The following is a 71,943-nucleotide window of genomic DNA, read 5'->3' as shown; positions in this document are numbered from 1 at the left end:
CTCCTTTTCTATCTCGGACAACCAGCTCCAAGCATCTTCATTCACTGTTCTGATCCTACCCATGATAAAGTTGAACTTGCGAACTTGATGAGCGCCTCCTACTTGCCATACTGCTCTTTTCAGCTGCATATTTTTGAAATGAGTATTGAAATTACTGCAGATATGTCTTAAACAGTATCGGTGATAGGCACGTGGTGGACTCCATCCAATAGACTCATCTGCGATGGTATTTAATATACCTGGATGCATGTCAGAAATTAAACATATTCCATTTCTATCTTTAACGATATGTATTCTGAGCTGGAAAAGAAACCAACTCCAACTTGCAGCCATCTCTTCATCCACAATTGCATATGCTAATGAAATTATCCCATTCTCTGCATCAATTCCTGTTGCAATTAATATCTTACCTTTAAATTTTTTATACAAGTGGGTTCCATCAATGCTGATTACAGGACAGCAGTGCGTAAAATCCTGGATAGATGGTTTGAAAGTCCAAAAAATATAATTTAAAACTCGAATATTGGAATTTACAGCTTGAAAAAAATTTCATGAAATAACTGTACCGGGATTTGCATGTTGAAGTGCAGGCATATAATAGGATAATTTAGCATAAGACGGCTCCCATTCTCTATAAATATCAACCAATGCCTTCTGCTTTCCACGCCATGCTTTTCTGTATGACACTGTATATTGAAATTGATCATTAACGGCTACCACAATAGCTTCAACTTTAACACCGGGATCTTTCTCAATAATATGTCGGACTAATATGTTAATCATCCTTCCACTGACATGTTTGTGATCTCGACTCTAAGAGAGGAGGGGGCCGGGGCCCGCCGCCGACCGTCTGTCGCCGGCGGCCAAGGAAAGAGAGAGAGAGGGGAAGAGAGAGAGAGGAAGAGGGAGAGGAGGGGGCCGGGGCCCGCCGCCGGGGCGTGCGGCCCGCCGTCGGGGCGCGGGGCTCGTCATCGGGGCGTGCAGCCCACCGTCGGGGCGCGCAGCCCACCGCCGGCCATCTGTCACCGGCGGCCAAGGAAAAAGAGGGAGAGAGAGAGGAAGAGAGAGAGAGAGAGGAAGAGGGAGAGGAGGGGGCCGGGGCCCGTCGTCGGGGCGCGCATCCCACCGCCGGCCAATGAAAAAGAGGGAGAGAGAGAGAAAGAGGGAGAGAGAGGAGGCAGCTCGCCGCCATCAAGAGCTCGCCGCCGTGCCGCCGTGCCGCTGGAGAGACGTCGGAGAAGGGAGAAGAGGGAGAAGAGGGAGAAGGGAGAAGGGAGAAGGAGAGAAGAAGGGGGGAAAGGAGAAAACGCCATTTCCTTTGGCGTTTTCTCCTTTTTTTTCTCTTTTCTTTTTTTTAGTTTTTTAAATTTTTTTCTTAATTTCTTTAATTATTTTTTTATGATTTTTTAATAAATAAATTTAATTAAATAATGAGGATAGTAATTTGAATGATAATTTTTAATTTAAATTAAAGTTAATTTTTTTTTAATTTATAATTATAATTTCTATTTTATTACCATTTTTTCCTCTTTTATTTACTTCTTTTATGACATTTTTTTTGAAATTTAATTTAAAATTTTTATAATTTGAAATTATAATTTTAGTTTTCTTCCATTTTTATCTTTTTGGCATTCTATTACGTATTTTTTTATTTTATTTAAAATATTTTTTAAATAATTATATATAAATTAATTTAGTTATTTAAAATGATATTTTTTATTTCAATTATAATTACAATTTTTATTTCTTAAAATTGAAAATTATAAATTTTATTTTTCAATTAGAATTACAATTTCTATTTTTTTTCAATTCTATTTTTTTCCTTTTGTTCTTTTTTAGGGTATTTTTTATTTTTTTACAACATCTTTTTTCTTTTCTTGAGATAATTTTTTAAAAAATAATTTGAAATGGATAACGTAATTTGAAATGATATTTTTTATTTGAATTAAAGTTAAAATTATTTTTTTTTAAAGATTAATTTATAAATTTTTTTTCACATTTTTTCCTCATTTTTTCACTTTTTTATGGCATTTATTTTTTTATCAAAATTTAATTCAAATTAAAATTTTAAATTTTTTTATTCAAATTTATAATTATATAATTTTTTATTTTTTCTATTTCTTTCTATTTTTATGAAATTATTTTTGACTATTTTTTTATTTTTTTGCAATATTTTTTAAATAAATTAATTTGAATTTGGAAAAGTAATTTGAAATGATATTTTTATTTTAATTAATTTTAAAAATTTTATTTCTTTTAAATTTCAAATTATAATTCTTATTTTTTTCAATTTTTTTAAATTTTTTATTTTTTAATGATACTTTTTTTCTAATTTTTTATTTTTTTGAACATTTTTGGCCAGAATTTGAAATGATGTTTTTGAATTAAATTTAAAATTTTAATTTTTTTTAATTTAAATTTATAATTTTTATTTCTTTTGCATTTCTTTCTCTTCTTTTTCTTTTTCTATGATATTTTTAATTTTTTAAAATTTTAAGATTTTTGTTTATACATTTTTTTGAAAAAATTAATTTGAAAAAAAATCATCTAAAATTATCTTTTTTATTTGAATTATAAATTTAAATTTTTATATTTTAAATTTTATTTAAAATTAAAAATTTAATTTATTTATTAATTTAAATTTTTAAAATTTATTTTTTTCTATTCTTTTTTAAAAAATTTTTTTGAGAGAAAATAGAAAATATTATTTTGAATGGTATTTTTAAAAACGTCATTCAAAATGACGTTTTTAAAAATGTGATTCAAAATGGTGTTTTTTATTTTTTTTTTCAAATAACGTCTACGTGAAAAAATATGGGTGACGTGTCAGGAAGAAAACGCCATTCAAAATGATGTTTTTTTATATTATTTTTATAAATAAATTAGATTTTATATTATTTATAAAAATAAATTTTTTTTATATTATTTAGAAAAAAAGATCGGAAGATAGGGCTCTTTTTGGTTTAAAGGCTTTTATATATTTTTTTTTCGGTGAACTAAAAAGGCTTCCGTATTGCATGCAATAATTTTTCTCCCTAAAAAGGCTCTTTTCGTATTCTGGAGGGGCGCTGCTGCGGAGGAATCTGACTGACAACGAGGCGGACGGGGTCTCTCCGTAGGTTAAAGCAGGGAAGGAAAAACAACGTCTCGGCGATTTCCCCTTTTCAACCGTTAAAGATAAGACGTCGCCGTGAGGCATCCTTCTTTGATCCGATGGTCGCTTGACGCGATTTTTTAAACGACCATTTGAATTTTCTCTGTAGCGGGACAGGCCAGGTCACCGTAATGGATTTATTAGACTACTACGTATGCGATACATTGCAAGTCAATACAAACATATTATATTAATATTTTGAATTTAAAATTTTTATGGTTTAATCGTGTAATCATCTTAACACACATTGTTTAATCATTCAATCAATACACCGCTGTATGCTCCCCCCACTCATCATCATCATTTATTTTTTTATTTCAATACACCGCCCCTCTACTCCTCACCCCAAGCTCTTCAACTGCCTCCTCTCCACCCTCACTGGCCACCGCCACCACCACCCCCGCCCCCCACCACAAACCCCGGGCGCCTCAAGTCCGCCCCCTCTCTCGGTGTCACGCCCACCACCTGTTCGTTCAATGTCCTCATGTTCGCCTTCTATAGTGCCAGCAAGCTCAATGTTGGCTACTGTCTCTTCAATCGCCTCCTTGCTATTGGTTTCACCCCTGACTCACCACTTATGCAATCCTCATGCAGGGCCTCTACTGGAAGAGCCAGGTCGGCACCACCGTCAGCCTTGTCGATGATATGCCTAACAAGGACTTCGTTCCTAATGCGCTTACCTATGCTACGCTCCTCAACGATCTTTATCATAAGAAGAAGCTCCTCAACATAGAAAATAGCCAACTCGGGTCAGCCCTGCCTTTTGGAACATTCCTTTGTTGGTATCTGTTTATCATGCTAGATGGTTGAATGGCTAGATTTTGGATGGATGGACAGGCAGACTCTTGCTCTTAGAACACTCTATGCCCTAATCTCTTTTGGGTCTAGCATAGATAAACCCACTTTTATTGTTGATACATTAAATTCAATCAGGCTTTATAACAGTCTTCATGGTCCTTTTGGAAGAGAGATGCTAGAAGAATTACTTCAGGAAACCGGCAGACTCCCATCTCTTATTGATCGCATTGTTATTTCCTTTGATAAGGACTCTATTTGCTGGAGGTGGTACTGGTCCGCTTCAAGCATGTCTTCAATAAGTTCACTTTTAAAAAAAATCCCTAAACTTCCAATAAGGAGGAGTTGTTCGAAATCTTTTCGCTTGAGGGTTTGGTTCGAGTGGTGCGGGACGTCTCCTTCTCCTTCACCTGTCCACGGCTGCAATGGCTGTTTCATTAGGTTGGCTTGTAGTTTTGTTGAAACTGATGGCATGCTGCTGTACTTACCTAGTAGGAACCGACTGCATGCAGTGAGAAGAGGAAGCTGGGGAATCCAGTGTATTTTTTTTCAAATTTCAAGAGAGCGTCACCTTGTATCGTTACAATAGTGTCCGGATATGGCCACGGCCAATTCTATATATCTACAACTAAAATTTGCATCCTTTCAGCGTGTTTGGCATTCAAGTCGGTATCAGCATGCTGATCCTCAGCTGCAAATGTGCATGCTCATATTGGAATATTTCTATGAATTATTATAACAGATAAATCGAACAATCCAGAAACTATTTGACAAATGCAAATTTCATGACCCGGTGAAGAATCAATCCGGAATTAAGAGGCAATGGTGAATGAAACGATTTATATCTTTCTATTATGGTTTTGTTTTCATTCAGAGCTTGATACGAATAATTCTCTTGAATTTCACCTAAATATGCTGAACTTTTATTGAAGCCATGTTGGTTGCACCTTGACCCCTTGCCAGGCACTACGGCGGCCATTTCTCTTCCGTTCACCGGCGTCTGTTTTCTGCTGCCTCAGGGGTACCCTCATGCTTATTAGAGTTGAATTCTTTTTTTTTTAAGGGATTAATTTATTAATATTTCCTTTAGAAAGCAACACCCAGGGAATCAGCACAGACCGGATCACGAAGTTTGGACTGATACCCTCCCAATCTTTGTCCGCTGGAAATCGGCTAGCCCTGGTAGCTTGCCCGTTGGCAACCTTATTTCCTTATCAAAGGACTCGTCTGGTTGGTGGGAAGTGGAGGGGCGCGAAAATTTTTGAAAAATAAAGAAAAAACTTCTTGTTTGGTTGAAATTTTAAGAAAAAAAAAATAAAAAAAAAATTTATGAAAAATTATTTTTTACATTTCATGAGAAATAGAAACTATGGAGGAGATGGATTTTGGTACTTTCCATAGGATGAAAAGTGACGGTGCTTTTTTCTTTTTTAAAATATCCTTTTAAGATTTATAGTTAAAATTTTATAAAATATTAATAAATTGTTAGAATAAAATAGTGAATAATGATATAATATTATATTAATATTATTTTAATTTTATATAAATATAATATTAATATTAATATTAATTATATTTTAATATTTACACTAATATAATATTTTTATTAATATTAATATAATATTTATATTATTATATTAATATTTATATTAGTATAATATTATATTAATATTTATATTAATAAATTTATTATATTAAAATATTAATATTATATTAATATAATATTTATATATACTAGTATTATATAAATACAATAAATTATTATGATCTAATGTTATATTATAATATATTAATATTATATTATATTAATATAAATATAAATATAATATTTATATTTATATAAAATTTAGGAGTAAAAAGGTATGATCTTATATCTATTAAGGGTATAATAGATATTTTATACAGTTTTTTTTTAAAAATAGTTATTCAACCAAATATAAACTACTCTATAATAAGTCACTTTTTTATGGTCGATCAAACATGTTAAAATTCTATTCTCAGAAAATAACTTTTCAAAAAGTAATTTTTTAAAAAATTACTTTCTGAGAAGAAAATTCTTCTCACGAACCAAACGAGTCCATAAAGTCGCATAAGAATGCTTGGGCTCCGACGTAGTTTGCCCAATGTCATGCAGTTTAGCTAAAAATAGTTTACAAAATATTATGCCAAATAGAATGGTAGAACCCAAGACCGTCATGACTGATAAAGAAAAGGCGAAGGGTGAGAGAGTTTCCTTTGAACCCTCAATTGGGGGGAAGAAGGAGGCCATGCGAGGTGAGAAGAGGGTGGGAGACATTGGGGGTCTCTCTCTAGGGAACCCAGCAGCTCCAGATCGGGGAGGATCATCTACCTCTCACACTAAGGTGGGAGGTAATGCAGCCCAAGATGGGGTGGCAGATGATGGAGAGCGTTCTTGGTCACAGATTGGGCAAAGCACTCGGTGGTTTCATTGGGAAACTTTCCCCGTGCAACTACGGAGGATATTGTGGTGTTGGGAGAGCGCTTCACTAAGGTGATTGTCTTCTCTAAGGATGAAATCAGTCAAGCTTGTTCTGGGCTACAATCAACTCTGCTGGGTAAGTTTTTAGGGAAAGAATTTCCTTTAGATTTTGTTCAAAAGGAACTCAAAATCTGGTGGAATGTCAGTGAGCTCTTGGTTTCCCCTTTATCTGAAGGTATACCAATGTTTCGTTTGCCGTCCGAGGCTGATAAGAATCAGATCCTTGCCAAAGGACCCTGGTTTTTGGCTGGCCAGCTTTTGGCTCTGGAGACATGGAGGCCAAATTTCAAGCCTGGGCATGATGGTGTCTGGCAAGTTCGAATTTAGGTAAGATTGCCTGATTTACCACTTAAGCTATGGGATAAGGAAAAAATTTTAAAGATAGTCGCTGCAGATGGGGAACCTATGTATTTAGACGATTGGACTGAATCATCTTCTAGATTGGGGTTTGCTAGGGCTTGTGTATTGCTCGACACTTCTCGTGTTATCTGCCTGGGAACTAAGGTTTGTGTTGGGGAGGAGATCATTTGGCAAGAATTTATCTATGAGGACTTATTGAAGATGTGTTATTTTTGTGGTCGACTTGTGGTTGATGCTAATATTTGTGGCTATCCAAAAGGTGAAAATACTCAGGCAAAACCTGTATATGGTCCTTGGATCCGGGCTTCCAGGGTGCCGGTACAAGTATGGGCTCCAGGGGTTTCAGCAAAATCACCAACTCCTCCCTGGTCGGAGGGATAGGGTTTGGGACCTTGGGTGTAACAAAGGAGGAATTCAAAGAGATCATCTACTCCAAACCCTAAGTCTCCTAAGCACACTCCTCTGCAGAAAAATGGGTTTCGTTTTGCTCCTCTGATGCAAGAAGAAGATGAAACTATGGAGCAACCGATGGATATTAGCTCTTCCTCATCTGCCAAAGCTGAGTCGTCCATCTCTAGGGTTGCTAAGGAGAAGCGTAAGAGATCTCTGATGAAGATTCAGTCTGAAAGTAGATCTCCTGGGTCTGAGTCACCTCCACAATCTAAGATTTTGGTCACAGAAGGGTGGTTTTGTCATTAATGATGATGGGAAGTAGTTGGTGCTGTATGTTTCGATTAAAAATTCTGCTAGACAGTTGGGTAGAGTTAGGGAAGTCTGGCATCCAGTAGGAGTATCAATCTCCTCACCTTCAAGTGGTCAATCAGCCAAGGAGCAATAGCAGACGATGGGCTCTGAGGACAGTAAATCTCAACAAATTGGAGACTCTTCTCAACACTCAGGTACTCATAGTTTTTATCTCTCTAAACTCAAACTTATCATTGGGTGTTCGGGTCAAAAGGAGGGGTTGCATGCGCCAATCCTGAATAATGATCGGCAATTGGAGTTTGAGCTATAGGGCTATTCAGGTACACAACACTCTAGGACTTCATTGCCTCAATGAAGATCCTTCTTGGAATTGCAAGGGGGCGGCTAAGCCCCCTTTTGTTAATTATGCAAAGAGTATGATGAGATGATATGATCTGGATGTCTGTTGTTTTTTAGAAATAAGGTTGTTTGAGGGTGCTCTTGGCCAAGTCCAAAGAATCATCAATCTCAAATAGGGGATCTATTTCATTCTTCCATAGGTTTCTCTAGGGGGATTGTTGTGGCTTGAAATTGATAGTGGGGCAAGTTAGTTTTATTCCCTCAAATAGACGAGTTGCCTTTGGGATCATAACTCCGACTAATGGTCCACAATGGATGACAGGTATTATCTATGCCAGTACATATGGTGTGGAGCGTAGACAATTGTAGGATCAGATTTTGGGAGATATGTTCTTAAATATCCCGATTGTAATTATTGATGACTTTAATTGCATCCTTAACCCTGAAGATAAGAAAGGGGGAAAGCAATTTTATCGTAATTGAAAAATCCAAGAGTTTCGATAATTTCTCTGACAATCTGGCTTTATGGATCTGGGATATCAGGAACCTGCCTTCACTTGATATAATAATCGTTTGGGCTTGACTCGAATTTGGAAAAGGTTGGATTGTGCCTTTGATTCTGATGCATGGTTAGATCTATTTCTTAAGTCTAAAATTCAGCATCTAACCAGATTTGCTTCAGATCATCGGCCTTTATTTCTTACAGTGTCGGCAGTGTGTACAAGAGGACGGCCTCCCTTTAGATTTGAAAAAATTTGGATTTACGCTGAGGGCACTCATGGAAAGCTTCGCTAGGCCTAGACCTGTAGTCGGAATTATTCCCCTGTAATCAAATTAACTAAGCTTCTCTGGTAGACTAAACAGGTATTTCGAAGGGGGAAGGGATATATGAAAAAAAATTTTAAGAAAGGACAAGAGCTGAATGAGATGCTATTTAAACTTCAGGAGAAGGAAGAGCAAATGGGAGGACTTTCCATACAAGAATACCAACTTTTTCTATATTTGCTATGGTAATATCATAGGAATCTGCATCTTTAAGAGATTTTTTGGAGACAAAAATCTAGACTGGCCTGACTTCAGGAAGAGGATGCCAATACTAGGTTCTTCCATAGAACCACAATATTGCGAAGGAGTTTTAATCATATCACCCATGTTATCGATCATAATGGTGTTGATCTGACTGAGGAAGCAACTGTTAGAGATTATCTTCTTTCGCGGATTCAACTCCGATGGCAAGCACAGGTTGAGATGGAGGATATTCAGCTTCCCCCAGCCTTGACCCAAGTGGCTCAGAGGGATAATGAATCTCTCTCTAGGGAGATGTCTACTGAAAAAATTGAGGAGGTGGTCTGGCATTTGTGGGATGATAAGACTCCAGGGCCGGATGGTTTTCAAGCCTTCTTTTTTCAATATTTCCGGCACATGGTTCGTGAGGATGTTATTATGGCTTTTAAGCATGTATTCTACTCTGCCAATATTCCTAGATGCTGGAAAAAGACTTTTATAATCCTTATTTCCAAGAAACCTAGCCCGAATTGTGTTGGAGATTATAGGCCTATAAGCTTATGCAATACTGTCTATAAAATAGTAGCTGTAATTTTGGTCAATAGAATGAAAATTGTTCTTCCTAAGATTGTTGCTATTGAACAGGGTGCTTTCATGTCGGACAGAAATATTGTGGATAATATCCTTATTGGTCAAAAAATCATGCATTCTCTATATCGAGCACCTCCTTTTCGGAGTCTTATGGCTCTCAAAATAGACATGGAGAAGGCATATGACAGGATGCATTGACCGTTTATGCTCCAAGCCCTTAATCATTTTGGCTTTCATAGCTGCTTTATTGCTTGGGTTCGGGCTTGCCTCGTAGAGACTAACTTTGCCCTTCTCATCAATGGCTCCTCCACTAAATGGTTCTTGCCTCCTTGTGGGTTGCATCAGGGATGTCCTATTTCTCCTTATTTATATATCTTGTGCTCAGATATTCTCTTTAAAATGCTAAAGTATGATGCTGATCAACATTGGTTAAGGGCTTACAATCCTGGTCGAGGTGGATCCAAAATTTCTCATGTGTTGTATGCTAATAATGTGCTCTTGATTGCAAAAGCCACTGTGTGGGATGGAGTTGGCATCAAGACAATTTTAGATGCTTACTGTTTAATGTCGGGCCAGTAGGTAAATCAATCGAAGTCTTATATGTAGGTAAATCAATCGAAGTCTAATATGTAGGTAAATCAATCGAAGTCTTATATTTCATTTAGTCCCTCTATATCTTGCACTACTAGGCGGACTATTCGTGCCTTGTTACATATGACTGAAAAGAGGGGAACATAGAGGTACCTAGGAGTGCCGATGACTGGAAATAAATTGATGGCCACGGACCTTACTTATATTAGGGAGGCTGTTATTAACAAGATTGAAGGGTGGGCCTGGAGAACTCTTTCTTCTACCGAACGTTTGATTTAACTCTTATTCAATCAGTATTGACTTCCTTACCTTTGTATTCTATGGCTTCTATTACTATTCCTACTACATTGATCCATAAAATTGAAAAGAATATTAGGGCTTTTTTTTGGGGGCACTCTTTTGATAAGCGTGGCATGTATTTAATTTCTTGGGATATAATTTGTTCCCCAAAAAAGGAGGGTGGGCTGGGTGTTGCATCTTTGGTTGAGAAGAAAGATCTTTTTTTATGCAGGTTGGCAGCCCAAGCGGTCCTTAGACCTCAATCTTTGTGGGCCCAGCTGGTTGTTGCTAAGTATAAATTTCCTGGTGCTTGGCACAATTTAAAGAAACCTGCTCGGTGTTTTGCTATTTGGGCTAAAATATCTGCCCAGGGTGCTAAAGTAAGCTTTAATTTTCAGTAGACTATTGGAGATGGTAGCTTAGTCAATATAATAAACGACCCATGGATTACTCCTGCCCCTATATGTCACACCCCCGACCCGAGATTTGAAATCGAGGGTCATGGCAACCACCGCATCTCATAGAATACTTTTCCCATAAGCATGCAAGGCATCTCATCATGATATCTTACACATAAAGTTAAATAATTTTTTGATTTTTAACAATCAAATCTTAGTTCAAATAACAAAACAAAACTCAGTGTCCAAAAGAAAAACAATTGTCTGACAAAATCAACACTAAAAAAAATAAAAGTCTTGAATCAATTCTGAGAAAATCTTAAATCAAATGAGCTAACTCCATCTCTAATCGCTCTCCCAATCGAAATCCCGCATCATTCTAATTTTCTAGATCTGTAAGAAAAACATAAAACTCATCATGAGCTAAATAGCCCAGTAAGCAGTGTATACCTTTAACTGAATAAATCAGGCAAATAATACTATACATATCGATTTACTGATAATAACAAAATCAATATGTAATTTCATGAAATCATAATCATACTATCAATCATATATAAAATTCAATTCATCATAATTTCAAATTATGCTTATCATCTTAAATTCATCAATTTCTTAAGTTCTTCTTACCAACCATGACTATGACCATATTTTTCCTGTGGCAGAGTCATAATACCGCGTATCTGCTTGCGGTGGGCTGCGAATCATCTGGCAGCCAAGTCCTTTAGAACCGCTGGTCTCGCTGGCGGTTTGTCGCTGGTCTCTCTGGCGACATGTCGCTGGTCTCGCTGGCGACGTAAACCCTCAGGACAATCAATTGCCAACGTATATGCCCCCATTGGCGGGATCTTTTACACAGTCAGGTTGTCAATTTCATATTGTCTTCCAATTCATATATTATTTTTAAAAATAATATAAATAATTAATATTCGAGTCAAATCAATCGTATCATTCTTTATGATCATACATCATCATAATAATTGTTCAACAATTAATTTCAATCATATATAATTTCTACAATTAACTTCAATCATAAACAATTTCAACAATTATTTTTAATAAATATTTTCAATCACAAGCATGCCATGAATTTATTTAATTCAAAATTTATAATTTACCAGATAAATTCAATAAAAATAAACACTACTTACCTCAAAAGAAAATCCAAACTAGGAATTCTAGAAATCTTGAAAATCCTTCTCTGAACCTGATACGTCAAATATCATATTTTTGATCAAAATTTCATCGAATTAAAAATAATTAAAATTTATTAAAATCCAATGTCCCTACATGGATTAACTAGACGACAGCGTCCAGGATTTTCGGATTGATCCCTGAAAACTCTTCTTATATTTTATTTTTTTATTTATTTTTTTATTTATTTACATATATATATATATATTTTAATTCTATAAATCCTAAAATCTAAGAGAGAGAGAGAGAGCAGAGAGAGAAAGTTTCTCTCTCCCTTTTCTTTTTCTCTCTCTCTCTCTTTTCTTTTTTGTTCTTTTTCTTTTCTTTTCTTTTCTCTTTTTCTTCTTTTTCTTTTCTTTTCTTCTCGGGCTCCTTCATGGCCGAGACAAGGGACCGGCAGGTCCCCTCCTTTATCGGGCCGTTCAAGCCACGACCGTCACGGCGGAGGTCGGCGGCAGAGGGGGCCACTCTTCCGGGTTCGGAGAGGCAAGGCCGGCGGTCGGTTGCGATCGCCGGTGCCGGAAAATCCAAGGGAAGAAGAAACCAAAATAGGGGTCTCTTTTCCGACCAAGAATCGACGACACCCATCACCGACAGTCGCGCACAAAGGCATGGGAAGAAGGGGAAAGAAGAGAGAAAGGGAAGGAAGGCTTACTTCGGCCTCCGGTGACCTCGTCGGTGAGCAATCACGGTGAGAACAAAACGAGTGTCCGCGGCTCCAATCAGGAAATCAGGGAGAAAGAGAGGGGAAGAGGATCGATGATCGGCTTCTAAGGAAGGGGATGGTCTTCTTATAGAGAGCCCTAGGACTCCTGGTGGTCTTAGAACTCCGATCTCCGAGGTTTGATCGGAGAAGAAGACTCCTACCGGGAGTCTTCTTCTCGATCCCCTATTTCTCTCTCTTTTTTTTTCCTGGGCTTGGGTCTTGCTAGATGGGCTTGGGCTTTGGGCTATAACATTCTTCACCCCTAAAAAAAATTTCGTCCTCGAAATTTTTCATACATGTAGTCTCGAAGAGCTAGAGATATTTTTGCTTCATTTCTTCCTCTAGTTCCTAAGTAGCTTCTCTTTCCGAATGTCGACTCCACTGTACCTTGACATAAGGAATGTTGCGACGTCTCAGCACTTGTTCTTTACGGTCCACGATCCGTATCGGATATTCTTCATATGATAGATCTTTTCTGGCTTGCAATGGTTCAAGTTCCACGATGTGACTTGGATCTGGTAAATATTTCTTTAACATAGAAATATGAAAAATATTATGTACTCCGGCAAGTGAAGGTGGTAAGGCAAGTCTATAAGCCACCTCACCAATTCTTTCCAAAATCTCAAACGGACCCACATATCTAGGATTTAATTTGCCACGAATGCCAAATCTTGAGATTCCTTTTGAAGGAGATACTTTGAGAAATACATGGTCACTAATTTAAAATTTTAATTTCCGTCTCCTGTTATCTGCATAACTTTTCTGTTTGCTTTGTGCTGCCCGAAGTCATTCTTTAATTAATTGAATCTTCTCGACTGCTTGTTGAACAAGTTCGGGACCCAATATTCTCCGCTCACCAACATCATCCCAGTGAATCGGTGATCGACATCTTCTACCATATAATACTTCATAAGGTGCCATACCAATGCTAGCCTGATATCTGTTATTGTAAGCGAACTCAATCAAAGGTAGATGCTCATCCCATGTACTTTTCATGTCCAAAATACAAGTTCTCAACATATGTTCTAAGATCTGAATGGTTCTCTCTGACTGACCATCAGTCTGTGGATGAAAAGCTGTACTGAAGTTCAATTTTGTTCCTAATACCTTGTGTAAGCTTTTCCAAAACTGTGATACAAATCTGGTGTCTCGATCCGATACAATGGTCACTGAAATTCCATGTAGCCTTACAGTTTCTTTCATATATAATTTTACTAGTCTTTCCAAAGTAAATCCCACTCTAATTGGTAGAAAGTGTGCAGACTTTGTCAATCAATCCACAATCACTCAGGCTGCATCATTTTTACTTGGAGTCTTAGGTAGTCCAGTTACAAAATCCATAGTGATATGTTCTCACTTCCATACTGGAATCTCAAGAGGTTGAAGTAGTCCCGCAGGTCTCTGATGTTCAGCTTTAACTTGTTGACACACCAAACATTGAGCCACAAATTGAGCGATCTCTCTCTTCATATTATTCCACCAGTATATTTTCTTTAAGTCTCTATACATCTTAGTACCTCCCGGATGAACTGTATAACCGGTCTGATGTGCTTCCTAAAGTATTTCATGCTTGAGTACTGAATCATTGGGTACGCAAATCCTATTTTCGAACATCAACGAACCATCATCATGTATCTTGAATTCAGATTGAACATTAGCTTCTACTGAATTCCTTATTTTCCTTAATTGTGGATCATCATTCTGGACAACTATAATTCTTTCAATGAGTGTTGGCTAAACTTTCATATTGGCTAATCGTACTGTTGAGTCATATATTCGGATGTCTAATTCCAGTTTTCTTATATCCTCCAATAATTGACTTTGATGTGTGATTAAAACTGTCAAATTTCCCACGGATTTTCTACTAAGGGCATTAGCAACGACATTAGCTTTTCCGGGATGATAAAGAATTGTTAAATCATAATCTTTCAACAGTTCTAACCACCTTCTCTGTCTCATATTTAATTCTTTCTGTGTAAAAATATATTTCAAACTCTTATGATCAGTAAACACTTCACACTGCGCACCGTATAAATGATGTCTCCAAATTTTTAAGGCAAAAATCACTGCAGCTAATTCCAAATCATGTGTCGGATAATTCTGTTCATATGGTTTCAATTGCCTTGAGGCGTAAGCTACTACCTTACCATGTTGCATTAATACACAGTCGAGTCTCTTTTTAGATGCATCACTATATATTGTGAATCCTTCATCTCCTGTTGGTATAGTAAGGATAGGGGCTGAAACTAATCATTGTTTTAACTCTTGAAAACTCTGTTCACAATCTTCGATCCACTCGAATTTAACCCCTTTTTGAGTAAGACGAGTCAAAGGTACAGCTATGCGGGAGAATCCTTCTACAAATCATCTGTAATATCCTGTCATTCCCAAAAAGCTTCGAATCTCGGAGATATTTGTAGGTCTGTTCCACTGCATCACAGCTTTCACTTTTGTTGGATCCACAGAAATTTCATCTTTAGACACGATGTGTCCTAAAAAGACTATTTTGTCCAACCAAAATTCACACTTCTTAAATTTAGCATAAAGTTTTTCTTTCTTCAATATTTGTAGTACACACCGTAAATATTCTTCATGCTCCAATTTGCTTCTCGAATATATCAAGATATCATCAATAAATACGACAACAAACTTATCAAGATAGGATCTGAATATTCTGTTCATTAAATCCATAAAGGCCGCTGGAGCATTGGTTAACCCAAATGGCACCACTAAAAATTCATAATGTCCATAACGAGTTCTAAATGCAGTCTTTGGTATGTCCTCTGTTTTAATTTTTAACTGATGATATCCTGAACGAAGATCAATTTTAGAAAAGACTTGTGCACCTTGCAACTGATCAAACAAATCATCGATTCGAGGTAGAGGATACTTATTTCTGATAGTATTCTTATTCAACTCTCTATAGTCGATACAAAGTCTCGTACTACCATCTTTCTTCTTCACAAATAAGACTAGAGCTCCCCAAGGAGATACACTAGGCCTTATAAAACCTTTATCCAATAAATCCTGTAATTGATCTTTTAACTCCTTCAACTCCATAGGGGTCATTCTGTAAGGAGCTTTAGAAATCGGACTAGTATTGGGCGCCAACTCAATGGTAAATTTAATTTCTCTATCTGATGGTAGTCCGGTTAAATCATCAATGAATACATCCGAAAATTCATTTACGATAGGAATATCCTGTAACTTCAATTCATCATGTTCTTTATTCTTTATTGATACTAGGTAATCTCTACATCCCTTTCTTAGCATCTGTCTAGCTTGCACAAATGAAATAATACGTGGAGGGGTGATTCCTGTACTTCCATCAAAACTGAATGTTAATTCTTCCGGTATGTGAAAGTTTACTCTCTTTCCGTAACAATCCACAGAGGCATGGTAAGTAGCAAGCCAATCCATTCCTAGAATGACATCGAAATCATGCATATCTAGGACCACCAAATCTGTCGGTAATTCTCTTTCTCCTATTCTGATACTACATGACTTGCACACACTTTCGGTACTCAAAATATCACCTACTGGTGTCAGAACATATAATTTGATTTTCATAGGTTCACATACTATATCATGTTGTCTAATAAAAGTAGTAGATATAAAGGAGCGTGTAGCACCAGAATCAAACAAAACTGAAGCATGAATACCAGATACAAAAATGATACCTGTCACCATAGCATTAGAGGCCTGAGCATTCTGTTGTGTGAGTGCATAGATCCTTCCTTGAGTTTTCAGCCTTTGACCTCCGTCCTTTGTTTGTGTGGGTCTATTCTCATCCCTCTGGGGGTAATCTGCAATCTTGTGTCCTTTCTGTCCACATCTAAAACAAGAATCAGTATTTCATGGGCAATTAGAAGACTCATGCTCTCTTCGGCCACATCTCGAACATCTAGATGCCTCATTCTCACGATTCTTATCAATTGCTGGCTTCTTTACTGGACCCTTATTGTTCTGATTTCGTCCTTGAGTTCCACCAAATCTATTTCTCTTCTTCTGATTCCGTTCTCTCTCGGCATGAGCTTCATTAACTTTTCTCTCAATTATTAGAGCTTTATTCACAACTGAGGCATAAGTAGTTAACTCATAAGGTACAACTTATTTTCTGATTTCTGTCTTCAGTCCCATTTCAAATTTGTGTACTCTGTCTTGCTCAATCTCAACTAATCTTGTAACAAACTTGGCTAACTCCATGAATTTAGCTTCATATTGTGCAACGGATCTGTTCTCCTGTTTTAGATGAATGAACTCCTGCTCTTTCTGTATTCTGACACTTCGAGGGAAGTACTTGTCAAAGAATTCATCTCGGAATCTCTCCCAAGTGAGTGGTATCCTATCGTGTTCATATTTTTGTTCAAGTATACGCCACCAATTGTATGCCTCGCCTTGTAACAGATATGCTGTGTAGCGGATCTTTTCTTCATCATGGCATTCTTGCACGGTGAATGCCTTCTCCATTTCTATAATCCAGTTATCTGCTTCCAATGGCTCGATGGTCCCTTTGAAGGCTGGAGGGGCTAGCTTCTTAAACTCGACAATATTGTTTCTCTACATTGGATGTTCTCCATGTCCAGGTGTCGATGGAGGATACTGACGTGGCTGTGCATGTTGTTGTTGAAGTAACTGTTGCTGTGTTTGAACTACTCCGATCAGAGTTTGCATTAGTTGAGTCATGTTCGGCTCCTCCTTTCTGTCGGAGTATTTTCGATAGGATCAAGGATTCTCTCCTGCTGAGATGTGCCGCTATTTAATTGGGGAGTGTTATCGCCAAGTGGATTTGATGTCCCTCCTACCGCTCCTTGAGTATTCTTCGTTCGTCGTGGAGGCATATTGACCTATGATAAATTTGAGATAATAACTTATCCTTAATAAGGTTATAAACTTACTTGAGACAGGTCAGATCATAATCATCATAACTAACATTTCAATTTCCTAATATCTACCCATCACTCGCTCACTCTATTCTACATGTCTTTATCTATCTACTTATGCTCTGATACCATATTAATTGTCACACCCCCGACCCGAGATTTGAAATCGAGGGTCATGGCAATCGCCGCATACTCATAGAATACTTTTTCCATAAGCATGCAAGACATCTCATCATGATATCTTACACAAAGTTAAATAATTTTTCGATTTTTAACAATCAAACCTTAGTTCAAATAACAAAACAAAACTCAGTGTCCAAAAGAAAAATAATTATCTGACAAAGTCAACACTAAAAAAAATAAAAGTCTTGAATCAATTCTGAGAAAATCCTAAATCAAATGAGCTAACTCCATCTCTAATTATTCTCCCAACCGAAATCCCGCATCATGCTAATTTTCTGGATCTGTAAGAAAAACATAAAACTCATCATGAGCTAAATAGTCCAGTAAGCAGTGTATACCTTTAACTGAACAAATCAGGCAAATAATACTATACATATCGATTTACTGATAATAACAAAATCAATATGTAATTTCATGAAATCATAATCATACTATCAATCATATATAAAATTCAATTCATCATAATTTCAAATTATGCTTATTATCTTAAATTCATCAATTTCTTAAGTTCTTCTTACCAACCATGACTATGACCATATTTTTTCTATGGCGGGGTCATAATACCGCGTATCTGCTTGCGGTGGGCTGAGAATCATCTGGCAGCCAAGTCCTTTGGAACCGCTGGTCTCGCTGACGGTTTGTCGCTGGTCTCTCTGACGACATGTCGCTGGTCTCGCTGGCGACATAAACCCTCAAGACAATCAATTGCCAACGTATATGCCCCCATTGGCGGGGTCCTTTACACAGTCAGGTTGTCAATTTCATATTATCTTCTAATTCATATATTATTTTTAAAAATAATATAAATAATTAATATTCGAGTCAAATCAATCGTATCATTCTTTATGATCATACATCATTATAATAATTATTCAATAATTAATTTCAATCATATATAATTTCTACAATTAACTTCAATCATAAACAATTTCAACAATTATTTTTAATAAATATTTTCAATCACAAACATGCCATAAATTTATTTAATTCAAAATTTATAATTTACCAGATAAATTCAATAAAAGTAAACACTATTTACCTCAAAAAAAAAATCCAAACTAAGAATTCTAGAAATCTTGAAAATCCTTCTCTGAACCTGATACGTCAAATATCATATTTTTGATCAAAATTTTATCGAATTAAAAATAATTAAAATTTATTAAAATCCAATGTCCCCACATAGATTAACTAGACGACAGTGTCCAGGATTTTCGGATTGATCCCTGAAAACTCTTCTTATATTTTATTTTTTTTATTTATATATATATATATATATATATATATTAATTCTATAAATCTTAAAAATCTAAGAGAGAGAGAGCAGAGAGAGAAAGTTTCTCTCTCCCTTTTCTTTTTCTCTCTCTCTTTTTTTTCTTTTTCTTCTTTTTCTTTTCTTTTCTTTTCTCTTTTTTCTTCTTTTTCTTTTCTTTTCTTTTCTCTTTTTCTTCTTTTTCTTTTCTTTTCTTCTCGGGCTCCTTCATGGCCGAGACAGGGGACCGGCAGGTCCCCTCCTTTGCCGGGCCGTTCAGGCCACGGCCGTCACGGTGGAGGTCGGCGGCAGAGGGGGCCGCTCTCCCGGGTTCGGAGAGGCAAGGCCGGCGGTCGGTTGCGATCGCCGACGCCGGAAAATCCAAGGAAAGAAGAGGCCAAAACAGGGGTCTCTTTTCCGACCAAGAATCGGCGACACCCGTCGCTGGCAGTCGCGCACAAAGGCACGGGAAGAAGGGGAAAGAAGAGAGGAAGGGAAGGAAGGCTTACTTCGACCTCCGGTGACCTCGTCGGTGAGCAATCACGGCGAGAACAAAATGAGTGTCCACGGCTCCAATCGGGAAATCAGGGAGAAAGAGAGGGGAAGAGGACCGATGATCAGCTTCTAAAGAAGGGGAGGATCTTTTTATAGAGAGCCCTAGGACTCCTAGTGGTCCTAGGACTTCGATCTCCGAGGTTTGATCGAAGAAGAAGACTCCTACCGGGAGTCTTCTTCCCGATCCCCTGTTTCTCTCTTTTTTTTTTTTTTCCCGGGCTTGGGTCTTGCTAGATGGGCTTGGGCTTTGGGCTACAACACTATATCACTTTCTCCTATCTTCATCAATATGGATGTTTACTGCAAACATTGGAAGGTTAATTATCTTATGTCTCCTAATAAAAGGTGGGATCTGAACATTCTGAACTCTTTTTTTTCGGAGGATATAGTAGCATGATGCATTACTACTATCCCTTTGCCACATCATGACTAGCCGGATCAATTGTGCCGAGGGAAGACAGGATGAAAGGATATGAGGTTAAAGGACATTAAATATAGGTATAAGCAGCCAGTTCTTACTCAACATAGCAGTCTATTTCAGAATGTTTGGAAGCTAGAAGTGCCAATGCGGGTGAGGATGTTTTGGTGGAAGTTGGTTTGGCGGAAACTTCCATGTAAGATGCTATTATGCAGCAGGAATATTATTCCCACTACTTACCAGTTCTGTGATCTTTGTCATCAGGAAATGGAGGATGTTCAACATGTCTTTGTTGATTGTTCTTTTGCCAAGAGTTGATGGATGGTCTGTGCCCAAGCTTTTGACTCCAATTTTCATCCTTCTTTGTCACAGTTAGAATAGATTATTCCAACTTCCTAGGTAGAGAAGAGGTTGAGGTCTATCATGGTTTGTGTGGTATGGTCAATCTAGTTGGCTCGAAATGAGAGATTGTTTCAGCAAATCTCTATCTCTCCTATGCAGGTTTATAGGCGGGCTGTATTTCTTGTCCCTGATCATTCATGGCTTAATCATTCCCTTATGCCTCAGAATAACTTCTGAAACTGGGGAGTCATGAGGTCGGGTCTCCCGACACCAAGAGGAAGCAACTCTGTTTGTTGGCTCCCTCCTCCCGGAGGTATTCTAAAGCTCAACTTTGATGCCTCTGTCTCTATTAAAGGTGCCGGTGCTACTTATGTGATTCAGGACCATTATGGTAGTCTTATTAGAGTCGGAGGTAAGAAGTTATCGACTTCCTCGATTCCATATGCAGAGCTGGTGGCTGGCTGGGTGGGGGTGGCTGTGGCTATTTATGATCTTCATGTGCAGGACCTTTGGGTTGAAGGTGACTCTGTCACCGTTATCCGATGGCTAACTTCTCCTGTTGCTTCTATGTTTTCAGAGCCCTTACTTAAGGATCTCTACATGTGGAAACAATTATTTCAAACTTTTTGGGTTACTCATGAAAAGAATAAGGCTGCTGATTTTTTAGCGAAGTCTGCATTTTTGACTGATTTTGATATTACCCCTCATGATCCTTTTGGCTCGGGTTTTATTCAGATTCTCCAAGCAGATTGATTATTGGGGGATTTTCTATGAATGATGATGATGCCGATTTTGAGTAATGTTGCCCAGGTGCCTTGTCTTGTTTGTTGTTTTCAATTGTTTCCCCCAGATTAGCTATGGTGCGGATGCAATCGGCTAAAATGTTGGATGGTGTATTTGCTTTTATTGTATGATATCGGCTCTGAGTTCATTGAATTCTTAGCCTCTGTCTACAAAACTTGTTCTTGGTGTTTCTTTGTTACGGAAAAGAAACCCTATAAGAAGGAGTCTGTGCAGGAAGATATCTCACTGCCTGATGCCTGATATTTTACTCTATTTTGCAGGTCCTTAAGTATTCTGTCTTCAGGTAGCTACTATAAGGTTGATTCTTCTATTTCAGCAACGGTGGAATCTCCGTTGCTGAAATTATTTTGTTATTTGATCTGAGAGTGCATGATACAAAATGCTGAATACCTACTTACTTTTTAATCCTTTCTGGATCCCATGCTATTATGAGAGTTTGTGCACAAGATTTTTCTTCGACTTTGATCTTATATTCCTGTCAATGTTTGTTTTACTTCTGAACAATAGTGCTGCAGTATGAAATGATTTCCTTTATGTCGACTGTTTTTTATATTTATTTCTCTTAGCTATCTTCTGTCTAAAGTATATTACTATTTATTATTTTCTTAAACTTGTCCTAAGGGTTCTAGATTTTGTATTCTGTATTGTCCTGTCTTAATATTAGATCCACATATGGCTGACCGTCATTCTCGTCAGGAGGTTATTAGCTTTTGCTTTTTGTGCCGCTCCCCTAACGTGTTAAAACTTATTCAAGGCGAAACAGTGTTTTGTTGAATACGTAACCAAATTTCTTGATCAAGATCTGCAAGCCTTGTCATAGTTTTTAAGAGTTAATCAGCCACACGAGGCTCCTCCAAGTTGCATGCAGCCATACACCATTTTCATGAATGGCGCCCTCAAAGCCAAGGAGAGGTTGGATCCTGGCAAATGGATATCCTTCTTGACTTTAATCTAATATATGAGATCTTACATGACCGTAAGATGATCCATAATTGAACCCCACTTGCTAATTTCTTGAAATTGTCCTTGAAGAATATTGGAACTGAATCAAGCAATTAGTAATAAATCAGAGGATTGGTGAATAGAGATTGTAAACATCTATTAATGCACTCTAAATGCGCAATATCTATGCACCACTTTAGGCCAATTTCTGTACGTTAACCACATGATGAAACAACAAAACACAAGATGAATTCATTAATAAACTTGGAACCGCTCACCGACCCATGTGCGGTAGTCATTGAGTAGCTGCTCAACAAGCAAGGGGACAAGCCTGTCAAGAAGACCCTGCATAAGCCTGCATATTATCAAAATACCAGTTATTGCCATCTACAGAACTCACATCACATCATGGATGTAATATATTCCTCAAATCATTTCAACGGTACAGAGGGAACATTAAAATTAGATATGCTATTTTTAAATCTAAACTATAACTTGACGACTCAATTTAATCCTACGAAGGGGATGCCACTCTGATGTAAGTGGCATGGTAACACGAAAAAGGTAACTTATCCATATGTCCAAAATTCGTACTCCCGTGCGAGTTGGTGTCCTTTACAATGTGACAGATACAATGCCTACAATAATGTTCCACATATGATTCATGAACAGTACTCATGTAGCTTGAAACAGGTGAATAGCTATTGCCTATCTTTATACATATGTACATGCATTCATGTATCAACGTATGCAGTATGATTGTTTACAATAATCCTCATACTTTTTGGCATGGAATTTAAACCTGCTCTCATTTTCCTACCAATGATCATAGACTCCAAAAAGGCGACCTTTTTAAATCCGTACAATTAATATGGATTCTTTTTTCCGCAGAAATTGGAATCCGTCCTAGTGAGCTGCAGAAAATTTATCATTCCTTAAAGACTTACAGGTTTCCAGGTTTTTCCACTGCTGATAGTGGAAGCAAGCTAAAGGGTTTTGTATAGACCTGTAAAAAGCAGGTGAAGAAGTTACTTGGTTATGTTTTACTTCAACCACTACAACAACAACAATAAAAACCATATACAGTAAATCTGAACATAACTGAGCCATCTAAGACATTCAGGGAGGATGTAGCTAACATGTAACAGAAAGGATTGTAAATAAAACCACTACAGGAAGCTTTTCACAAGATCTGATCTGCAAGACACACCTATCTCACAAAATACAGCAAAATCAATTAACTAGGGTTAATGGCCCACATTGGTGTAAAAGGAGGAGATGATCAACAATTTTCAAGAAACATAACTAGATTCATTCACGGGATCAACATCTACCCAACCTGATAAGTCATAGATTTAGAAGAAACTTGGTACTAACAGAATCTCAGATAAGCATGGGTGATTATTAATTAAACAACATTTACACTACACAACAAAGCTTTTCTAGACCACTAAAAATCAATTTTCCATCAGCATTGGAGTCAACTTTGGTTACGATCTCCTAAAGGTATCACCATAATTTAATTACAATACCAGAATGAATTACAAAATAAATGATAAATTATGATTGTTTTACTCTACTCAACTCAACTCAACTAAGCTTTTAGCCCAAGCTAGTTCGGGCCAGCTACATAAATTCTTTTCCTCCATTTCACTCTGTTTAGGGCCACATTCAGATCTGATACAGTGCATCACCAGCAGAAAACACCCCAATAGTTAATTTTATATGGATTCACGTATGTGACTATAGTTTTATGATGTCGATGAACCCACCGCAATTATGATTGTTGACCCCAAGAATATGGAGGGGGGGATAACAAAATAAGAGGTTGTTTAATAAGCGGATGTGGTGCTAAAATTATGACAGCATGCAGCAAATAAGAGTGAAAAACAAACAGTAGGATTGCCTAGGTTCATGAACTAGCATTTGGTTTCAATCAAGGAAAATAATTAAAAATAGCTGGCTACAAGTTGTCGAGTGTGCAACATACAATCTAACATGCTCTTGCCATAATACTATCACTACATGGTTCTTTATGCTAGCAGAAACATCTTAGGAGATAATGATGACCATCACTAAAAGCTTTAGTTGTTTGCACTAGCCATGAAAGTTCACCCTGGCTGAACCCTCATGGTAGTAAACCCCATTAAGGGGCTGTTAGGGAAATCCAGCTGGATTGGGCTGGATTTTCTATAAGAACCAGCTTATTAGCTTGCTCAGCCCGTTTTTTCTAAAAGCCCATCCTAATCTTGGTCTAAATCCCATCTGTGGGCTAGTTGGACTGCAGGATGAAAAAAATTGACCTATGGAGGTCTTTTTTTCCTCCCACAAGACTTGGGCTAAAGAGGGATTGGGTTGATATGGGCCTTATTTAAATAGACTGTGTACTCCATGATCCAACAAAAAAATCCAGCTCAATCCTGCTAGATTTCCCAAACACGCCTTAAATGGCCATCATCCAATAGGGTGCCTTTGCAAAATCACCAACCCACACACGATCATGCTATCTTACCATGTTGGGCCAAATGCCAATGAAACCATAAGGTGCAATTAAATATATACAAGAATTGTTTAATTGAACAGCGAGTGTATTGAAAGTAGAAGTTATTCCACATCATCTTCAATATCCCAAGTCCTATAGAATCAAGTGCAATGATGCCTTTTTGTCCCCTCGGAATGAAATAAAATGTCTATTTGTTTGTAATTGGTGATACATTATGCCTATTGTTCCAAACAAAGCTTACGTGCCATGAAATCCGAAAATTAACTTCTCCACAAGATTTTAAATCCCATGGGATATGGCTGTCCCAGTTTTCACATGGAACGGGATAGGCCACCATCCTACCTCACTCCGACACTTGGGACAGAGGGTGTCCCAAGATGTCCCGATCGGGATGCTGAGATGTTGGTGGGATGGCCCTGTTCCGATACATAGGATGGAATCTCATCCTGTAGTCCAGCAGGACATCCTGCCGGAACCTGGATCCTTGCTTCTCTATAAATGAAGCACTTTTCAGAAAGATCCCCTATAGTTTGGTTATTATCCTCACAAATCAAGCGATCAGTAGGAACAACAACGTGCAGAGTAGTGAGGGTGGCCCTACATGGTATCCTGGCTTGAAAAAGTTTTGGTATGAAAATTTTGTTTTCGGATAATATATTAAGAAGCCAACTGAACTTCCTTAACATTCATGGCATCTAGTTACAAGGTGGTTGATAAAATGATGGATATATTATCCTGTGACTTGTTCATTCCATGTCAAGTACTTAAAGTTGTTGTTCGTGAACATTGCTTCCTCCAATATGGAGAAAACTTGCTACATTTTTTAAGGCAAAATCTGGGTCAAGCTGTTTCAGATTAAGATCATGTTTCACTGTCAAATGGATTTAACAAGTTGTTTGACTATGATCATATCAAGGCCACACCTGTTGCTAGAGTTTTTTGATCATTGATCAACCTTCAACGCATGACACCATCTACCAATCCCTCTATCCATTCACCAAGTGTCTATTTGATTTTTGTTTTTCGTTCATTATAGGAAAACAAACTATTGCACTTATTTTTTTGATCATTGATCAATCTTCAATGCATGACCCCATCTATTAATCCTTCTATCTATTACCCTATTTGACTTTTGTTTTCCCTTTATTAAAGGAAAACTATTCCACTTATTTTCCAATTAGCAGAAACTTGCCTGCTCTATCCCTGATTCACCACATCGCAGTGCTAGCAAAGAACCAACGAATCAATGCAGAGGTCACAACCGCCTTTCCTTCCAATATGGCATGCAGCATCCCCCCCCCACCAAAATCCCCACAAAACACACCCCCACCGAAAAAAAAAAAAACACAAAAAAAAGGGTGAAAAAACTCCCAAAAAGAAGTAAAAAGACAAAAAGGAAGAGTGCAAACAAGGGCGGCTAGTCCCATATATTCAGCAGTTTGAGCTGCTACAAATTTGATAAGAAACCCCATCCAAGAAGCTCCCATCAAAAGCAAGCAAAATAATTAGGATGAAAATACAAAAAAAAAAAAGCCTTATGCTTTCTTTAGATCAAATAAAACAAATCTATAAATGAATTATAGATGCATGAATTTCTTCAAGTAAGACTATTTATTGAATCAAATCCAGTTATTATCTGTGGGATTAATTAAGAGAGGAACAAGTCCACACCTCAAGGGAAACTTTTAAATGCACGTCAACATCCAAGCACGGCTCAGAATCATTTCTCTCCCAAGTTATATGGTTTCTCATAAATGCTGGAAATAATGAGCAAACACTGAGAGGTGACCCAGACATGTACAGCTAATAAGAAACACATCAAAATATAAATCTGATAGGACCAGTTTTCCTAATGTTCACAGGGAATATTCAGGGATTAAAACCTACATTTGATGCATCTTATAAAATTGCTTAAACATAATTAACAATACACAGTATCTGATAAATTATTGATGATGCAATAGGTGCCAACATCATTCATGTATTCATAATGGTCACCTCTAGGTAATTATTCTACAGGTAGGGCATCTTTATTTGAATAGGAGTGTCATGATTTTAGCCTTGCAAGATACAAGTCTGTGTCAGGACATGGGTACCTGGATTCATAATGGTGAACAGATTTTATGTTGAGTAAATGAATCTGCCGCTAAGAGGAGTAGCAGCAGAAAGAAACAAAGAAGAAAGTCGAAGTAAAGCAGGAAACAAGAAGTCGGTTCATCTAAATTTTCACTTCAGCAACTAATGAATATATTCCTAAAGGAGATCCAAATATATAAAGCAGAGGGGGAAATGGGATGCACCTTTTTTGGACTCCACAGCTATCACTGACCAGCTAAGAGACTAATCACTTGCACAAACAAAGAAGGATAACTACAGAAGAACCTCTTGGGACTAAGAGTCACATAGGGAAAAAAAGCCAATAAGAAGAGCTAAGAGGTTGTTATAAAGCAGCTTGTCCTATTTCCTTTAGTAAAGTAATACTCCTATTGACCATAAGCACGTTTACTGCGCTTCTTCTGTTTGTTGAATTTCCTTCAATATGCAGTATTGCATAAGTATGACTATGAAACTAAAAATTGCAAGAACATCAATTGGGTAGCAATGATCCAAGAGAACCAAAAAACCTAAATCAACAATTACACCTTACATGTTCAAAGATAATATCAAGTTTAAATGGTTAACAGTCCAAAGTTATATCCTTCTATCCCTGCCACTTTGGAGCTCTAAATTTTGTTGAGGCATGCAATTGCCTTACGTTATCCTAGGTAAAAAGTCGACTTCTCCAAAGGGCTTTCTTATGATTTTTATGCAAAATTATTTTTCTCGTTTCCAACATGGTTGAATTCAATAACTCAAACTAAATGGAAGCAAAGGATCAACAATCTTGCTTCGGGAAACTCATAAAAACTACTAACATACAGTAAATGTTGTAGCATGTCCACTAAGTTATCCTCAATGTATGTAGGCATTACACTCGAGAATAGGCGCACCTCAGGCACAAAAGGCGTTAGGCGCAAGGGTCGTCGCCTCTATACCCCCTAGGGGAGGCGACAGCCCTCGGGCACAGCCCAAGCGCCTCAGGTGCACACCTCTACATTGTTCAAAGGCACAATGAGGTCGGTTATAGTATTAATTTTTAGTTTCTAAGGAATAGAAAAGGTCAGTGGTATATAAAAAAGATCAATTATAGTATATAGAAAAAGTCAATTATAGTATGTAGGAAAGATCAATTATAGTACATAGAAAAGGTCAGTTATAGTACATAGAAAAAGTCAATTACAGTATATATGATCCCAACAAGTATTAATTTTTAATTTCTAAAAAATAGAAAAAGTCAATTATAGTACATATGAATGGGAAAGATTAATTATAGTTAAATAGAGTGCTAGTTTTTACTTGCTGGAATTCTTACCTATAGCTAGCTCTTTTCTATTTTTGGCACCCAACTTCTCTCAGGCGCGCGCCTGTACCTTGCGCCTAGGCTCTAGGGACCCCTAGCGCCTAAGTGCGCCTAGGGCCTTTAACAAGACAAATAAAGAAGTGGAAGTAGAAGCATTATTTCATGCTTGTGGTTGGTCTGATGAGCTAGCATAATAACGAGTTAGAGAAGAAGTAAATGTTGTAACATGTCCACTAAGTAAGAATCAGGGTATGCAGGTATTATACTCAAGAATAGAGATATTGCAAGTTGAGGCATCCTTTCATTCTTGCAGTTGCTCTGATGAGCTAGCAAACTATTGAGCTAGAGAAGAACTAGCATAAGCTGGGTAATTCTCCCACCATGACAAACTTCATTAAACCAAAAAATATTGGCACAAGCTGTGGCAGGGTTGACATTAGGTTGGTTGGTGATCATTAATCCCATTAAATCTTTTTTGTATTACGTGATACAAAATAAGAAGTTTGATAAACAAGCCAAGGCATGAGTACTATTGAAGAGCAAACTTCAAATTAGTCATCAGCAGTAAGTTGGAAAGGCGAGTGAGACATGAATATCAAAATTAAGGGAAATTTCAGTTCAGATAATATCATCTCCTTTCCCATATAAGTATTTGGTTGAGAAATCACAGTATGACAACAGCTGGATGTACCTGAAAAAGCATGATTTTGCTGCTGTACTGTTTCAGAACCCTCAAACTGTTAGAAATAGAAAGATAAAAAGTTTAAATAAAAAATTGAAACCATTGAGAGATAAAGCTTAGGGCATGTGATGCAGTCCATACCTCCCAAAAACTTCAATTAAATTTCAAATTGATATGTGACAATATTTCAAAGACAAAACAACCTCAATATGAGGCATTTCATTTGTTTGCAAATGCATTGCTATAGGTGGCTTGATTCCATTAATCTCTCTCTTAATACTTTGTTGCAGTGCAATTCATTCACTTCTTATGGAATATGTCATGGAGTAATATGGAATTTGAATGATACATCACCCTTTTGGATAATGAAATATCGGATTTTGCTTGCATGTGCAGTGTTGCCAGTTAAGGCTTTAATGTATAAATCATTCTTGTGATCTCTTTCTTTAGAATTTTATGGCTTAGGAATTAGGATAAGATAGGAGAAGTCTGAACTCTAAGGTTGATGATTCTATGAAATTATAAGGTCCCAGCAGGTGCAGTGGCAGGTTACCTTGTCTGTGGAGCAGTTTAATCATGTGCTTCCAAATCAGACTGGGCGGAACTTACCCTGCAATCCAACATCTCGACCGTGCAGCCTTCTCTTGTCGGGGTCACTCGTAAGTCTAGCACGGGGGCCACTTCAAACTTGAGGAACTGGATCTTTTGCAAGGTGCACCTGTGTACAAACGGGCAGGCGGGCAGAAGGTTAGTACTGCAAGAGTCTCTGCATCTATTCTATTCGTGCATAGGCGAGTAGGAGGGCAGAGGATGAATCCAAGGAGCTTTAGAGCAGACAAAACATCCATGAGTTAATCCATTACAGACAAGTGCATCCGTTGAACCAATCTCAAGATCCGATGCTGTGCGTGGATGTAGTAGATGGAGCGTTTCATGATCGATCGATGAGGCAGCCAGGCAGGAAGGCAGAAGAGTACCTGTAGGTGTGGGAATCCAAGGGCTGAAAGCTGTGCAAGGCTCGCGTATTCAGAAGGGCTTCCACGCCGGAAGGGTGGTTGAGGAAATCGCTGAACGTGATGGGCCCCTCAAAGTCGGGGAGCTTGATCCTCTCCTTGCGTCGCGCGGACAGATAAGCCGTCCGCGTGCTGGTACCCAATTCGTCCCCTCCCGGGTTCTCGGCCTTGGTCACTGCCTCACATCTCCGTCTCCTACTCGAGTCCCAATTCATCCGGTCGGTCCGTGAGATGTTGCTGTGGAGGGCAGCGTACGCGCAATCCCTGGTTGGAATTCCGTTATTAGTTTCTAGGGCAAAACAAAGAACCTTACATGAATAAATGTTAAATTAATTAAATTAATCAATGAACATATATGTAATACCCACGCCACGAGATTCGAGATGGTCGAATTTTTTTGATTTTTTTCCTTTCTTAATTCTTACTCTCTCTCGGCTCTTACGAAGTTATTAGGATGGATAGCGAGAGAGAGTGAGAGAGAAAAACAGACCTGACGAGGGTGGTGGTGCTGGAGGGGAGAAGGGGAGTAGAAGGAGGAGGAGGGAATGGCAGCACCCCCTGGGCAATCATTTTGCATTTGGCGCACGCAAGACGCTTTCCCCCCCCGTCGATCACAACAGCCGAAGCGAAAAGAGATTAGCAGGAAAAGAAAAAAAAAGAAAAGAAAAAAGAAAAGAGGAGGTGGGGGGGGGGGGAGGGGGAGGGGGCGGGGGGAGAGTGACCTGGCGGAGCGAGAGCCAGGTAGCGTAGGCAAATTTTAGGATAGCGATATAGGATACCCCATGATCTACCGCAGGCACTCTGGAGGGAACCGGTCATTCAGACCGGCAAACAGCCTTCCCATCCCATAGCTAAATGTCATTATCTTCAGAATGCTCAATGCTACGTCCTAGTCTGACGCGATTTTTTATACAGACCATAATTTTAGGCCGCAAACTCAACCTATTACCTGATCAAGTCGAATCGAATCCATGAAATTTATTTTAAATCGAGTGAGTCGTTTGATTCAGACCGAATCATATATGATTCAGATCCACCTCAAATATTTGGGTATAAATCGGGATAGGTCATATCAGACTTGCAGTTTGAGTCAAATGTTTGGCTATAGTTTTCTACCTAACATATAATAATCAATAATAAAATATAGATCGTTAAAAATAAATAAATAAAACTAAAAAGAGCTAGCTCAAATTTAATTTGTATTTAAAATTTTTTAATTTGCCAAGTAATTGATCATTGTCAAGCTTACAATGACGAGTTTCTTTAACACGCGCGCGCATATATATATATATATATATATTTTTTTTTTTTTTTTTTTTTTTTTTTTATATTATATTTATATATTTGAGCTTCTAAATTATGATTTAAAAGCAACGTCTTTAACATGAAGATAAAATTAAAATTATTGTTATATTTTATTTTGTTTCGAGAGCAATATTGTTTATTATGTATTTTGTATGGTTATAGTAGTTGATTATATGGTAATTAAAATATTGTTAGCTATATTTGATCCGGATTAAATCGAGCTCTGAATTTTTTAAGTTGAGGTCAAATTATAGATGGATCCAATCCAATCTTAATGACTCATTGAGTCGAAAATTTTTTAGCTATGGATCCGACCCAACCTATCTGATCTCCTATTGGGTTGGGTATGGATCAAATATTATGATTGAACTAAGAAACCGAGTCATATCGGGGCTACTTACGACCTGATTCAACCTTGCACATTTGCACCCTTAAAAGCAGATGGTCTGTGCTTGTCTCTCGTTTGAAATAGGCATTGTTTGCTTGCCAACTTATTGGAGTCTAACAAGCCATGGATGCACAACTCTTTGGGCTAGGTATATAATAGACTAGTGTTTCATGTTCGACTTATCCCTAGTCAATGCATTAGCCTAACCATGTGTCGAGTGCTGGGTTCACGTATTCGTTGCTAGGTTTGCCACATGCATAATAAGGCTGTAAAATCTACATACCATATTTAATATAGAAGCATGGCATGTATGGCATGCATATCTCTTATTAGTTGTCATTATTATCAATTATTACTATTATTATTTTATATATTTACAATGAGAACTTTATTTAAAAGTTCCAACCGTTGCCATGAATATTCAGCTATCTCAAGTAGAATCATATGTGGCAAGACTTCATACCAATAACCTTCACCAAAGGATAAGAAGAAGAGGTGTGTTTACCAAAAATAAAGAAGAATAAGAAGAGGTGTTAAAGGGATGGAAATGAAAAACAATCCAAGACATCAGGCAAAAAGATTAGTTGGTATATCTGGGTTACTTGACCTTGTATAAGTACTTAATTAAAAACTATCCTATATATAACTGAGGTAGGATCAAGCATACATCTATATAGATTCTCACATATTTTTCTCATTTAACTTATGGCATCTTTGTTGAGCTAAAAATCAAGATCTATTCAAATCTAATCATAAATATCATGATCAATTCATCATCAACTCATATAAGCACATACTGTAGCGTTCCATACTCTACATAAGCTATAGGTTTGTTCTTACATCCAATGTTGTTATTAATGCAAGCACTGAACACATTGAGGTAGATTAATATTTTGCACCCGAGAAGATAATTCTAAGGTTGCGTTTGGTACATCGCCAGACAATCTTGAAAGATAATCTGGATTGCCAGTAAGATAGATTGCTATCATTAAATTATCAATAATATTGATTATTGTGTTTGATACACACAGGTAATATTGTAGTAAAAATACTGAGAATCTTAATTGACATGTTTGGTATGACAATCAGATTACTAGTAATGTAAAATTAAATTTCTAAAATACCCCTAAATTAAATCTATTAAAAATCCATGGATTATGACTTACACTCAAAATCATCCTAATAAAAAATTAAATTGAGCAAAATATTTATTCAAGTATTCAAGAATCTAGCAAAATATTCTAGCAAAAATATTCATTAAATTGCATGTTAAAATATGGAGACAAGTAAAAAAATGAATTCATTATAACACAAAAAAAAGGAGGCTAGGGTTTGTGATGCAAGAGGTTGAGGGGAGAAGAGGAGCGGCTTCACAAGGAAAAAAAAAGATTTTGTTTGATTTTTTTGATGAAGATACATTCGTCCAAAAATTATATTATAAGATTACCATAGAAGTGGTAATCTAGATAACCAATCCTTCTCAAGACAATCTGGATTGCTTCCTAGGAGGGAATCCATATTATCAAGGCAATTCAGATTACCATTCAAAAAGTATACCAAATACAGTAATCTGATGGGTCCAATTTAAATTATTAGCAATCTGAATAGATTGCCAACTACCAAACACAACTTAAGCATATGATATGTGATGTGTTCCTATGCAAAATCAACTTATGGATATCACTTTCTACCAAAAAAAAAAACTTATGAATATCATTACAAAAACCTCCCTTCTCCATATTTCATACTTATCAAAGCCAATTGAAGGCCCTTGCTGATTCAATTCACAAGGATGTAACAATTAATTTTTCATCTGAATTTAAATTTTGATAGGTTTTTTTGGACCTTTCCTGCTATCATGGAATACGAGCTCTTATCGGATATACTATTATGGCATGGGATAGTTGTTGCGGCCTATCTCTGATGAGGCAGTCAGCTTGGAGCCGAGTCACTACATCTGATCACTGTGCAGCAGAAAATCAGAGAAGGGAGCTCGTCTATCGGAGAGAGGGCACAGCAGAAATGGTCAAGGGCGAGAGCGAGAACTTATGATGTGTATTGACAATGATCTCCGCCTAACATCGAAGCGGCTTGGGTTTAGTGGAGGCTGGGATGTCGAATCCTCCGACGCTCAAATCAAAGATGGAACTCAATAGAAAGAGAAGCAGAGTCTCAATGTTGGAGCAAACATCGTGCGTATATGGAGGGTCCTCTCTTACCTCTATTTATAGAGGGATCATAGCAAGAGAGAGAGAAAGCCCATTCTGAATTTCTTGACCATATCGAATAGTATAGGCTGCCCTATCAACTCTAACGACGGACGTGCCTTTTGTTCGATGTGCAAGTGGCTGCGGCTGCATGTCTTATCGCACGTGGAGCGTAATTAATGACCTCGTAGGTGTAATTAATGATTTCATAATTTCTTATCACAGTGTACGGCTGGGGGTGTAGAATATAGCTCTTAGGTGACGAAATTTGATGTGACCCAATAGGATAGCGTGGCGGCCACAATTGATGTTTAGTCACTCAATCGACACCCATATTCTTAGACTCGGTAGTAGGCCGAATGAGTCCGTTGAATGGTGTTACTTAGTCGTCAATTAAATCAGTCAGTAGGACATCGAATATGTAGTCGATCATGTGCCGAATACTATTAGCTAACTTGTAGGCTGTGCGTAGGCTGCATGTCAAACCAAGTCGATAGATTGCTGACTCGGCTGAGTCATTTTCCTCAATCGATCAACTATCATCTGTTGGATGGATGTCTGGCCAGGACACAACCTTCTAGGATCTTTTCAGTATCACGCGATGCAGTAGGAAGAAAAAAGAAACAAAACAAAAAATAATCAAAATATGTGGATCAGCTAAAAAAGAGCTTGCCTCCATGGAGCATGCAAACTTCACTATGAAAAAAAAAATTACAAGAGGAGATCTCACCCTCAACCCTGTACACCCAATTTCTCTCTCACAAAAGCTCTCTCTCTTGGAAGACCCTCTTGAATCCCTTAAGCGATCGCTGTCCACTGTCCAGGAGCCTCCTGTTCTTTCATCTCTCAACAACGCACGTCCCTCTCTCTTCACAGGGCTCTGTTCTCTGGTTTTTGCGCGACCTCACGAAGAATCAAGCCACACACCTTTCTTTATTCATGCACAGTCCTTTTAAAGGCCTTAAACACAAATTAGATCATGATTAGGAGTCCTAACCTACCCAAATAACCCCTAAGCCGTTGGATCAAGACCGCAAGCCACCCATGCCCTCCAATTACGTGTCGGTCCATGAAATAATACTGTGGACTGTGCGAAACATGTGAAAAATGCCCACGCGGTCCATGCACCCGATTGTGGACCACTTGGTTCATGATAGACCAGGGTAAACAGGCCCCAGCGGAGCGCGCTGGGCCTGGGCTAGCTCACGCGCTCGCACACCTGGGCCTGAGCCATGCCGGCGCTACGTGCCTAGGCCCGGGCTACACCTCGCACGCCCGCACCTGGGCCGGACCCGCCCGCTGGACCGCGTCCCACCACCTACGGCCGTGCCGCCGCTGCTCCGCTAGCTCACTGTCGGCGGTTCTCCGTCGTCCCGAGTTCCGTGCCGACTTCAAATACGCGTATTTCCTCCGTTCGAGCTCCGTTTTGGATGATCTTGATCTCGTTGGACTCCGTTTTTTATCGCGGACCTCGCTGTAGGCTCAATGTGGATCAAACCTCGAGATGTCAAATCCTAACATCATTGATCTTAGTCGGTGGAGAGCCAATTAAGACAAGACTGGTTGATCGAAGTTGGATCGAACAAGAGTAGCTTGGGCCGCAAACAGTAACTAGTCGGTTGAGAGATGAGGAAATAGGCTAGTCGGATAATCGATGAGGATCTATCCCAACAATAGTTATTATGGAGTATATTAATATGACATGTGATGATAATTACAAAATACGATGGCTGCTACCATGGCACGAGAAGAGTTTCCACCGCTTGGCCCTCATCTGTTTCTCCAAACATCTTGATATTTTTCCATTTCTTATAACAACAATGATTATACTTTTATCCATTTTTATATAATAATGCTTGGTTTGTTCAAATGGGCGTATGCAAATTTCTCCACTTCAGGTGTGTTGCGTCCTTGCTGTGATATGTAACTTCCAAGATCTGGGTGCTACTCCATCATCGCGTTCGATATACTGAAGATTGGCACGCAACGATGAAATGTATTTGTATTTGTTCATTGACGTCGAGACATAATCCATGCCGTTTTCCCATTCTCTGTTAAGGTGATCACATGCGATCTAAAGTAACCCCTAGTCCGTTTCCTCTTTGCTAGGAAGGTTAATGGATGAGAATAGATTATAACCGCACGGGAGATTTTTCGAGGAAAATATAGACATGGACGGTCATCAGCTCATCATGTCCGGTATATACTATGGATGATGGATCTGGTATCTGACAATCTAAATTCGTGAGGTCGAGAGGTTAGACTGCGATCCCAATGACGTCTTTCGGTGGTTGTTAGATGAGAGATTAATGTAGATGGTTAAGATCATCAGCTGAAAGTGAAAACTTGAGGAGCACCCACCGATAAGAGTTTTCGACCCGGGTCCTGCCCAGGTTCAGTCAGAACACAAAGGGAGGGTTGACTTGTGGAGGATTAAGTTGGGCTGGGTATGGAACATTTGTAACTTGAAACGGGGACAATCCAGGACCCGAGCGGAGCGTTAACTGGTCCCTATACCCAACCCCAAATCCAAGTCCAAATTAGCGGGGTTAGGGACCGTGCTGTGCCTGGTGCTGGAGTTCGTTGCGAAGGCAAGCTAGAAGAAGGTATCCGAACACTGGCGAAGCTTCCGGAAATCTCCGGACCGTCTCTCTCCGGTCAACCGTCGCCGAAACAAAAAGCAATCCCCCTTGCCACCGACCTTCCGTCTTGCTCTCGTCCCCAACTTTGTCGGACTCGACTCCACGCGCCTCTCGCCCTTTTGCTCTCGCTCTCTCCCCGAAAGGATTCCGTCTCCTTCCTTCGTCGCCTCTCGTCTGATCGGATCCTCCGCAGAGGAGAGAGAGGGATCTCTGCTCGTTTCTTCCCTTTCAGAGGTCTCCTTGTTTTTTTTTTTTTTTGCGAATCCGATTATCCTAACCAACCGCCAAAAGGCTCTCTCTTTCTCTCCCTCTCCCTCCCTTCCTCCCTCCCCGACGAGTAGGAGATCAGCATCATCACCCATTATTACTTGTTAGCTATTATTCTTAACCGTCGATGGAAGGGGAGGGGGTGCCCGAGAAGCAGCAGCAGACGTCGTACACCTACTGGGTAAGGGAGGCGAGGGAGGATGCAGCCCCCCTTCCCGTCCCTCGCAAGCTCTCCGCCGACGACATCTCCAAGCAAACCCAGTCCACCACTTTGGGCTCCGTCTGGAATCAGGTCAGAAAACCGCGCTCTCTCAAGCTTGGTGCTCCGTTCTTCTTTGCTATTTTTTTGTCTTTCTTTCTCAGTGGATGCATTGTCAAACGATTCCTAAGCTCCGATGGAACATTTTTACTTATTTTAGAAAAAATGGAAGGAACGAAGGGGCCTTCCTGGTACGGACAATGCTGCCAATTAAAGTATCTTCTTTGCATGACCGACCCAAATGAAGAATTCTTAAAATATAAAAAAGCACAAATAGAAATAGTGGGCATCCAAAACCTAACCTGACCTCCGCCCAGGGTTTCGATAATCAGGATACGAGATGCTATATTCCCTAGCAAAGTGATTCCTGTTTGATTGTTGTCTCAATATCAGTCTACAGTGTTCCTCTCATGTTACTCGTTGTAATATGAGAAGACAGCTTTGCGATGTTAAACTCGTGCCAAATTTGGGGCATCGATTTGCTTGTGGTTTCTTTCAACGCAAATAACTTATCTAAGAACAAAAGGGTCTCTGGCCAAGTGCACTGGTTGCCGGTCGGTTTCCTGCAACAATACCTCTCCTCTGTGGAAAGTGGGAGCAAGTATTGAATAAAGAATGTTGTCATCTCGTCTTCTGTACCACTGGACTCGCAATCTTTTCGGTAGCAAGCTCTGTCGGGAACTTTCCCAAGATGATTTGTCCACAGAAAATCCTTATTTATGCAATTAACTGCAAACATTAATGCATAGGTCCCCAATAAAAAAGGGGCGAAGAGGTCTGCATTCTTTTATTTGGCGTTAATTTCACGATCATATTATGCCTTCTGAAAGCTTATATTCTACCTTCAAGTATGCCCATTCTTACCGTTATAGAAATATGCTATTCTAAATTATGTTGGAATGTGACATCTCCATCACTCCTTAACTAAATATTTTCACACCAGAATCATATCACCCTCACTCTTAGTGTGCTTGATTTGATCTATACCATGGACTATATATGCCCTATTCTCTTTCTTCTTAGTTTTGGTAGTGAGCTCTATTTTGCAAAGCAAGGCATGGCCAGCTTGTCGTGCTCTACTATGGTTTAGAGATTTTTTTTTTCTTTTTTTAAGCTCAATGCAGAGGCCTTCTCTAGGACAGCTTGAAGCTTGGTACAATAAGACACATTCACCCCTTCTGCCCTGCGTAGACACATACACTTGTGTCCTCTTTCTTCTTCTCTCTAGTTGTCTCTTTGCTTCTTTTTTCCTCCACCTCGTCTCCTCTTGACCAAGCCGCTGCTGCAATACTTCCTGTTGCGGCCAATCGCCTCGTCGTCCGATCGCCGGGAAGCGTGCACCTGCAAAAGGAAGTCCGCACTGACCGGAGGCGGCTTCGGCGGGGACCCTCCGACGGTCAAGTCAGAGAGGTGACTGGGTAACAGTGAAATGCAGACAGAGAGCTCTGAGAAAGAGAGAGGGAGAGAGGAGCGAGCCTGCGTATGTGGGAGAGACGGACGGATCGACCCTTTGCACTGTTGCCTTCCCCGGTATATATAGTGGAGCTAGGTATGGCGCCGTTATTAATGGCGCGGACAAGTGAGGAACTGTCAACTCACTGTGGGCTGTCAGAGCCGCCGTGAAAACGTCATGTCGCCGTGCGGCCGTCTAATCACCAGGGTTGACCCGGCTCTCGGCGGGACAATGCCCCTAGGTAACTGTGCCGCATGCCCGTGTCAGAGCTGACAACGTCTGGCGGCTGTACGGCGGTTGGAGGAGTCAGCCGACCCTAGGTCGGCAGCCAGCGGAGCGGCGTCGGGTTCCTCCGGTCGGTCGGCGAGCTTCATATAAGTCGAGCCTCAGACCCCAGGGTTCAGTCGGTCGGGATGGTTACGCCCGACATACCCCCGGCTGGCGATGGGCCGTAGACTGGTCGGTAGTTAACCGCTGAAGGCATCCGTCAGTCGGTCGAGCGGTCGGGCCCTCCGGCGGTCGGTCGGGCGGTCAGTCGGGCGGTCGGGCCCTCCGGCGGTCGGTCGGGCGGTCGGGCCCTCCGGCAGTCGGTCGGCGGGTTTCCCCAACAGTTGCCCCCCTCCACTCCCGAGTCGGGTGGTGAGCAGGACGATGCTTCCATTCGGGTAGCAATCCCGGACGACTGGGAGTGGATTTGTCGCTCGTGTAGATCCGACCGTACTGTCGGATGATCCGATGTCAGACGCCTCATAAATGCTCAGCGATCCGGACGTCCAGTCGATGTCAGAGGTCACGTCGGCGTCAGATGTCAGACGCCACGTCTTGTCGTCGTCAGTCGTTACGTCGGTGTCAGAAGATCGGGCACCGGACGATACGGCGTCAGTCGATCGGATATTCGGCGCCGATCGCGGAAGAGAGGGCCGCTGTCAGGCGTCCCATCGGGAACGCGAACCGACGCGGGTGAGTGAATGCAGGGCCGCGCCCCGCGTGCCGCGTGTCAAGGTGGTTGGCCGGCGCCCCCTCCGGCATTTAATGCGGGCGGTGCGGCCGTCCCGGGGCGGGGCGCGCCGAATCTTCCGCCAACCGGGGGGCGCCACGCGTCGCGCATCTGCAGGTCTTCGGTCGGCGCGGAAGGATCTCGGCCGTCGGTCGGCCCTATATATATAGGACCTCCCGGACCCTGACCCACATTTGCCACATCTCGCTGGGGAAACTCTGTCCGGGCGATTTTTCAGTCGTCGCGGGCAGAGCTCTTCTTCGCCTGCGGAGGGTCCATCCGGTTCGTGGTCCTCCTTCCCCTTCTTCCTTCCTTTCTTCTCTTTCGGTCCCTGCATAATGACCAGGAAACCGACTCAGGGAGCTCGGTCGGGGAACCCGACCGACGACACCCGATCGGCTCCGGAAGATGAGGCCTCCTCGCTTTCGGGGCCGAACGTCGATCAGCTTCGGGAGCACTATCGCATCCCGAAGCAGTTTCGGCTCTCCGCTCCAGGGGCCGGCGGTCGGGTCAACGACCCTCCGCCTGGCGATCTGGCGCTGTACGTTGAAGACCTTCGTGCGGGTCTTCGACTTCCGATTCCGGAGTTCGTCCGGAATCTGCTTGATTACTACGGACTCTGTCCGGCGCAACTGGCGCCGAACTCTGTTCGGCTAATCATTTCTTTCGCGCTGTTGTGTCAGCTCTTGCCGACCAACCCCCGCGTTTCCCTCTTCCGGGCCTTCTTTGTGCTCCGACCCCACCCTAAAGCCCGAGGGTGGTGGCTCTTCAACCCCCGGAAGGGTCTTGCTTTCATAACTGGTCTTTCATCGTCCATTCATGGATGGAAGAACCAGTTTTTCTTTGTTTCCTCTTCCTCTTCTTGGGGCTTTCCTTCTCGTTGGGGTACACCCCGAACAGAGGCCAACGAAAACAGTCGGGTGGATGCGGACGACCGGGAGGACTTCCACCGACTGAAGGACATGTCGGTACCGAAGCAGAGGGAGCTTGTTACCGAACAAGCTCTCTATGACGCCGGCTTGAGTCTGGTCCCCCGAATAGGTATCGCCCGATCCTCCGGCTTTTCTTTTTGTCCATCTTTTGGTCGGCTTTTGGTCCAGCCATTAACTCTTTTGTCGGTATTGCAGGGACACCACCGAGGATGAGGCCGACTGATGCCGAGATTCGGCAGTTCGCCAAGAGGAAGAGGCCTGCATCGGGGGCCGGCCCTTCGCGTCCTGTAAAGAAGCCAACCCCAGCCCCGCCGATCGTCGAGTCGTCGGCAACCGACCAGTCGGAGCCGGTCATAGCTCTTGCGGCTCCGGCGGTCCAAGTCGAGGAGGGGCCGACTGAAGAGGCGGCCGAAGGAGTATCGGTGTCTTCGCCTATGCGGGTGGAGCCGGATGACGTCCGGGAAACCGAACATCGTCCGGCGGCGTCCGTCGGCGCAACAGGGGGCGCCGGATCAAACTCCAGCGTCCCGTCGCTGCCAGTCCCGTCGGTCGGGGCAGCTGATCGGGGGAAAGCCCCGATGGAGCCCGCGGAGGAGGATAGGTCGGGGGGCCGGTCGATGCCCCCAAGCGCCTACTACCCCGAGGGCGCGTCGGCGTTGGCCGACCACGATCTTGCGAGGAGGTTGTGCCAAGGAATCCTCCTCCCAACCGATGTGGGGTCGCTGCGAACTCGGCAGGTGTCCGAGATGTTGTCTCGGTTCTACCCGACAATGGTCGAGGTAAGCTTCGGGTCCTCCCTTCCTTAGAGATTTTCCTTTGGAATTTTTGCTTATCATGCGATTCTGACGAAGCTTTTTGATCGGCAGCTGATTTTCACAATGTCCGAACTTGAGGCCGGGTACCGAAGGTTCGGCAACGTTCGGGCAGCCTTCAAGGAGAGGTCGGCGGCGGCCGAAGCTGAGAGGGCGATGTTGGCCGAGCAACTCCTGCAGTCGGCCGACCGGGAGGCCAAGTTAGTCGACGAGGTCTCCCGGCTTGGGTCCGAACTGCAGTCGGCCAAGAAGGAGGCCAAGCACAAAGGTCGGGCCGTACGCCGCCTTCGACGCGAACGGGATGGTGCAACTGCCGAACTCAAAGGGGAACGCGAGCAACTCCGGGCCAGCCTGGAGAAGCTCGCGGAAGCCGAAGAGGAGCTATCCATCGCCCAGATCGACGCCGAAATGGCGAAGGTCGAGGCGGAGTCGGCGAGGGAGGAGCTCGCCCGAGCCGAGGACGAGGCAATGTCGGCGAGAGAGTCGGCCGAACGGGCGGTGGAGGACTTCCGGTCCTCCGACCGATACCGGGAGGAGATGCTCGAATCGGGCTTCGCCTCATACCGGGTCGGGTTCGAGGATGGTCGGGACGCCGTCCATGCCTTGTACCCGGAGGTGGACGTCAGCCGCGTCGTCCCGCCGTTCGCCGAGGAAGGAGCCGAAGAAGAAGGAGCCGAAGAAGAAGCCGACCAGCCGTCGGGAGGCGTCATCCTAGCGGAGGAAGCTGTCCCGGAGCAGGGGCCGACCGAAGCTCCTTTGCCGACTGAAGCCTACTCTTCGCCGACTGAAGGACATCCTTCTGCCGTTGACCCAGCGCTGCTCTCAGTCGAGACGCCGATCATTCCCGATCCTCCGTCGGTTGAAGAGATCGACTAGGACGAATGATCGGCCCAGCCGACCGTCTTCCCCTTTTTGTTTCTTTTTGAAAATACATGTAATCGGGCTTCGACCCTGACTTTGTAATTTCCTTTTATCAACGAATGAAATTTTCTTCTTTTCCTTCTTGTTTGTAATGCCGACCATTGCTGCGACGTGGAACCTTAGTCACTAACTTAAGCAAGTCATCAACTTACGTAAGCCGATAGGACTTCGACAATTTGTGCAGCCCCGAAGGTAGAATGCGTCCCGACTTTAGGTCAGCTTCGGGTAGTCGAAGTTGTCAGTTGGGTCCATCTGTTGAGTCGGGAGCCGACCGAACCTGGCAAATGTTAGGGGGTCGGACTTCCGTAGATGCATTTAGTCGGCCATTTGCGTCGCAATGTCGGGGAACGATAGTAAGTCGGGTTCCCATACCCCTGCGTCGGGTTCGGTGTTTTCCGACGTCCGTTGGTAAGCCGAATGTCGTTCAGCCGGCCGTTGGTCGGTCGGCAAGTCGTAGGTGCGACAAAGGTCGCGTTGTGTGATAGACGGTGGTAAGCCGAATATCCCTCGACCGGCCGTAGCCCGATCGGAAGTCGCGACGATAGTCGCGTGGGCTTTTAGCCTTTCTTCGGTCGGGGCCCGATCGGCCTGTCGGCCGATGGATTCTGCCCGAAAATTCGACCGTAGAGGGAACATGAACTCCCGTCGCAACAGCTGCATCGGCCTCTGTCAGGGGCGGATGTGTTGCCGAAAGTCGAAGGAGTGTAACTCCCGTTCATAAGAGTCCGTCGGCCCTTGTGAAGGTCCGACGAGTCGTCGAAGGAGTATTGACTCCCGTCGTTGTAGATGCATCGGTCCGTGTAAGGGGCCGATGTGTCGTCGGTGCCAGATCCACGTCGATGCGTCGGGGCTGAGCGCCGATCGGTAGTTGAAGAGTTAGAACTCCGATTTTTCACACTGAAATTGTATTCCGACAATTGAATTACAGAATTCACTGGTAACACAGCTTCAAGTTGTCGGCGTTCCAAGTCCGGGGAATGGGTTTCCCCTCAAGGGTCTCCAGCCGATAGGCTCTCGGCCCGAAGGTGTCAGCAACCTTGTAGGGTCCTTCCCAGTTGGGAGCCAACTTCCCTTGGTCCAAGGGCTTCGACACTTCTGCCTTCCTCAAGACTAGGTCGCCAGGCCTGAAGAGCTTTGGTCTGACCTTAGCGTTGAAGTACCGGGCGACCCTCTGTCGGTATGAGGCCATTCGGATTTGAGCCTCATCTCGCAGTTCGGGGAGAAGGTCTAGGTCGGCCCTCCGGCTTTCGGAGTTGTCCGGCTCGTGGTACTGCTCGACCCTTGAAGATGGCAGGCCAATCTCGAGCGGGATCATAGCTTCTGTCCCGTAGGCCAAACTGAACGGCGACTCTCCGGTCGGGACGCGGGGGGTCGTTCGGTAAGCCCATAGGACGGAGCCCAGCTCGTCGACCCAGAGACCTTTGGCTTCGTTCAGTCGGGTCTTGAGTCCATGGAGCAAGGTTCGGTTCGTCACCTCAACCTCACCGTTGGACTGTGGGTGCCCGACTGAAGTTAGTCGGTGACGGATGCGGAACTTGGCGCAGAAGTCTTTGAAGTCTTGGTTGTCGAATTGCCGTCCGTTGTCGGTGATGATGGTGTGCGGCAATCCGAACCTGAAGATGATGGACTTTTGGACGAAGTCCTCCATCTTCCGCTCAGTGATCTGCGCCAAGGGCTCGGCCTCGACCCACTTCGTGTAGTCGATGGCGACAACGATGAACTTCCTCTGGCCCGACGTCGGTGGGAAGGGGCCGAGAATATCGACTCCCCACTGAGCGAAGGGCCACGGAGCGACAATGGGAACGATTTGGCTGGCCGGCTGGCGCTGAATATTGGCATACTTCTGGCATGGCTCGCACCTTCGGACCAACTCTGCCACATCCCTCTTCATGGTCGGCCAGTAGTAGCCCTGTCGCAAGACCTTGAAGGCTAAGGACTTGCCCCCCAAGTGATTCCCATAAATTCCTTCGTGAACCTCTCGGAGAGCGTAGTCGGCGTCGGTCGGTCCCAAGCACCTGAGCAGAGGGAGGGAGAACGACCTCTTGTAGAGTCGGCCGTCCATGATCACATATTGCGACGCCGACCATCGGAGTCGCTTGGCCTCCGCGGGATCTTCGGGACTGGTCCCGTCGGACAAGTACCGGACGATCGGGTCCATCCAACTTGGTTCGGACGTTAGCTGCTGCACTTCTTCGACCCGATCGATGCTCGGCTGCTGGAGGTTTTCGACGAACGTCCGACCCAAGGAGTCATAGGCCGACGTTGCCAATCTGGAGAGAGCATCGGCACGGGCGTTCTCCGTCCTGGGGATGTGGGAGACCTCGAAATACTCGAGGCGGGCCACGAGATCCTTTACCTTCTGAAGATACTTGATCATGGTCGGATCTCGCGCCTCGAAGTCGCCCTTGACCTGCCCCACGATCAGCTGAGAGTCGGAGAATGCCCGGAGGCTGTCGATGCCCAGCTCCTTCGCCATCCTCAAGCCCGCGAGGAGTGCCTCGTATTCGGCTTGATTGTTGGAGGCCTTGAAGTCGAACCGGAGGGCGTATTCGGTGACTACCCCATCCGAGTTCGTGAGCAGGAGTCCGGCCCCGCTTCCCTGAGCGTTGGAGGCTCCGTCGATGTGGAGTACCCAGGTAGAGATCGGGTCTGGCTCAGGGACCGTATCTCGTCCCGGGTCTTCAGCTCCCGACCCTTGGTCGGTCGTCGGGCATTCGGCGATGAAGTCGGCCAAGACCTGGGCCTTCAAGGCAGGCCTTGGCCGGTACTGAATGTCGAACTCGCTAAGCTTCATCGCCCACTTAGCGAGTCGTCCGGATGTGTCGGGTCGGCGCAGTATGGCCCTCAGGGGCTGGTTGGTGAGTACCACGATGGCGTGGGCCTGGAAGTATGGTCGAAGCCGTTGCGTGGAGATGGTCAGGGCGAAAATCATCTTTTCCGTCTCCGAGTATCTGGCTTCGGCTCCGTGGAGCACTTTGCTGGTGTAGTAGATGGGCTGATGAGTTCGGCACTCGTTTTCCCGAATAAGCACCGAACTGATCGCCTCGGAGGATGTGGCCAAGTAGAGATACAAGGTCTCCCCGACTTGCGGCTTTACGAGCAGCGGCGGGGAAGCCAAGTACCTTTTCAGGTCTTCGAAGGCCTGTTCACACTCATCCGACCAAGAAAAACCGTTCGCCTGGCGCAGGGTCTTGAAGAACGGGAGGCACCTTTCAGCTGATCGGGAAATGAATCGGCTAAGAGCGACGATTCTTCCGTTCAGCTGTTGGACCTCCTTCTTGGTGTTCGGATGACGCATGTCGAGGATTGCCTTTATCTTCTCAGGGTTGGCCTCGATCCCTCTCTGAGAAACGAGGAATCCGAGGAACTTCCCTGAGGTCACCCCGAAAGCGCATTTGGTCGGGTTGAGCTTCATTCGGTGTCGTCGAAGGGTGCGGAAGGTCTCCTCGAGATTCTGAACATGGTCCGGGATCTGCGTGCTCTTTACCAGCATGTCGTCCACGTACACCTCCATGTTACGCCCGATCTGGTCTTTGAAGACCTTATTGACGAGTCGCTGGTAGGTGGCGCCGGCGTTCTTCAGTCCGAAGGGCATCACCCGATAACAGTAGAGGCCCTTGGGAGTGACGAACGCGGTGTGCTCCTCGTCCTCAGGCGCCATTCGGATCTGATTGTACCCGGCGAAGGCGTCCATGAAGCTGAGCAGTCGAAATCCGGACGTTGCATCCACCAGCTGGTCGATCTTCGGGAGTGGGAAGCTATCCTTCGGGCAGGCTCGGTTGAGGTCGGTATAGTCGATGCAGATCCTCCATTTCCCGTTGGCTTTCTTGACCATGACGACATTGGCGAGCCAATCGGGATACGTAGATTCCCGAATGAAGCCTGCTTCGAGCAGCTTGTCCACTTCTTCGTCGATGGCCTTCTGCCTTTCTGGGGCGAAGGACCTTTTCTTCTGCCTCACCGGCTTCATTGTCGGGTCGATGTTGAGTCGGTGAGTAATTGTTTCTGGAGGGATGCCCGACATATCTGCTGTCGACCAAGCGAATATGTCGGCGTTGGCCGTCAGCAGTTCCGCCAGTCGGTGACGTTCGGTGTCGGGCAATTGAGACCCGACCCAAACTTTTCTGTCGGGATTTTCTCCTATCGGGATCGCCTCGAGCTGCTCGGCCGGCGAACCCCGTTCTTCCTCCTCCCGTTGATCCAGTTTGTCGATTGTCAGGGGATCCTTTGTCTCGTCGTTTTGAGCGGAGATTTGGAAGCATCGTCGGGCGAGCTGTTGATCTCCGCGCATCTCTCCGACTCCATTTTTGGTCGGGAATCGAACAAGGAGATGGTACGTCGAGACGATCGCCCTGAGGGCGTTCAATCCGGGTCGCCCGAGTATGGCGTTGTAGGCCGAAGGAACTTGGACGACCGCGAAAATGAGGGAGACCGTGCTTTGCCGTGGTTCGGTACCGACCGTCACGGGCAGGGTGATTTCTCCTTCTGTCGTGACGGTGTCTCCGGCAAAGCCGATCAAGGGCGTGGAGACCCTCCTAAGTCGGTCAGTTGACAGTCGCATTCGGGAGAAGGTCGAGTAAAACAAAACATTTGTCGAACTTCCATTATCAACAAAAATTCGTTTTACATCATAATTGGCTATTGTCGCCGACACAACAACAGCGTCGTCGTGGGGAGTCTGGATGCCCCGAACGTCGCCTTCTGAGAAGGTGATTACATCGTCCGGGCGCGGCTTTTTCGTCGGCTCCCCTCCTGTAGGCGTCCCCGATCCCAGTCGCTTGGAGATCATGTTGATGACTCCGGCCGTCGGCTGGTTAGTCGGCGCCTCTTCAGTCGGTTGGGGGCGTCGATCGGCAATCGGTCGGGTCGGCGGACCCTTCCGGAATTTGCCGAGATACCCCCGGCGGATGAGATTCTCGATCTCATCCTTCAACTGGATGCATTGCTCGGTGTCGTGGCCGTGGCTCCGATGGAACCGACAGTACTTCCGATGGTCGAGGCCCTTTGCCTTCAGAGGCGGAGGCCGTCGCAGGTACTCTTCCCCCTCGATCTTCATCAGGATCTGCGCACGGGGAGCGGAGAGAGGAGTGTAGGAGTCATACCTGGGGCGCACCGGCCTCGGAGTCTGTCGGCGGGGTGATTTTTGGATCTGTCGGGGTGGAGAAAGCCGACTATTGGCCGGGGGCCTGCTTGGTTCGGCGGGCTCCCGACCTTTTCTCCGCTTCTCCTTCGGACCCCTGGGCTCCGCCAAGCGTCGGTCGGACGCTCCCTCGTCCGCGCGCATATACTTGTATGCGCGCTCCAGTAGCTCGGCATATGTTCGGGGGAGGGTCTTGTCCAGAGAATAAGTAAATCGGGACGCCCTCAAGCCCCGCTTTATGGCTGAAACAGCCATGTCTTCATTGAGGTCCCGGACCTCGAGCGTGGCCGCGTTGAATCGCGCCACGAAGTGTCGGAGCGTCTCGTTTTCCCCCTGCTTGAGGGAGAAAAGGCTGTCCGACGTTCGCGGCGGCTTTCGGCTAGTGCTGAAATGGGTCACGAACGAGTGCTCGAGCTGTGCGAAGGAATGGATACTGCCCGATCGAAGACCGGAGTACCAAGCCCTGGCAGCCTTGCGGAGCGTCGCGGGGAAGCCGATGCAGAAAAGAGCGTCGGTTGCCCCTTGAATCGTCATGAGAGCTTTGTAGCTCTCGAGGTGGTCGACTGGGTCGGTGGAGCCGTCGTATGGCTCCACGTTCGGCATTTTGAACCGACTGGGAATCGGCTCGTCGAGGACCAGTCGGGAGAGAGGCTGGGCGGTCTGGAAGTCGACGTCGTTCGAAGACTTCTGGCCGTCCATCTGCAGTTGAGCGAGTCGGCGGTCGATCTCTTCGAACCGTCGCTCGTAGTCGTCCGCTCGTCGATGCTGGGAGACCCCAGGGGTAGAGCCTCCAGAAGATTCTGAGAGAGAGGCCGACGGTGTACGTGGTCGCTTCTCCTTCCTTGTCCGTTCCAACGGGGAAGGAGAGGGCCGCTGGGACCGTTGGTCGTCGCGCCGTGGTCGCCCCTCCTCTCCGTGGGAGCGTTGTTGGGAGCGCTCGCACGGAGGCGACAGGGGTCGGCGCGGCCGTCGGCGGCTGCTCCTGGAAGGCATAGGTCGGGCCGCCGGTTGCTGCTGGAGGCTTTTGACTGCGTCGGTCAGTACGGTCATCTGCCGCACGATGGCCGCAATCTGGGCCTCCGTGGTCACCGCAGGGCGCGGAGAGCTAGGCTCCGCCGCCGGTGGGGGCGGGGAGGCTTCTTCCTGGCGGGAAGAGCGCCTGGCCGACCCAGTGACTCTTGATCGTTGAGCTCTTGTCTTTGTCATGCATTCCCCTACCTGGCGCGCCAATCTGTTGCGGCCAATCGCCTCGTCGTCCGATCGCCGGGAAGCATGCACCTGCAAAAGGAAGTCCGCACTGACCGGAGGCGGCTCCGGCGGGGACCCTCCGACGGTCAAGTCAGAGAGGTGACTGGGCAACAGTGAAATGCAGACAGAGAGCTCTGAGAAAGAGAGAGGGAGAGAGGAGCGAGCCTGCGTATGTGGGAGAGACGGGCGGATCGACCCTTTGCACTGTTGCCTTCCCCGGTATATATAGTGGAGCTAGGTATGGCGCCGTCATTAATGGCGCGGACAAGTGAGGAACTGTCAACTCACTGTGGGCTGTCAGAGCCGCCGTGAAAACGTCATGTCGCCGTGCGGCCGTCTAATCACCAGGGTTGACCCGGCTCTCGGCGGGACAATGCCCCTAGGTAACTGTGCCGCATGCCCGTGTCAGAGCTGACAACGTCTGGCGGCTGTACGGCGGTTGGAGGAGTCAGCCGACCCTAGGTCGGCAGCCAGCGGAGCGGCGTCGGGTTCCTCCGGTCGGTCGGCGAGCTTCATGTAAGTCGAGCCTCAGACCCCAGGGTTCAGTCGGTCGGGATGGTTACGCCCGACATACCCCCGGCTGGCGATGGGCCGTAGACTGGTCGGTAGTTAACCGCTGAAGGCATCCGTCAGTCGGTCGGGCGGTCGGGCCCTCCGGCGGTCGGTCGGGCGGTCAGTCGGGCGGTCGGGCCCTCCGGCGGTCGGTCGGGCGGTCGGGCCCTCCGGCGGTCGGTCGGGCGGTCGGGCCCTCCGGCAGTCGGTCGGCGGGTTTCCCCAACACTTCCTATTATCGTTTCAATTTCTACCATCCGATATTTGATCATGTTTAGGGGTGGCAATTTTTCTCGACCTGAGCCAATCCGGTTAAGAGGCGGGGCGGGTATGGATTTTTAGAAAAAGATATTCGAAGCGAGTTTGGATCGAGTATGGATAATGGTATGTCCCGCCTCGATAACTCAAAAATCTCTCTCTCCCTCTCCCCCCTCTCTCTCTCTCTTACATTTACATAACCCCCAACCACCCCCCCTCAAAAAAAAAAGAGGCAACAGCCCAGCCATCGTCCAAGCTTCCCTATTCAGCCGCTCCAAGCCTCTCACTTGACTGAGACTCCCAAGGATTGAAAAACAAAGTAAATATCGGGGAAAAACATAGGAAAAATCAACCACAACGAAGGAAAGATGGAAAAAATTAAAAGGTAAGACCTTTTCCCACATAGATTGATGTTTTTTTCCTTTTTGCTTCTTTCTCTTTTCATTTCATTCTCTTTTTTGGAGATCTGTGGGGAAGGAGAGCACTTGAGGGAGATCGGAGGGGTTTTTAGGTTCCGGTTGGGGTTTTTCCTGGAGCATATGGGATTTTGTGGGAGTTGTGGTGGTGTGAGTTGGTCTCGACTGGGGAAGGAGAGCACCTGAGGGAGATCAGAGGGGTTTTTAGGTTCTAGTTGGGGTTTCTTTCTTGAGCATGTGGGATTTTGTGTGAGTTGTGGCGGTGAGTTTGTCCAGGTTGGGAAAGGAGAGCACTTGAGGGAGATCGGAGGGGTTTTTAGGTTTCGATTGGGGTTTTTTATCGAGCATATGGGATTTTGTGTGAGTTGTGGGGCTGTGAGTTGGTCCCTTGAGGCTTTGAGAGCTTAATCTTGGTGCAAGCATGATATTTTGTTGGGGTTGGGATAGGCTTGCAAATGGGTCGGGTCGGATCGGATCCCGAGTGATTCCGATCTGACCCGATTTCTTGATCGGATCTTGATATTGGATCCATATCCATCTCGATAAAAAATCGGATCGGAACGGATCCATGGCTGAATTTATTGACCCATTGGATCATTTGGGTCGGATCGGGTCCATATATAACCCGGCCCCGATCCATAAAATGCGAATCTGGTTCGGATCCGATTCGGATCGGGTCGGATCGAGTCACGGGTTTAATTTATTTGAAACTTACCATCAGTGAATACTAATGCTAGATGACAACTAAGAAATGCCTCTTTTCTTGTATTGCTGAAGGGGCGGATTATATATTGATGGAACTGGAAGAGGGAATCCATAAAAAAAAAAGCAAGGAAGAAATTTCAAGCGTCGTAGTACATGGGATTTGGGAGTTTGAATGTTCTGTTGGCACTGGGGTGGCCTACAAGACTGCACCATTAGTCTCCCATAATCCCCCACAAGCGGTAGCCTTGCTCTATCAATTTTCTCCTTTTCTCGGCCTTATAATTTGCGACTGCATCGTAGCAGTCTTCTACGCATCTGAATCATATAAATGACAGTTATTAATTGCAGATTGGAGGAGCTTAAATGTTTGTATTTAATATCCAGAAATCATATGAAAATTTTTTTTGATGGGAATAGGAGGTAACATATTGTTGCCCCCTGATTATTATTAATCATGAAAGTATCCATAATCTACAAATGGATGGGCTTGATGGGAGACTTTTCCAATATGACATGAATGTATTATCATTCTAACTTCTTGTGATTAATATTTTTTCTGATTTTAGTTCTTTAGCACTAAATTTACCAGATCACTCGAAAATTAGAACTTTTTTTTTTTATTGTTGTTGTCTTCTAGCGCTTTAGCGCTAAAAAAAAAATCATGACTTAAAACCAAATAAAGAAGAAATCAGAACATACGGCATCAAAATATAGAGATTGTAGGAGATAGGAACGACAAATCTTAAGATCAAATTGGTTCAACTGAGGTACCCAACCTTGACAAGGTTGTCGATAGTGGCGTCTCTCAGATGCTTCCGTCTGGAAGAAATGAGGAAGACCTTCAAACCTTGTGCTCTGATCTCGTGGTATAGGTTGAGCATATGCTTCCGGAAGATCAAAGGGTTTGAAAAATTTTGGTCCAAGCTCAAACCCCTATTTGGGTGAGTCATTCTAACTGGGTTCGGGTCCGGATTGGATCGGATCAGGTCATGTATCTTGAGATCCAAATTAATCCAAAAATCTCCATGGGTCGGGTCCAAATTCAAAAAATTCAAACCTGACCCGGAAAAGGGAACGGGTCCAATTTTTGAACCCAACCCGGCTCCATGGGTCTTTTAAATGGGTTCGAGTCGGGTCTAACCAAATCGGGTCGGGGCGGATCACGGATCAACCCGACCCATTTGCAGCCTTAGGTTGGGATGAGGCGGCGAGTGGTGGTGGGGAATAGAGGAGATAGATTTGGGTACCTGACACGACCCATCCTTGGAGCCCGACCCAATCTAAGATCGGTATGGGACAGATATGAGTATGATTTTTCTGGTGGGATGGATACAGATATTGGTTGACCCGATCCATATCCGATCTGTTGCCACCCCTAATCATGTTATCATCTGTAATGTCTTTTTGCTTGCTGTGTTGTATGTTGTAGCCTGGACGTTGGCTTGTGCCACTTTAGCCCCTCCTGTTTAACACAGCAAAAGCATGGATGACAAAAGAAAACAAATAGTTCATCATCTCCTTGTGGAAAAATGACCAACAAGAGGAACACCATCCTCTGAAAAGTCCATCTTCAAGTTCTTTGATTCAAGCTAATGGACCCACCAACCTCTTGAAGAACAAGCATCATAGAGCAAAGCAAAGAAAACTTTGTTGATGGAAAATCTTTTGTATAACTTATGAACTATAGGTCACAAGATCCTCCTCACAGAATGACAAATTAGAGTTGTACTTCTTATGCCTAAAGGACTCTTGAGGCTGTATCTAGACTCTCTATACTCTAGGTATACTCTGAAATGGACTCAAACTAAAGGAAGTATCTCACCAATTAGCAACTTCACCTATTGAAGCATGGTAGGAGTTTGTAGAATCTAATTCAAACCCACTATACCACTGTTGCCCTACTTTAGATGTGAAATTTCTAACACATGCTTGCTGGCTATGATGCTTACATCCTGACCAGTCTCCAAACCTGACTGGGTTTTTGTTGATCTTGTTGCTGCTCAAATTCTTCAAAGTTCCATTGTTCATCACTTGCCCACTTGATGTAGCCTTAAATTACCTTGTGCACATTCTATAATCATTATCACACCTAAGCTAACCCCCTCCTCTCTCTCCCTCTCTCTCGCATGCATGCGCTCGCTCGCTCGCTCTCTATCCCTTCCCTATCTTTTAAATGGCTAGACCTGAACCAGTGCTATACACATGCTTGGGCACTGATATAATACATTATGTTGGGCTTTGGCAATTTTCTTTTGATGCTTTTATCTTGTTAACTTTTGCTGCTATTTAGTTTTGTTTTTCGATCGGAAGGGTCAAAGTTCTTTGGGCTTTTCTTTGTCGTTCTCCAAGTTCTATTTGATGAGGAACATCGTTTACAAGTTATGTAGGTCTAGATTGGGTCAGATTATGTTTTAAGACATAAAAAGTGTATCCTAAATTAATAATGATGGCCTTTTATGATGGGTTCATAAGAATATGAAATTTATTACTTATTGTAGTATCGAGGGTTGGGGCATTGCAAAGTTAGTATTGTCAAATGTTAAAAATTTGTATCTTCTCCTTTCATCATTATTTTTCACCTTTTCCCTACAATAGCATTAATTTGTCCCCAAAAGAAAGCCCTTTTCGGTCATGATTCCAACCTTGTTTGCTGTCTTTCTCTTGTTAACTAGAGAAGTTCCAGTTTCTTGTTTCTTTCTTGGTGCTTGAAATATAAATCAAATTGTAGCAATTGTGGGCTCGTTCCTTGGTGGTTGGATTTACATCATTAGCGTCATGCCTTCCAATTCAAACTTCAGGTGGGTTTGGGTAATGCCTTGGAGTTTAGATGGGCCACCAATATCTTATGCAACATCAAATGCAACATACTTGTGTCATGTTTAAAGGAACTCAACATATATCTTTCCATATTTATGGTTTTACAACTTTAGATTGAACCTGCTCTGCCTTAGGCAAACATGCCTTCTTGTAGCTAATTGGGGAAGATACTTCTAATTTACAGTCCAATTTCTTTTTGTAATAAGCTTCTAAATAGCTAATTTTATAACATAAATTTCTTTAGTGAGAATTGGTTTCAACCTGTCTTAGAGGCATGTGCTTTGACTTGTGAAGCCCATGTTCCTTCTACAGCCATCAAAACTTCTTCAGTGAGATGGTCCATCTCAGGCACATTTTGAACCCTCTATTATATGTTCACTTTGGTCATATGTCCTCCTTGATCTGCATCTTATGTTCGGTAGTAACTTTTTTTTCCCCAACAGCTAAAAGGTTGTGTTTTGTGACTTACAGCTAGAAGATCTAAACATATGTTTTATGTTAATTATTTTAACTTTCTTAATCATGGACTCCAGGTAGGCTTTGAATAGAATAGAAATTTGTTCAGTTTGGGCCCATAGTCAAATCAAACGTGTGGACTAATGTTGGTTCCAAACCTAGACCTCATTTACTAACATCTTGAACTCATTCTACCCAAGTAGGGCCTACCTGACAATTCTAGGCCTGACTAATTTTGACTTATTTTCAATAGGACTCGACTTTATTTTCGAACATTTTCAACATAGATGGGAAATTAAAGATAATCTGACTGATTTGCACTCTTGAGGCCAGACAACCATTTAATAGCTATCTTGTGACACATCATCAATTACCAAACACGTGAAGAAGGCTTCTTTTCGAGGGGATTCTATGTGAGTGGTTTCTATACAGCTCTTCTTAGAAGCAAAGTAGTGCCAGCCATATGCTTGGCCTTACTAGTTTTACCTCAGCCTTTTTGACATCCAAGTCCTTTATTTGATTTGGGTTTTCCTATACATTTAAAATAACTAGCATTTAACACGTGTGATGCACATGGAAAGCACATTTTTGTTAGATTTCTGCTGGTCATGTTTTTTCTTTGGAACTCTAATAAGTTTATTCTTTTCTTGAGCTTGTCCTGTATATATAACAGTTGGGCAGGATTTATTTTTTATTTTATTTTTGTTTTTTCTTTTGTTGGGGGGGGGGGGGCTATCTAACTATTCACATAATTCTCCGATATTTATAATGGTTGGGTGTTTGTTTTTTTCAACGGTTTCTATCCATTCACGTAATTCTAATCTTTCCTCATATGCTATCATGTTAGGTTATTGAACCAACCGTGGATGCTCAGAGAAGTACCCGTTAAAATTTGTAGGAGACGTGTACTTTTCCCCCATGTTTTGGTGATCAATGTTCTACTACTGATTTTTTTTTTCCTAAAAAAAATAAATTGAATTACTTTCTTTCATTTAGTTTTTCCCAGAGCTTCTTTAGCTATCCTTTTTTTATGGTTTGCAATATACCGGATTTAGCAAAGTATTGGCTTAGTTTTAGTCCATTAATTTCTCTGAAGGATGTTGTAGGTTCATCTTTTACAATTTTCCACGTTATTTTGGTTCAATTTTATTTGCACTGCACATGTTTGTAAATACCAGATTACCTCAAATGATCAGACTGTACCAAGCCTTTTTTTTTTTTTTTTAATGTGTTATATAATGATGGCTCTTTTCATTGCAGGATAAAATGATCAACACTCTATGTAACTTTGGATTCTCACTGCTAGTAACTTTTATCTTATATTATGTATTTGTGTGCACGTGTGTGTGTGTGTGTTTTTTGTGTATGTGCGCAGACATGTGTATGAGCATTCAAGTGTGCATACGTGTATATGAGCATTTAGCCAGTGTGCATACATATATATGAGCATTTAGCCACGAGATAATCAAATGCATAAGTGTGCTTATGGGCGTATGCATGCATGTATGTGAGCATTTAGCTGCATGTGAGAATCAAATACATAAATGTGTGCATGTACTTGTATATGAGCATTTAGCCACAAGCAAGTGAGAATCAAATACGCAAATGTATCATGCATGCATGTATATGTGTATTTTCTATTGATGGATCATATGAAATGCAAACTTTAGTTTCATTTACCTGTTGTTTTTCTATTTTTAGACCAATGTCCATCGCATTTACTGGCATCTGCAGCTGCTCTCTTTGGTCACAATTCATGAATATCCATTGTTCATATGTTTTGCACTTCCCGATCTTGCTACTAGATCCTCTTTATTTGTGGTGTATAGATGCCAATTACATCGGCTCACTTGCTAAGGCTTGGTAATTATTGATGTGTCAATTATCCTATTCACATGTTTAACAGAATCCCTCAGATCTTTGTGCAATAGTATTTTGACTCTTCTCTTAGTACTGTTCCTCCTGCATATCTAAGCTTGCAGTTATAACCAATCTTCATGGTTTTTTCCTCTTTCCTGTTTGACTAATGAGTCTTTTCTGTGGGACTAGCTTCATTGCCCATCTATCTCTCATTTATTTGGAGATATCCTCCCTTCTTATGACTATTAGTTGATGATACTGCACGTTTGCCTATATGAGACGTCCCGGCCATTGCACAGGATTGGCCTATTGTTTTTGACTGAAACAATAGCAAACCCTCTGCCCATTTCTAATTTGTGACATTTTCCATGTGGTTGAAGTTCTCTGGCATTGATGAATTTTAAATGAAGACTCAATTCATAGTTTGAGCTCTTCTCTTATGAGCTATTGTCATTTTCCCTTTGTTGTCCTGATTTTGACCAGAATCATTGGTGCCCGTGTCTTGAAATGATAACTTGAATATGTTTTAAAGATTTAGATGGGCAGTATATTAGCGTGAATTTAGTTGTTCAAGTTGATTGCGTTTCTCCCATGTTGAACATTATAGATCAAGGCAGTTAACTGGGGAATTATTATTGCTAATTCCAATTTTTTTTTTTTTAAACATGGCTCTTTGCATATGTCTGCAGGCTGGAACTTGGGAGGAGAGGAACCTTAATTCATGGGCGAGCAGTCGAATAAAGGTTTAGTACTCTACACACTCGAGAGTTTTTATATTAATCAGCATTGCCAAGACATTCTAATTACTTACATATTCGTTGTGTTTACTGCCTTTTGATCTTGAATTGCAGGAGTTGCTTAGCTCTTTGGGTTCGTTGGAGTTTTCCGGTGGTAAAGCATCCATCGATGAAGTGTCAAAATGCTTAGGCGATGTGAGTATATCTTTAGTGGTTGTTAATTTGCTAGCCCTTATTGCAGAAGCTGCATTTAGAAGGAAGCCATTTGGTGGATTTCTCCTTTATTTTTGTGGATTTATCTTGACTCTTTTCATGGAATTCTGTCTTCAGTCAGACACAAATATTCTTATTGGACTAGCAATAGGCTTACTAGAGTTTTCCACTGGTATAGCATACATTGATGAAGCCTCATTGCCTCAAAATGCTCAAGTAATTCGAGTAATTTGTTATCCCTTATTGCAAAAGCAGCATATAGAAGGCTAAAATTTTGTGGGTTCTTTGTGGATGTATCTGAGAAGTTTTTGCATGAAATTCTTTCCTCAGGTCAAGGACCCTTATTTAATGGGTGTTTGAGCTTTCTATTAATGGTTTCACTAATTATTAAGTCATAGAAATGATAGAAAACCGCTCCCAAGATTTTAGAGAAGCTCCATCTAAGAGTGGATTCCTCTGGAATACTTCATGGAGTTGAGCCTCTGCCTCTGATCCAATATTAATGACAGGAGAATGAAAATGTTCCAGATACACATAGTTTGACCATCATTTATCCCGAAGAACTTCTACCAACTAATAGTGTCATAAGAGTTTATAGAAGCATGTGCATAATTGCATAGGATATTGAGGTAGAAGTTGCTGTGGCATCATTAGAGAATCAGGCGATGACCATCTGTGTTGAAGGCTTGAGGACCGGAGAATGTTTGTTGAATGTTTAGGTAACAGTACCATCATGTAAATTTACGATAGCAATACATGCAAAATGTACAATATTAACCTACCTTGATCTCCAATTTTGTCATTATATGCCTGGGTGAATTGCAATAGTGGCATGAAGTGGAAGTGCTTTTATCAGTTGCCAACTTTGTTTCCATAATCGACTTGGCTTAATAGGCTCCTTTGATTGCTTGATTATTTCGGTTATTATTTTTGAATCTATATTAATTGACGCAGCATTCACTTTGGCTAGGTCTTTCCAAAAATGTTATAGTATGTACAGCAATTTTTTCTGAGCTGCAAAGCCAAAAAAAGAATGCCATCCCAAGTATCTTTTTATATAAAAGACCCTATGCTTTCTACCAAATCCTCCAGTCAAATGGAATCTCCTTTTTCCTTTAGTGATTTTTTAAAAATTTGTTCAAAGTTTGCAGTTTGGAAAAATTGTTTTTGCGACCAATCAATTTTAAGTATTTGGATACTGAGCAGGCATTCTTGGTCACTGTGCGTAACAAGAAGAGAGTGGGCTACACCTATGAGTTGACTCTGAAATTTGAAGGTACAGGGTGCATTTAATCTAAGGTTTTTGTTCTTTTTGCTTGATAACGCTTTCCTTTTATACCTTGTGTTTCCATGAACCTTAATGAAAGCAGGGGAATGGTTAATCCAGGAGGAGGAGAAGAAGATCAAAGGTCACCTGGATATTCCTGAATTTTCATTTGGTGAGCTTGACGACTTGCAGGTATGTGCCATGATGTTTCTGGCTCTTAAGCTCGGTGACAAGCTAATTTTAAGATGAGGAATAGGGTTGATGTGGATTGTGGAATGCTCTAGTTTGATGGTTTTGAGCTTCACCCTGGCTCCCTGCGGGTCTAGGGGAATCTGGGGGTGTTGCTTCCTTATTTCATGAGCTTAAATGTCAACTATCATTGCCTCATAGGAGATCTGCCTTCCTCGCAACTGACTATATGGGTTTCAAAGTTGGCCTCTCTCTTTCTTAAAAAAATTGCTTGTAAATGTTGGGCTCACAATAAATTGTAGAATCTACTTGATCTTTCCATGGAGCCTACTCAATTTTGAGTTGTGCTTTAGGATGGACCATATATTCGATTGGAAAAGCCTTTGATCATGATGGTGATTCATTGAGTCGTCCTAGTTGTTTTATTCCTTTCTGCTCTAACTGCAGATTGAGGTGAGGCTCAGTGAAGAGAAGGGCCTTGCGGCGGAAGATAGAATGCAGATCTGCAAGGATCTGAGGTTGTTTCTGACAGCTATACGCCGGCAATTACTAAAGTTTGAAGAAGAGCTGAAAGATAGATAAAAAGACGGGAGGCCTCTTTGGCTGTGTTGGTCTTTTTGCTGCCATCACTGCTGATGCCTGCTCTTATATTCATGTGTGATTTCTTGTTGACAATGAAAGCTTGTCATTTTTCTGATCTTGTGCTCATGATATGCCAAGTCCTTGTATTTATGAAATTTCATATTATGTGTTTGTCTGCTAGCTGTAGTTCCCCTAGTTTCTCCAACTGAAAGGTTGCTTCAATTAAAATGTTTTCTTGATGATTGTGAACTGGAAGGCCATATTATGCTTGGCATCCTTCTATCTTTTTTTTTTTTTTTTTTTCCTCTGGTGAACGGTCTTTGGGACCGTTTGATTTATAGAAAGAATTTTTTTTTTTACGAAGAAATTTTACAAAAAATTATTTTTAAAAAAATTATCGCCTGAGAATAAGATTTTGTTGTGGTATTTATTTATTATAAAAAAATATATAATAAAATAATTTATATTTGATTGAGTATTTATTTTTTTATAAAAAAAAATATAATATTTATTAAATATAAAATTATATTTTTTTTATAAATTTAATATAAATATAAATATTATATTTATATTAATATAAATATAATATTAATATATTATAATATAATATTAAACTATAATAATTTATTGTATTAATATAATATTAATATATGTTAAAATAATATTAATATTTTAATATAATAAATTTATTAATATTGATATAATATAATATTAAATATAATATAATATTAATATAAATATTATATTAATATTAATAAAAATATTATATTAGTATAAATATTAAAATAATATTAAAATATAATAAATATAATAATATTAATATTGTATTCATATAAATATTAGGATAATATTAATATAATATTATCTTATTATTTAATATATTATTTTAATTATTTATTGATATTTTGTAAAATTTTAGTCATAGATTTAAAGAGGTGTTTTGGAAAAAAAAAAAAAAAATCACTTCTCATCTTATGAGAAATGTCAAAATTTACTTCATGAAATGTGGGAAGTGAATTTTTGTGGAAGAAATTTTTTTCACTCTCTTAAAACTTCAGCCAAACAAAAGATTTTTTTTTTATTTTTAAAAAAATATTTTTTCATTCTTTCATTTTTCATCAACCAAATGAGCCCTTAATGTATTTTGTGTGTCTGTGGTCGGGTGGCATTGTACTGATTCGGGCGGATGGCATTGTACTGATTCGGGCTGACAGGCTTTGGGGATGGATAAAAAAGAGAAGAGGCGGTGATGATCATTATATAGTGTTGTTTGGTGATGGCTGCTTGAAGGATCCTTGTTCATCGGTTGTTCTTCTTGAGGATAATTTTAGTGATGTCGAGTGTTTTTCCACAAAAGCCATCGCTTTAGAAAATTTTGTCCATATCATCTTAGGTTTTTAACCTAATGGGGGCTCTCAAATGCCGTCGGACATACAATGCATTGATCTGATCGTTCCAATTGGATGTGTCATTTCTGTCGCTCTTCTCACACGTTAGTTTTTTTTTATGTTGTATTTCTTTTTTAATGTAATTTTAGTAATATCTAAGCTTTTTAATCTTTGAGTTCTTAAGAGAGAAGTGCTTAGAGGTGCCAATCATTGTGCTAACGGTTGTCGGCATTGGGCATCGGTAAGGCACTTCTCAGTTTCTCCACTCATTAAGAGTAATATTCTTTGGGCTATTGATTTCAAACTTCACTTTGGTGCTCGATATTATTGAATTTATGAGAGACAGGCTGCATATAAGTGGAGAAAGGGATGTTCCCGGAGTACGACCAAAATAGTGCATCGTTCGTTTGCATTCATCTTATATTCAGCATTTTTCCCTTATTGGGTTGTTGGCTGAGTATTGGCGCTGGCCGTAGATCCGCTTAGAGCGGAGTCGTCGATACCTAAGTGTGGAGAGGGGGAAGGTGGTGTGGCACTGGTCGTTCGTCGGGGGAATTCAAGGGTCAACCCGACTGATGCAGTGAGAGACGGAGGGGAAGGGGCTGTTTCGTCTGTCCATTGCTTTGTTGCGGGCATTGGTGTAATCAGAATGTGTTGGATGATATTCCATCTTTCTTAAGTCATACTACGTTAGATGGTATTCCACCCACAGCAGGGTTGAATAAAGAACAGGTGGTCCGGTTATCAGTCGAAACGGCTTCATCAATGAGTTTTTAGACGGTTATGTCTACGTAATATGATGGAATATATAAACATCCTAAAGATTTTTTTTGATGAAATAGGAGACTAACAGCAGTTAACCCATTAGTCACCAGCAATCTATAAAGTAATTACAGCAGGTAAGTTAGATAAGAGAATATACAAGATGCAAAAGGAAACATATGCTTTAAAAAAAAAAACAGCAAAAAAACAGAGAAAACAAAATAAAGTCTTTTTTTTGAAGAGAAGGATGGAGCAGAAGACCATAAAGACTCAAACAGATATGGAGTAAAGAAATAAAAACAGGAACCAAGCTGCTGCAAAAGGAAGTTTTCCTGCCATCAACAAAATCCTATGTGAAGAGTGGAGAAATAGAGGATCAGTTAAGGATGGTAGCAGGAAGGACATGGAGTACAGCTTCAGAGACGTCAAAATATTCAAAATAATTCTGGCAGAAATCCAAGAAAAACTTGTGAATTTTTAAGACAACAGAAACCCAAGAGAAACTTCCGAATTTTAAATACAACAATATCGGAAAGAACACAAAAGCATCATGGGTTTGAGCAGTAGCAATATCAGGAATCATGCCAATATCATCATAGTCTCATGAACTAAGTAATAAAACCAGATCAGCGAGAGAGAGAGAGAGACAGAGAGGAGAAACTATGAGTACCAAACTTCATCTTGATAAGCAAGACAACTCATCATTTCCGATAGGGAAAAAAACAGTTTGAGCCCAACTTAAGCCAAACCAAGGACCTGTTCAAATTGAGCTCCAACATCCCTCAACTTTAGCAAAGGCAACTAACTCTGTGGCTACAAACAGAGGACCAGTCATTGCATAGGGAGAAAGTTGTGTAAGCAACAGAGGCAGCAGTCGAAAAAGTCATTGCATAGGTTGCTGCTCCTATGCTAATTATGGCCATTCTATGATACTGCTGGAAAGAAAGAAACTCCCGAGTCTTCTTGAAGAAAAAAGGTTCCTCTATTTCTACGGTTGCTCTTGAGGCCCTACAAAGATTTGCTACGTTTTTCTAAGCTCTGGCACAAAATCAAGGATTTCTGGATTGCTTTGTGAATCCTTTCTTGCCTATTGAATCTGCTGTGCTACCCTTGATCTTACTCTGGAAGTGATGAGGCTTGAAATGCAGCCGATTCTCGAGGACGACAGGGCCTTCATTAGTGGGCCTGATGTGGAGTACCCAATCAGCTGGTTCATCTTTACTGTTCTGGATGTGTCTTCGCATGGAATGATACTCCACTCCGAGCTACTCATTTGCTGGTCAATGATATACATACAAATCGTAAGGTGCCGGCAAGCTCAATCATTGAACACGAGATTGAAGTGATTGGATGATGAATAAGTTGCCATATAAGATGGCTTTTGTCAGCATATATTCATTCCACCTTATCGCTCTACTTTTGGTATATACTCTTATTTGTTTTCTCTCTATATTTAGTAAGTCAACATATATTCATATTTAGCCTGCACATTTATTTTTAGTTTCTCTTTGTTTAGCAATTCTACTTTTGGTTTTTTGGCCTTACTGAGTATATAATCAAGATATTTTTTTTTCTTGTAATTACTGTAATTGCTGGCATTGTAATCTAGAAATACTCCTATTAAAGATTAATGAAATCAAGATGTGAAAATCAAAAATTATTCTCAATAAAGAAATTACCATTGTCATGGTATCAGAGTCCTGAAGCTCCAACGAGCATCCCTTCTTCCTCCTCCTTCAGTGCTCTCTCATAGCCACCAGTTCATCTATCTCCACCTCCTCCAATCCCTCTTCTCCTTCTCCACCAATCACAATGACCCCTCTCACCTTTCCATCTGCACAGCATTTTCTATCCATCAAGTTGAATACCTCTAATTTTTTGATCTGAAGAAAACAAATTGCTCCCTTCTTAAAAGGTCAAGGTTTATTTGGGTTCTGATTCAGGGGGTGCTTCTTATCCAGACCCTACACAGTATTGCTCCATTCTTGGAGCTCTTCAGTATGTTACATTGACACGTCCTGATATTTTCTTTGCAGTGAATAAAGTATGTCAGTTTATGCAGTCTCCTAATTCTGATTAATGGGTTATGGTCAAGCGCATCTTACGGTACCTTCAAGCTACAGCTGATCATGGGTTACAAATTCAAAGATCAATCTCTCGCTCTCTTCAAGCCTTCTCCGATGCAGATTGGGCAGGTAGTGGGACTGATAGGCGTTCCACTAGGGGCTATGCAATTTTTTTTAGCCCCAATCTTATTTCATGGGCATCTTATAAACAGAAGACAATTGCTTGATCATCCACAGAATCTGAATACAAGGCCTTAGCAGATGCATCAACTGAACTAATCTGACTTGAGTCATTGTTTCAAAAACTTGGCTATCCCTTACATAGCCCCCCCATTCTATGGTGTGACAATATTGGGGCCACTTATCTCTCGGCTAATCCTGTCTTCCATGCTCGCACGAAGCATGTCGAAATTGATTTTTATTTCATTCATGAGCGTGTTGCACGACATCAACTATCTGTTCAGTTCATCTCCACCCAAGATCAGCTTGTCGATATTCTCACCAAGCCCTTGGGTACCTCACGTTTTAGGTTCCTAAGGGACAAGTTGAAGATTCATGATCCTGACTCTTCATCTTGAAGAGGTGTGTCAGCATATATTCATTCCACCTCATCGCTCTACTTTTGGCATATACTCTTATTTATTTTCTCTCTATATTTAGTAAGTCAACATATATTCATATTTAGCCTGCACACCTATTTTTGGTTTCTCTTTGTTTAGCAATTCTACTTTTAGTTCTTTGGCCTTACTGAGTATGTAATCAAGATGTTTCTTTTTCTTGTAATTACTGTAATTGCTGGCATTGTAATATACAAATACTCTTATTGGAGATCAATAAAATCAAGGTGTGAAAATCAAAAATTATTCTCAATAAAGAAATTACCATTGTCAGCTTTCGAGGTTTAACTCAGTTAGCGTCCCTCTTCACTTGGGGAATTGTTCGGGTTTAAATCTTGATGATGGTTTCTCTCTATATTCCTCCAAAAGATTCTTTATATAGGATAAATAATTTTTAGATTTGTGCAGCAGCGCTCAAAGGTAGTTCACTTACCAAGTCTCCCCGATTCAGTACCACAAACAATCTGGGAACTCTCATACTCTATTTTACCCCCCACCCAAAAAAAAAAACTCCGTGACACTCTTTTCTTTTTGTAATCTAGCTTTTTTTTGGTTGCAGTTTGTAATCTAGTTTTCATCTCCACTGTTACGGTGGCTATCGTGAGTGGGATCGGTGGTTATAGTGAGTGCTCGGATCGGCATGGTGTCACAGGCTACTTCAAATTGTCGAGCTACCGCCACGTCTACCAACCGTTATACAGAGTTGAGATGCCCGTGCGGTCCATTTGACATATAGGTCATCCCTATTGCCTCAGTCAATTTATTTCTTTGATATACACGACAGCTGTCCACCCCGAGTGGATCGACTCAGATGTAACTAACTCCTCTATTTTCATGGAAGCGATTGAAGGTTGGAATATCTCGTCCGTAATGGCATGTTCAACAGTCCGACGATTTCGAGATCGTACGATCTTACAGCTGCTCGACCAGCTATTTGACAGCCTTCTATATAAGTAACCAAAGCTTCGAAGATCAGAGAAGTCAATCAATCCCTCTCAGAGAACTCATTGCTATTCTTGTTGTTCTCTGAATCCGACTTGAATATCGGAGGGTCCTCGTCAGAATCAAAACCTTCGATTTGGATTTGTTTTGCAGGTTACTCCAGCATCAGCAACCCTGCGCGAGGTTCAATCGCCCTCTTTTCGATCTCGATCGATTTCAGCAGCAACAGATAGAGGAAGGGCCAACACTCGCATTATGGCTCCTAGAAGAACATCTTTCTGACTCTCTCCAGCGGTGCCAACCTACACTCTCTCCAACGGTGCAACTTGTAGTTCCCGCGGTGGTGCCCCTACAGAATCTTGTTCTAAATTCGACCCCGCAGCGGCTGCTTCAGTCGGAACCGTAGGTGCCTTCTCGAAGTTTGGAGAGGAGGCCGACTCATCAGAGATGCTCTAGGACCCAACCGACCAGGCAGTGATCTCTAAGTCCATGATCAGGGCATGATTCAACCCCTGATCGTCACTCTCTTTTGTGCTCTAAGGCTTGCACCATTCGAGATCTTGACATCGAAAGGTAGTTCCAGGTGCTCGGCCAACAATTGGATAAGAAGATAGAAAATACTTTCAACAACAATAATTCCTCGATGCTACCTTACGAGAGGTTCAACAGCAAGCCATCCTTCATCCTGAGGATCGTGCAGGAGCCGCTCTCCCTACACTTTAAATTACCTTAGTTGGAGGTCTACGATGGGACTATTGATCCTGTCGATCATCTGAAAATTTTTAAAGCGATAATGCTCCTCCAAAGAGCATTAGACGCAATCCTTTGTCGGATGTTCCCTCCAACCCTTAAAGGGACTGTTCGATAGTGGTATTCAACCTTGAAGCCGACCTCCATCCATTCTTTGGAAGACTTGTGTCGATCTTTCGTCGGTCATTTTGTTAGCAGCTGGTGACAGCAAAAATGATCCGACTACCTCCATACTATCAAGCAAAAGGAGAGTGAGTCGATCCACGCTTTTATGAATAGATTCAACATGGTGACCTTAGAGGTTCGCGATCTAGACCAGTTGACCGCGATGGCTGTGATGATAGACGGCCTACTGAAGAATGACTTGAAAAAATTATTGACCAAAATTTATCCTCGAGATTTTTTAGATATGCTCGCCCTGCGGAGAAGTATGCATGCACAAAGGAAGCCTTGTTGATGATCCCTCTGCCAGTTTTGTTACGACGTGATCGAATAAGGAGCATTCTCTAAAGCAGGAAGAGAGAACCCACCGGTGCTCTTGGTCTCCATTATAGAGGCAAAAAAATAGGGGCTAAAACCGTCAGCCCTGAAGTCCTCCAAGGAGGGATAGATAGCCCTCACCTCCTAGACGTTAGAATAACTACACACCTCTGATCGTCCCCCGGAGTGAGGTGTTGATGCAGATACGGCTTGAATTGCCTGAGCCTCCATAGATGCAGATGAAGTCGGAGCACCGCTGCGACCCCAATAAGTATTATTTTTACCATCATGACCACAGCCACGATACTAAAGATTACCATAAGCTCCGCGATGAGATTGAGGCTCGTCAGACAGGGGAGGCTAAATCACTTTGTTCAGAGGACAGCTCCTCAACATCGATCCCCGAGAGTTCAGCAGCTATCTCTTTTACCTCAACAATCATTCCCTCTGTCTCAACTGCAGCTAGCACCGATGCAATAGGAGGGGTGGTAGGTGGGGGGATAGGCGGTGGAAGAAGAGTGACCCATCCATGGGAAGATCCACATGATCACTGGGAGGTCATCAAGGTCGACGGAGGCCCCAGAGGTGAAGAGGCCGAGGTTTGAGGATGAGTAGGAGGAGGCTATCATCTTCACCGAACGTGATGCAGAGGGTGTCCTGGCCTTGCACAATGGTGTGGTAGTTGTAACAGTGAATATCGCTGATTTTAATGTACATCATATTTTTATTGATAATGAAAGCTTGGTAGATATCTTGTACTTTATTGTCTTCATCCAGATGAGGTTCACATCTGATCAGCTGAGTAGATTCGACACCCCGATCTAGGATTTCTCCAGAAGCTCGATGATCCCGGAGGAAATGATCAAGTCGCCTCTTATCGTGGGCACTCCACTCTAGTGAATGATAATTTAAGTTAACTTCTTCGTGATTAAGCTCCCTTCAGCCTACAACGCAATCCTTGATCATTTGAGCTTGTGGACTCTAAAGGCTGTCGTATCAAGCTCCACCTAATGGTGAAGTTTTCGATCAGAAATGAAGTAGGGAAGATCCGAGGCAATCATGCCATGGCCCAAGAATGTCTTGCCGCTAAGCTTTGAGCAGAGCGCCAATCGGTCTAGGCGGAGGTCCAACCTGAGCTCCCGATAGGGCTGGACACCCATGACGACCTGATTGAAGAACGTCCCCAATCGATCGAGGACCTCTTGGATGTCCCGTTGGAGAAGGAGAACACAGGTCAGACTGTGAAGATCGGCTCGTACTTGGATGAGGTAACCAAAAGTCGGCTAACAACTCTTTTGCAGGAGAATGTGGATCTCTTCACTTGATTGGCTACAGACATGCTTGGCATCGATTCGGAGGTGATATCCCATCATCTGAGGGTAGATCCAACCCATCGTCCAATGAAGCAAAAGAAGTGGAGTTTTACTTTGGAGCACCAAAAGGCCATATCCGAGGAGAGCACAAGATATCGTAGGCACAAGATGCCACAGGCATATGCTACCTCTCGTACAAAGATGAGAAGAGCACAAGATGCTGCAGACACACGACACCTTTTATAAGGGCTGACTAACCAAACCCTTAGGATGCTGTCGAGAAGAGCATAAGATGTTGTAGGCATGAGATGCCGCAGGTACACGCTGCCTCTCGCACGAAAATGAGAAGAGCACAAAATACCGTAGGCACAAGATGCCGCAGGCACATGATACCTCTCATGAGGGCTAACTAACCAGACCCTCAGGATGCCATCGAGGAGAGTACAAGATGCCGTAGGTATGAGATACAGCAGGCACATGCTGTCTCTCGTGCGAAGATGAGAGGAGCATGAGATATCGTAAACATAAGATACCGCAGGCACACGCTGTCTCTCGTACGAAGATGAGAAAAGTACAAGATCCGCAAGCACACGATGTCTCTCAAGAGGGCTAACTAACCTGACCCTCAGAACACCGTCGAAGAGAGCACAAGATGCCGTAGGCACAAAATGCCGTAGGCACATGCTACCTCTCGGATCAAGATGAGCTGAGCTTGCCACTTATAAGACGAACGGAGCACATACCACTTCTCATGATTTGAGTCGAACACAAATAGCTGCCTGCATTATTAGCTGAGCACTAGCTGCCTTTTGAGCAAAGTGGTTTCTACTTTTCCAACTATTCTCGATCAGCCCCAGCACATAATGGCTCGCAAGTTGGTTCGAGACACTACCTAGTCAAGACTTCTAGATTAGAATGAGCCTAACTAAATTTTTAAGGTCGAAGCTACACACGACCAAAGTAATCCTGAGCTCCTCAAGTTGGAGCTAGCCTCCATATGCTAAGCCAGAAATGTAAGTACAAACATGAGACACAAGCACGATGAAAGCAAGGTAATTTTTTATTAATTGAAATATTTACAAAAGGTGGGTGCCTCGAGCACCACTTTACAAAAAAAAAGAGATTTCTTTTACAAGAAAAGGGATGCTGTTCTCAGCCCCACATTACACAAAAAAAGAAGATTATGTCGATCTAGAAGATCATGCCAGTCCAGAAGCAGATCCCCGTCCATCGGCAAATTCAGTCTGGAGCTCTCATCATCGTAGGCGACAACAACGATCGGGTGGCAGACACTTGCCTCGATCCCCAGCTCAAGGATGAGGAAGCTCAGTCCTCATCTGACGAGGAAGCCTCCTCATCACTGTTCCCGGGATAGAAGGAGTGGAGCTCCAAATATGACATTATCTGCAGTAGATGGATCTTGCAATTCTCGAAACCATCGATAAATCTACCAACGGCAATGTCAATGATTTCTCCCCTAAACTTTGTAGAGTTTCGGTACTCCTGAATACAGCGAGCTCGAACCTTCGAAGGAATCTGCTCGAACTGGGGGGTGCGATGACCCTTGGGCTTCGACGGGGACCATGAGGTGGAAGGTGCCTAACGAGAGGAAGATGGACCTGCGCTCCTAGCTCTCATCCTTCTCTAGGCCTCTCTTATAAAGGCCCACCTCTCCTTTACCCTAGCCTTCACCATCGGCAAAGGAGGATGCAAAGGAGAGTGCGAGGGCGATGCCATCATGACAGAAGAGAGAAGTTTCTACGAAAGAAGAAGATGGAAGTTTGAGTTTCTCCACCTGTTGGCCTTTACTTATAAGCACCAATGACTGCATCAATTGCCAATCAATGATCGAAAAAGATGTGGCTGTTCATCGAGCAATTAATGATGTACTTTTCCACTATCAAAAATAAAACCTGATGATGTTTTATGAATTAGGGCATGGCCACATGGCATATCTTTACATGCCCTATGCTCTCTCCCAAAAATAACCTTATTAGGAAGGTCAATAGCTATCATTCCCCATGATCGCCTGCATTAAAAGAGCAGAATGAAGTTACCGCTCGGCTAATCACCTTGGATCGGCATGCACAAGTAAAAAAAATAAGATATGATTAAGACAAATTTTATTTATTTCTCTTAAGTATTTATAATGACCATGAAGGGTCCTACTACAAAAGAAAAGAAAAACAAGAAGCTACAAGGCAGTGCCTGGAGCTGAGGCACCTGTCATGGAGACATCCGCTGCGGTGGAATCTCAGATTGTATTTAAGAAGTTCAGATCCAATTTTGGATGATTGGCGGTGACTCTGTCTTGGATGTTGGATTTCAATCACGTAGCAAAAATCAAATTTTAAAAATTTTAAAATAGATGAATCAATAGCTTTAACAGTTAAAACTATCAAGCCAAAATCCAAATCTTAGAATCACCTTGCTGATGTCAATCAAAACAAAAACAAGCATGCAAAGGGATAGAATTTTATACTTTCATCAAAAGCAATATGGCATGATGGTGATCTCCACAAGACTCCAAAGTAGAAGCCCTCCAATGGTGATCCACACAGAAGTTGGCCAAGGTTCTTCCTAACCGGTGTGCTGCAGCAGCCTTGTCTTCTTAAGAACACTGCCGGCTTTGAACTCAAAGTACGATCACATCAAAACCCAATCACCTTCAATATTGCCACCAGAATTATGCTAAGAAGATATTTTTCAGATGTTTCAACCTAGAATTTAATTTTGGGCTCCAATATATGAAAAAATCAAATTCTAAGACACACTAGCAACACTTGCTAATTCTCTCACCACCCTTCTTACAACTTTTATCTCTCAATTTTTTCTTGCCTTTTTTTTCAGATTTTTTTCAATTTTTTTTCTTTTACACACCACTTATCTCTGATTTTCATCCAAAATCAAGCACCAGATCCATATGGGATGCCCCATATAAATAGGTGACCATGGGATGTGAGGAAGGACCAAGGGGCGCCAACCTTTGGCGTTCCACTTTCTCACATGGTGAATTAAATCATCGTGTATTATTTTTAGCACAGGAGAGCCTTCACACATAAGAAATCCTCCTCTTCTATGCCTCATAAAATTTTCAAGAAAAAATGGCATGAAATCATAAAGGATCTGAATGAGAATACAAGATGATAGGATAAGATAAGAGCCTTCATTAAGAAGGACTCTTCATTTTCTCACATTAATTAAGAGAGGGCGGTATTTTTATTTTGCTGTGAAACCTGATGGGTGCAAAGGAGTTCTTCCACACTTGAAACTGTTCTAAGTTGGATAAGAATCCAATTAAAATGGATCCAATCCCATTAAGTCAAAGATAACTGGTCTAGTTTAGCTCAAATACTTTGAACTAATCAATTTAGAAACTTGAGTTAATACAATATGCTAGCATATCAAATTAACCCATAAAATTTATATTAAATTTTAATTAAATTAAATCAAAATTAAATCTCAAAATATGTGACCTATTGGATTTCAAATCTAGTCAGTAGTGGACTCAGACTCTCAACATAATCCTAATCCAATCAGATTAGATCAGCCGAAGAGTCTTAATCAACTAGAACTCTTTCTAATTGATTTTTGAATTAAACTTTTTTAATTCTGATAAGTTTATAAGTTAAGATTGATGTCTAGCAACATATCATGACTATCCGAAAGATTTCAAATTTTGATGAAAAATTATCAAAATATCTTTAGTGGCAAGTTACCGTATAATTCAATCATTCAGTCAAATAATATCTCAGATGAGCTGTGAGCATGAAAATATGTCAAATCTAATTATTTATCTATATGTATCTTGATCAGAAGATGATGATTCAGTTGATAATATATTAAAATTTTTTTTCTAATTATCATCTTGCTTTGACCAAAGACTTTCAGAACCACCAATCTATAAGATCACATAGGATGTTCGCTCTCCTTATTAGGAGTGACTGATCTCTTATTGATCACTCACAATCTTCATGTATACTTCACTATATCCAGAACACCCCATATCAGGATCAGAGAATTAAATTAGGAAGTGAACTAAAATATGGATTCATGTACATAAAGTACCATGACAATCTCAGATCAAAGGATCACTTACACAATTCTTACTAAAGAATCATTAGCTGACATGTAAATAAGACTTTATCTAATATTCTCTTGCAGGTCTATTCAGTGAACTCATTCTCTAATGAGCATCCATATCCTTGTATTAGTGTCACCATACAAGTGATTGTGAGATCAATCACCCTTATTTCTGAGCATACATAGGACATGCTAGTCTTAGCAGTATCATTGATCTCTGACTCAATAAATCAATGACTAAAAATATTTTAAGTCATGACTATCAAGATTTTAGGTCTCACTGGCGTGGTCTCATCACGGTCCTAAAATCATTGCTCAGACCTATAAGGTTCATTATAATATTAAAAATAATAAGATGTAGCATATAATAAATCAAAAATATTTATTTTATTAATAATATTAATGTCAATTATATGAGTCTGAAAGATAAATTACAGAAAATATCCTATCACATCTCGTATGCGATTGATTTGTAGGACATTCTTTTTTCAATCTCTCACTTGCACTAAAGTCAATCGCCCCTATACTTGATGTCCATGCAATCAAGGTGGCTGTTAAACTACTGCATTGATAAGACTTTAGTGAATGGATCCACTATATTATTCTTGGTATCAACTCACTTCACAATCACATCATGTCTTTTGACTATCTCTCGAACAAGATGGAACCATCTTACGATGTGCTTGGATTCATGATGAGACCTCGATCTTTGGCTTGAGCAACTGTCCCAGTATTATCACAATAAAGGAGCATTGGTTGTTCAATCCTTGGAACCATACCTAATTCTGAAATAAATTTTTTCATCCAGACGGCCTCCTTAGTAGCCTCACTAGCAGCAATATACTTAGCCTCAGTGATCGAATCAGCAACAGTTTACTGTTTGAAACTCTTCCAACTTACTGCACCACTATACAAGATGAACATATATCTAGATATTGATTTGCTATCATCCGAATCAGATTGAAAACTAGAATCAGTATAATCTTTCAATTTTAAATCAGATCCACCATATATTAGAAAAGCTCTCTAGTCTTTCTCAAGTACTTGAGTATATTTTTCACAGCTTTCCAATGATCCTCCCTGAGATCAGTCCGAAATCTGCTTATAATGTCCAAGGTATAAGTCACATCAGGCCTGATTCATAACATAGCATACATGATTGATCCTACAGTCGAAGCATAAGGAATAGAACTCATTTTATTTTTCTCTTCAGGTGTCTTAGGAGACATCTTCTTAGAGAGTTGTATGCCATGACCTATGGGTAAGTAACCTCTTTTACTTTTCTCCAAGTTGAACCTCTTCAACACAAGGTCTATGTACTTAGACTA

General features: G+C 41.9%; 3 protein-coding genes across 6 annotated transcripts; 2 read left to right on the top strand and 1 right to left on the bottom strand.

Moving 5' to 3' along the window:
- Positions 1–22,106: 22,106 nt before the first annotated feature.
- LOC105050903 (uncharacterized) lies at positions 22,107–30,288 on the bottom strand. 4 transcript variants are annotated; one of them, XM_010931122.4, is made up of 7 exons: positions 30,082–30,288; positions 29,556–29,855; positions 29,188–29,296; positions 28,588–28,633; positions 26,168–26,253; positions 22,941–22,999; positions 22,107–22,348 (listed from the first exon to the last, which is right to left on the bottom strand). In XM_010931122.4, exons 1-7 carry the CDS (start codon positions 30,159–30,161, stop codon positions 22,249–22,251), a joined length of 780 nt encoding a protein of 259 aa, XP_010929424.1. In that variant the 5' UTR covers positions 30,162–30,288; the 3' UTR covers positions 22,107–22,248. The 4 variants fall into 4 exon arrangements, with proteins under 4 accessions (XP_010929424.1, XP_010929428.1, XP_010929426.1 ...); XM_010931126.2 differs by lacking the exon at positions 22,941–22,999; XM_010931124.2 differs by lacking the exons at positions 22,941–22,999; positions 26,168–26,253.
- A 5,767-nt stretch (positions 30,289–36,055) lies between these two features.
- Positions 36,056–58,474, top strand: LOC105050904 (uncharacterized). Its single transcript, XM_010931127.4, has 6 exons — positions 36,056–36,692; positions 55,916–55,969; positions 56,078–56,158; positions 57,383–57,452; positions 57,547–57,635; positions 58,080–58,474. The coding sequence occupies exons 1-6, from the start codon at positions 36,528–36,530 to the stop codon at positions 58,212–58,214; spliced, it is 594 nt and encodes a 197-aa protein (XP_010929429.1). The 5' UTR covers positions 36,056–36,527; the 3' UTR covers positions 58,215–58,474.
- Positions 36,701–40,847, top strand: LOC140859685 (uncharacterized). Its single transcript, XM_073261908.1, has 2 exons — positions 36,701–40,150; positions 40,237–40,847. Exons 1-2 carry the CDS (start codon positions 39,448–39,450, stop codon positions 40,845–40,847), a joined length of 1,314 nt encoding a protein of 437 aa, XP_073118009.1. The 5' UTR covers positions 36,701–39,447.
- Positions 58,475–71,943: the final 13,469 nt, after the last annotated feature.

Source organism: Elaeis guineensis, chromosome 8 (assembly GCF_000442705.2).
Source record: "Elaeis guineensis isolate ETL-2024a chromosome 8, EG11, whole genome shotgun sequence".
Taxonomy (NCBI): Eukaryota; Viridiplantae; Streptophyta; class Magnoliopsida; order Arecales; family Arecaceae; genus Elaeis; species Elaeis guineensis.
The sequence above is the reverse complement of the archived record's forward strand: the minus strand, read 5'-3'. Positions and strand labels throughout refer to the sequence as shown.

What these genes read in the sequence shown, in the direction of transcription:
- LOC140859685 (XM_073261908.1), top strand. Translation starts at nt 39,448, where the DNA reads ATGACCAGGAAACCGACTCAGGGAGCTCGGTCGGGGAACCCGACCGAC. An exon ending in GAGTCTGGTCCCCCGAATAG is followed by an intron (nt 40,151 to 40,236) that starts GTATCGCCCGAT and finishes TCGGTATTGCAG; the next exon opens with GGACACCACCGAGGATGAGG.
- LOC105050903 (XM_010931122.4), bottom strand. Translation starts at nt 30,161, where the DNA reads ATGATTGCCCAGGGGGTGCTGCCATTCCCTCCTCCTCCTTCTACTCCC. An exon ending in TTGGATTCCCACACCTACAG is followed by an intron (nt 29,297 to 29,555) that starts GTACTCTTCTGC and finishes GTTTGTACACAG; the next exon opens with GTGCACCTTGCAAAAGATCC. An exon ending in GCAAAATCATGCTTTTTCAG is followed by an intron (nt 26,254 to 28,587) that starts GTACATCCAGCT and finishes CATTATTTCCAG; the next exon opens with CATTTATGAGAAACCATATA.
- LOC105050904 (XM_010931127.4), top strand. Translation starts at nt 36,528, where the DNA reads ATGGAAGGGGAGGGGGTGCCCGAGAAGCAGCAGCAGACGTCGTACACC. An exon ending in TGTCAAAATGCTTAGGCGAT is followed by an intron (nt 56,159 to 57,382) that starts GTGAGTATATCT and finishes GATACTGAGCAG; the next exon opens with GCATTCTTGGTCACTGTGCG. An exon ending in GTGAGCTTGACGACTTGCAG is followed by an intron (nt 57,636 to 58,079) that starts GTATGTGCCATG and finishes CTCTAACTGCAG; the next exon opens with ATTGAGGTGAGGCTCAGTGA.